Raw genomic sequence first — 72,089 nt, 5'->3', positions numbered from 1 at the left:
GTTCGCTTGAGACCGACGCAAGCGATTCAACTTCCAAATTTCGCCGAGTTCGCTTGAGACCGACGCAAGCGGATTCCCCCCCGATTTCTACCGACGTCCCGCTTGTTTTCAATATCTCTTATTCCCCGCGAAGTTCGATTAAGTCTCAGGTATGGTTTCTTCTTATGGCTGGCGAGCTTCCTTACGTAGTCTAATGGACTTTAAACGACCCTCCCCGATAGTCGACAGACTCTAAAATGTTCCCGACGACAGGTCCTTGGCTCAGACCCCTTGAGCCGCCTCGCGTCGCCATAGTCGCCAGGTTGTAATCTTCGATTGACCTGATGGCTATACTTTGACTTTCGCCTTGTCCAAGCCTCGGTCAAAGTGGGGGCTCAGAGACACCTCGTTTCGCACCCCTCGCAAACCACCCGATGATGATTGGGCCGCATGTTTGATTCGCGGAACGATTAGTGACAGTTCGTAAGATTATCGTCAAGCGATTGCTCAAATATTAAATGTCAACCTCTTAGTTGTCATCTACGTGCCGATACGGTCGTTTTGGCGATAATTAGAGTACATTCGAGTCCGGGTCAAAAACCGTCTCCATTTTCTCGATAGTCATTAAATCCCGAGTCAGAATGTTCTGGAATGTTCCGGATATTTCTATTCCATATTTATCAAATTTTATCTTTTGGCAAACAATATCCCGTAATATTCAAAAGATAATCGAATTAAATCCGTCCTACCATAACTTAAACACGGAAATCTTTCTTAAAAAGGAGGAAACCTCCGGGAACAGACGCAAGTGCTGCGCGCCTCTTCCAAGAGACGCAGTGGCTGCTGCGCGCTCTTCCCAGCCCTTCTTTGCATGATTTACGTATCTTTTTATATCTTTCCGAGATTCACTTCCAAAGAGTCTCCGAAACCCTATTCCTTCACGTGATTAGTATAAATAGGAGCCTTCGTTCCTCATATTTCTCACGCGAGTGTCCGCCCTTCTCTTCTCCCTTTGCATTCTAGACTTCGTTCTTACTAATTGGCGCCTACGTGCTTGGACTTCCGACCACGTAAGCTCGGATCTTTCCGGGTACCAGCCTCTCCGTTGCATGACCGACCAATTTGACCCACTACACTCAATCAATCTAATTAATCAACTTGTTAAATCGTTTTCCTCTCACGAGGGCACTCTTTCCTTGCATTCGCGTCGAGCATCACTAATCGATCTTCTTAGTTCTTCTCGTTCCGTCAACATGTAAGTCTGAGGGTGTATTAATCTTTCTTTTATTTATTGTATTTTAATTATTGTATAACAATTGTAAGGTTTATGTCGAAAGTACCTCATTAAAACCGATTTCAAAACCATCTTTAAAACCTGTTTTTGCGGATTTCCGATGAGATGAGACGTCGAGAAAAGACGCAGAAGAATCGCGCCTCTTCGAAGGAGCGCAGCACTGCTGCGCGCTCTTCGTGAGGCTGCCGCAGCCTCGCTTCTTTTCTTCTTCCTCCGTCCTCTGTAATTCGTGTCAAATTAATTTCTCTTGTTTTGTTCGTCTGTTAATTCGTTCACATGATAGTTTGATAATTCATATGTATATTAACCATCACCATTAACATGTTTAAATCGTCATAAAACCGACTTAAATCCCTTATAATTCATATTTGCGGGTTTTCGTCATTAAATTCAATTCGAGTTTTAGAGGTTCAATTCGTTCATATTGAGTTTCTGGGATTCGTTGTTGATATATTTTCACCTGTTTGTTCACTAATCCGTCGTCATTCATCATGTTTAGTTTAATCAGTTAATCGTTAGTTTAATTAATCATTCATTAACATCGACCCTTCACATAATTAATCCGTCTTATTTCCGTCTTAACCATGTTTTACTGTTTTATGACCTAATTCATATGTAAATAATCCATTAATCACTTTCATCCGAGTCTAAAAACCATAATCCATCCATTAATTTACCAATTAATATTAACGATTTGCAGTTCCGGCTTCACAGCCAGAACTCACCCTTGGAACAGACGCAGCAACTGCTGCGCCTCTTCCAAAGGGCGCAGTGTCTGCTGCGCCTGTTCCAGGGTGAATTCTGTCCCTGAACTCCTTTTCTGCCTTGACCTAGTTTAATTAGCTACGTATTAACTAACTATTATTCGTATTATCACCTTCTGACTTGTTCGTTTATTTCATTAATTTTTATTCTTTTATTCGTTTTCTCAAATTATCCGTTTTAATGGTATTTTCGACATAAATCACCTAAATCCGATGTAATTAATGTAATTTTTATTATTGCATTCATAGTTATTGTATTTCTTTCGTTCTTTGTATGTTCTCACATATAAATCAATATTAACTTCTACTTCGACCCAATTGTATGCTAATTACGTGTCAACCGACTTAGTCTAATCTTCATATGTTAGGATTAATCTATGGATGTTGCATTGCATGCATTATAACCGACGATATATCGAGTACGAATAAACTCCCTAATCATTAGTAGAGGCCGCTATCGAGGCGGGCGGGATTAGGTGTTCGATCAAAAGAGCTTCCTAATACGTACCCTCACCCCTTACTCCAGATCTCCGTGAGCACCCGTGTTCATTGGCATCCACGAGAGTCATTCTAGACATAGAATGCTAAGGGTAACGATTGCTTAGTGTTCATGTCACTACTTTGTGTCTTGACATGACATGAGGTATTCGAACGGTTCCAATTTCCCATAAAAATTGGTGGCGACTCCATACAAAATGCAAACGCTTGTTTTCGAGCCCCTTCACCAAGCGCCCCCGTGGGCGGCCCGCGGTCCACAACTTGGTCAACGCGCCAATAGATACTGACGGGATATCCGTCAGGAAACTTTACTGACGGAATTTCCGTCACACATCCGTCAGTAACCCGTGTTTTCTGACGGCCTCTTTTTTCCGTCGGTAGGGCCGTCAGTAACCCGCGTTTTTCTTGTAGTGTTAAAAGTTCAACCTTTGTGTGAAGAACCCTAATTATTCGATGATAAAGACTTGATTATGACTTGATGCAATTCTGAAAACATCAGGTTACGTTATATAGTAATATCACGTAACACTTATTCCTAAAACCTAATTACAATGGACTTCTAACTTCTCGTCCTTTTAATTTGCGTCAGATTCACGGTTTGATCGATCGACCACTGGGACCGGTCGATCGACTGATACGCGCTGAACAGTAGCTTCTAATCCTATTAAGGAATCGCGCACTGGTCGATCGACCATGTAGGTCAGTCGATCGACTGCTTCAACAGGTACTTGTGATCGGTCCGTTTCGTGTTCACAATTAAAGGTGTGGTCGTTGGGTCACGTCCGAATCAAAACACAATTTATAGCTTCACAAACAACTCTACAATTAGTAAAGAGGCAAGTAAAGGTCGGATCCTAAGAGACGGAAATTGAAATGAGATTTCTATTGAAACTAGTGGTGTCTTGGGGGTGTCACAATTTGGGTTGATGTAGAAGGTCACTAAACTAAAATAGCAATGAAATAAAACAAGCAAGATGAATTAAAAGGGTTGTAAACAATTGATAAAAAGCACTAGGGTGTCATGGGGTCATAGGGGAATCATGGGAATTGATCATACAAACATGTTCTCAAATTATAAGCAAGCAATTATTGTTGTGATGGATTGAGTTGGGTTATATCTTACAATCCTAGGAAAGTTTGGGTCTCGGAGCCGAATCGATTAGATTGTACAACACCTACAAGTCGACTTAATCTTCCCTACTCAACAACATGCATGGTCTAATGAGACTCGAGTTGGTTTATGTCTTACAAGTCTCATTGAAATGATAGGTGATGGGTAAAAAATGCAAGGGTTCATAGGCTCGCATTTCATTAAACATAACATGTGCATGAGTTGAGATCAAAACAAGCAAGCAAATAAAACATGAAAGCATATTAATTTAAGCATGAATCATTCCCCATGTTGGTTTCCCCTAATCACCCATTAACCCTAGCTAGGTCACTACTCACTCATTATCATGTTGATCATGCTAGCAAAGTTGTCAATCATACCAACAAAATGAAACATGATGAATAAATGAAAGTAATTAACAATAATTAAAAAGGGATTAAGAGAATTATACCTACTAATGATTCCAATAATAAAGCAAAGATAAAAGAAGTACTTGATGCTTGATTGAGAGGTTGTCAATCTCTCAATAATAACCCAAATAATCTTCAATTACCCAAAATAAAGGATGAACAAAAGAGAGATTAAGGAAATAAAACTTGTATTAGAACTTGATTAATTGTTGATTACAAAACTAAAGAGAGATTTGATTGATATTAACTACTCTAAGAATTGATAAGAAGAACATGCACTTCTAATTGACTAATGGGGTATTTATAGTGGAAAAGCTTTGTGAATTCGTCTTTCGGGCCTCGATACGCGCACCAAGTTTGCTTCCCGAGTAAATACTTCATGTCAAATGCAATGTTAGGTACTTAGGGACGGATTCAGCTCGATATCTACTCATTTCCGCAATAATCTGCAATATTACATGAAAATACGAAAGTAGACGGAAATAGAGAAAATAGTAGCATAAACTACATATTGAGCTCTGAAATGCGTGTGAAATAGGGTGTAAAACATCATATAAATGACACGCATCAAACTTCCCCAAATCAAACCCTTGCTTGTCCCCAAGCAAGAACTAGACTCGATCCTAAAACCTAATGGAACGAGTTCAATCTCAGAGCGAAATGCAACTATAAAGCCTAAACCAGTTTAATGCAACAACTAACAATCAATTAGCAATATGAATCATGCAAACGAGTTATGTAGTCGTTAAAAACTGCTGAACCGTCAACTATAGAGACTTATCATTATGGACTCTCACGGGTCGCTCATATCACACAATGAATACGGGTGAGTATATGTAAAAGATAGAAAGAAGTAATATTGTAATGACTCTCACCTAACTACGACCTATAAGAACATGCCTCTAATCTAATATGAAAATGATCTCTACAACCGTACATATGCATTCCAACCAAACAATTGACCATGACACATGCCGAGATAAATATGGATATGTGAGGCAATGGGTAAGAAGGGGCTAAAATAAATTTGGATATGAGGAGTATTAGTCAAGCTAGTAACAACTAAACCAAATTATAACAACATCCACTTCCTTACTCAAAATTAAATCGATGAAACGGTGATATAACTAGCACTAAACTCACAACCCAGCAACAAGTAAACTCCCCAACAATTAGAAATAATACATGGGAGTACAAAATCACCAACTCATAACAATTGCAACATGTGATTTTTTCGATTTTTTTCTTTTTCTGCTGCAGTACTCAGTCGATCGACCACTTGGTTCAGTCGATCGACTGACCTCTTTTTTTTCGAATCATTTTTTCCTTTTTTTCTTTTTTTTTTTCTTTCAACTTTTTCAATTCTTTTTCCTTCTTCATTCTTTCATCCAACATCATCTCAATAAGAGCATATGCAACCAAAAATGAAGTAGCAATCCCAAAAACTAAAACTACTAGCTTGACAAGGGCAGGCTAAATATAGGATATAGTTAAAGGGACAAAAGGCTATTTTTGGCTATGTGAAGCTTATGGGCAAAATGAATAAAGGAGACCTCTTCCACATGTGTCAACAAACCACGAACCGAATGCATACATGTATTAAGCAGATTAAGTTCATATTTATGCATATTGATATGACATGTCTTACATGGAGTAACTACTGACATTCCTAGATAAACCGGTCATGAATGTCACCAGTTATAAGCTCTAAACCTCAGAAAATGATGTAGTTTGCCAAAAATCTAAGTCAAGTTTAAAGTTCAGCGAATAAATTAACGAAAACTCGTAGACTATGCATATTTGATTCTACTAATAACATGTCAATTAAGCAAGGCTTAGGCATAAACTGATGCAAATGCAATGTCATCATTGAAATACTATCGTTCCGACTCGACCTACATGCAAAAGTAAACGTGAAACTTTTTTGAATTTTTGGGATTTTTTCAATTTTTTTATGAGTTTTTCTTGTATATATAAGAAATAAACAACAATGCAAGACAAAAGTGTAAACGTGAATGCAAAACAAAATGAATGCGACGCAAAACCCTTCCCCAAACCAAATCATACAATGTCCTCATTGTGCAAAATCATGTAATGAAATAAAAGGGAAATGGGAATTTGCGTTATTAAAACTAAACAAGACATGAAGTTAAACTCGGAAACTCAAAAGACCTTAAGCGCGCAAAAGGAAACCTCCCCAAACCAGCGTGAGCTAGGAGGTTTCAGTAGCCAGCAGTGCTACCATAAATACCTGAAAAGAAACAAAAATACCGCGCGTAATTCCGAAAAAACAATTAACGAAACGCAAAATTATGTGCAAGCTAAGAAAACAGAAGAAAACAGAAATTAATCGGAGAATAAAGTGGAGAAAAGACTCCCTCAACTCCGCAAATCGACCAAACACAGCAGGGGAATGGTCGTGAACAAGTACAGCAGCGAAGGTGGTCGATCAACCATGTCAGCTAGTCGATCGACCAGGGTAACAGGAACAGAAGCTCCTGGAGTCGCGGCTCAGTCGATCGACCATAGCAGGCAGTCGATCGACTGAGATACCTACTGTAGTTTTCTGATTTCTTCGAATTAGCTCAATAAATTGAACTAATTTGGTCTATGAACCTGCAAATACACATAATAATGCGCCCAAAATTGCGCAAAACCCAAGGTAACAGTTCTAAAGTCTAAATAAATCCTAAACAAACTTATTAAAGCGAAGTCTCGCGTACACCAAAGCAATAAAAAGTCTAACAAAAGCAATAAAATGAATGTTTTTGAAAAAGTCTTAATCAACTAATAGTTGATCAAGAATGGCCACGGAATGGCTCACTTGCTCGGCTTCTGGCTACAAGAAGTAGCCTCAACAGTGCTCATCTCCTCAGCTGCAACCCTATCAACTCCAATATCCGCAGAACTCAACGGATCATCTCGGACATCTTCCCAATCAATGACCTCGTCTGGCTCATCAAAATCCAAATCGGACTCCGTCACCTTGACTGGTTCCTCATCAGGCTCCTCATCGGTGCCATAGCTGAGACATCTTAGAACGCCTCTTTGAACGATTGGCTCCTTCACAGCTGGAGCAACATGCGGCTCTTCCTTCCTCAAACCATTTCCTGCAATATCTAAAATAGAAGAATCTTCCTCCAATTTGCTCCCAATCTGGGTTGGAGGTGTCACAACAGGAGTAGGCATAGGTACTAAAGTAGGCATATCAGAAAGCACAAAATAGGATTTCTTTTCAGAAATCACATTACAAGTAACTGGGTACATAGCATCCTTTTTCTTATAGGTCTGGGCAAAAATAATGAACTATTTTCCCACCTTAAAGGTCAATGTCCCTGAGCCAACGTCTTTGACTGCACCAGCAGTGTGCAAAAATGGTCTACCCAAAATGATAGGAATGTGAGCATCCTCGGGCATATCTAGCACAACGAAGTCAACTGGGAAAAAGAACTTTCCTATTTGCACAGGAATGTCCTCTAAGACTCCTATAGGCTGGACCGCAGAACGATCAGCCATCTGTACGGTCATATTAGTGATAGCAAATCTAGTCAAACCCAACTTCTTAGCTAGACTCAAAGGCATAACGCTAATGCTAGCTCCTAGATCATATAATGCCTTCTCAATTGAGAAGGTACCAATATTACAAGGAACGGAAAAGCTACCTGGGTCAGCTAACTTATGTGGAGCAGTGTGAGTCAAATAGGAACATGACTCCTCAGTTAGTGCGACAGATTGCACAGTATCAATTGACTTCTTTTTAGACAAAAGTTGCTTCATAAATTTCGTGTAAGCAGACACTTGATTAACTAATTCTAAGAAAGGAACATTCACATTTAAACTACGAATAACATTTTCAAACTTATTAAATGATACCTGTTCCTTTGTCGGCACCAATCTCTCCGGGTAAGGGGCTGTAAGAAGCAACTTAGCCCTCTCTTCTAGATCTCTCATACCGGCTTCAGTGGACTTAGGCTGAAAATCCACTACTTTGTCCTTGTTGTAGCTCGAACCTTCTTCAGACCATCTCAGGAATGAACCATTAACCGTCATAGGGTCATACTTTGGAACCGGAACTGACCCATCATCATTTGGATCTTGCCCCAATAATTTCGGAGTCGTCGTACCCCGAAATAAGTGGTCTCTCAAGTTATCTGGCATTAGAGGACGAAAAGGTTCACGATCAGCAGCATCTTCAGTCGATCGACCATGTGTGTCAGTCGATCGATTGACTTCCTCAGGAACAGAAGTTGTACTGTTGCGCGGGCTGGTCGATCGACCATGTGTGTCAGTCGATCGACTGACATACCTGTTGATCGTCTTTTTCTTGCTACTGTTCACTCCGGTTTTTTTTCTTGCTTGGTTCCGCCTCATCTTTTTCAGTGACATCTTCGACCATAGCGGGCCCATCAAGTGTAGACCCACTCCTCAAAGTAATTGCATTAAGAGTCTCTTTTTGATCCGGCTGCGACGGTAATTGCCCAGGAGCTCTAGTTGCACTCTTGCTAGCCAGTTGAGCGATCTGAGACTCCAACATTTTCATCCCGGCCTCTCTAGCTTGAGACTTCTTTAGCAACAAATTTTTCAGCTCAGTAAAATCGGAACCTTGGAACTGCTGCTGCTGCTGAGGGACATATGGAGGCTTTTGGTATGACTGCTGCTGCTTATGAGGAGGCACATAATTTTGCTGTTGTGGAGGTGGAGTCGGATTTTGGACATTTTGGCTACTTCACCTCAAGTTTGGATGGACATTCGGCTCAAAATAAGTGTTTGTCTGCCTATAATGTTGAAAAGCAGCACAAACCTCATTGGGACTGCTGCAGAAATCTGCAACATGTCCTTCTGCTCCACATCTCTTGCAGACGAAAGGACCGTCTGACACAACATTCACTTGATAGATCCCTCCTTTTGAAGCTCCTCCCAACTCGTACTTATCAAATCTGGCCGTGAGGGCCTCTAATGCAGCTACGGAAGAAGATTCAGCAGCTCTCCTTTGATTACCCCGGGAATTTCCATGCTCAGCTCTATGGGTGGCCATGTCTTCAATAATCTTCCACCCTTTAGTCTCGTCAACATTCTCCTGGAATCTGCCGTTAGCTGCAGCATCCAGTATAGCCCTCTGATCATCATAAAGCCCATTATAGAATTGATTACATAGGCTCCATTGCTCGAACCCATGGTGCGGAATAGATCGCACCAGTCTCTTGAAACGGACCCATGCCTCATGAAAGTCCTCATCAGGACCATGTTTAAAGCTCGTGATCTGAGCTCTATTCGCATTGGTCTTCGATGCAGAGAAATACTTCTTATAGAATGCTAGGGCCAGAGAATTACAGTCAGTAATCCCATTGGCGGCTCGATCCAGGTCTCGGTACCACTCCCTAGCAGCATCACGAAGTGAGAATATGAACATTGTCTCCTTTATTTGGTCCTGAGTCACACCTGCTGGTGGGGGTATGGAACAACAATAGTCAATGAATATCTCCATATGTTTAGCTACATCTTCATTTGCAGCTCCCCCAAATTGGTTTCTCTCAACCAAGTTAATGTAGGACGGTTTCGCTTCAAATTTTATATCCGTCCCTGGTAATGCGAATCCCTTATAGAGATTCTCAGCTGTTGGCACGGAGTGACTGGCTATACTTGCTTCTTCAGCCATATCTGGAGATGTGACGGTCTCAGCTGAAGAAGTAGAAATAGGAGACGAAGGTGGATCTTCCTCAAATAGCTCGTTCTCGTAGTAACTTGACAGAGTACTCAGCTCTTCCTCTGTCGGCAATACTCTAGATGATCGTCTCAACTCACGCAAAGTCCTTTCGATCTCAGGATCTAACGGTCGTAATTCACCACCCTGTGACCTGCGCATAAGAAGAAACTACAAGTAGAATATGAGAATAGTTTAAGGAACAGATGTCCCTTAAACTAAGAAAAAGACTAAAAATAAAAACAACTAAAAATTAAACAATTGCCTCCCCGGCAACGGCGCCAAAATTTGATACCGTCGTAGAGTACCAAAGATAAATTTATAATCCAAACTACTACTATAGCTAGTGGCAGTCAGGGTCGAACCACAGAGAGGCGATGCAATTAATAGCTGTCTAATTTTAGTCTAAAGTAACCAATGTGTGGGGGTTTGTTTTGAAAAATTCTATGACTAAAGGCAACAAAATTAAAACTAAACTAAAATAAATAAATGAGTGATGAAAGAAACTGGATGAAATCAAATATTAAAAGGATGCTAAGATGGTCGGTTCACTGTAGTTTCGGCGGCAGTAATTAGGTAAGTCTGAGATAATCACGTGAGACGGGAAAATAAGAAGTCCTCTCGGTCCATTCTTAACAGGTAGCATCTTTCGATCTAGCTACGGGTCCCTAATATCACTAGTACTGACTCTCGTCCTGAAAAGTGATATAAAAGTCTAAATTAACTTATCTCTCGATCTTATTAATTTAGTCGTCTTAATTAAGTAGTCTATTTCCCTCCCCTATCTTTCGATTATATCGGGTCGGTCAATTCCTAAGCATTCAACTAGTCGCGTGCACTCGATTCGTCAAATATAGCAATTAAATTAAACAAGACGAAATTGATCTCACGTGAACCGGTCGATCGACCATGGTAGGCGGTCGATCGACCATGGCGCGACTCAGGCCTACAAAATTTACGCCGCCTATACTACAGGTCCCCTACATCTTAGCACGATGGGTTTAGCTACTCATACTGAAAATAACTACAACAATAAAATTAACTAATAAAGCAAACGAATTCATACTTAAATTAACTAAATAAATAACTATCATGAAACGATAGTTCGGCTTTTGGGATATCTAACTAGCAATTCTAAACTATGAACGAATTAAAGCAGCGAAACTGAACAAAAGAACAGAAGAATACCGTAAGAAGAATTGAAGAGGAAAGATCAAAACCAAATGCGGAAAGTAAACTTTATTGACGGAGAATTAAACTAAACTAATTAAAAGTTCAACCTTTGTGTGAAGAACCCTAATTATTCGATGATAAAGACTTGATTATGACTTGATGCTATTCTGAAAACATCAGGTTACGTTATATAGGAATATCACGTAACACTTATTCCTAAAACCTAATTACAATGGGCTTCTAACTTCTCGTCCTTTTAATTTGCGTCAGATTCACGGTTTGGTCGATCGACCACTGGGACCGGTCGATCGACTGATACGCGCTGAACAGTAGCTTCTGATCCTATTAAGGAATCGCGCACTGGTCGATCGACCATGTAGGTCAGTCGATCGACTGCTTCAACAGGTACTTGGCTCCAAAAGCTTTGTGAATTCGTCTTTCGGGCCTCGATACGCGCACCAAGTTTGCTTCCCGAGTAAATACTTCATGTCAAATGCAATGTTAGGTACTTAGGGACGGATTCGGCTCGATATCTACTCATTTCCGCAATAATCTGCAATATTACATGAAAATACGAAAGTAGACGGAAATAGGGAAAATAGTAGCATAAACTACATATTGAGCTCTGAAATGCGTGTGAAATAGGGTGTAAAACATCATATAAATGACACGCATCAAACTTCCCCAAACCAAACCCTTGCTTGTCCCCAAGCAAGAACTAGACTCGATCCTAAAACCTAATGGAACGAGTTCAATCTCAGAGCGAAATGCAACTATAAAGCCTAAACCAGTTTAATGCAACAACTAACAATCAATTAGCAATATGAATCATGCAAACGAGTTATGTAGTCGTTAAAAACTGCTGAACCGTCAACTATAGAGACTTATCATTATGGACTCTCACGGGTCGCTCATATCACACAATGAATACGGGTGAGTATATGTAAAAGATAGAAAGAAGTAATATTGTAATGACTCTCACCTAACTACGACCTATAAGAACATGCCTCTAATCTAATATGAAAATGATCTCTACAACCGTACATATGCATTCCAACCAAACAATTGACCATGACACATGCCGAGGTAAATATGGATATGTGAGGCAATGGGTAAGAAGGGGCTAAAATAAATTTGATATGAGGAGTATTAGTCAAGCTAGTAACAACTAAACCAAATTATAACAACATCCACTTCCTTACTCAAAATTAAATCGATGAAACGGTGCTATAACTAGCACTAAACTCACAACCCAGCAACAAGTAAACTCCCCAACAATTAGAAATAATACATGGGAGTACAAAATCACCAACTCATAACAATTGCAACATGTGATTTTTTCGATTTTTTTCTTTTTCTGCTGCAGTACTCAGTCGATCGACCACTTGGTTCAGTCGATTAACTGACCTCTTTTTTTTCGAATCATTTTTTCCTTTTTCTCTTTTTTTTTTTTTATTTCAACTTTTTCAATTCTTTTTCCTCCTTCATTCTTTCATCCAACATCATCTCAATAAGAGCATATGCAACCAAAAATGAAGTAGCAATCCCAAAAACTAAAACTACTAGCTTGACAAGGGCAGGCTAAATATAGGATATAGTTAAAGGGACAAAAGGCTATTTTTGGCTATGTGAAGCTTATGGGCAAAATGAATAAAGGAGACCTCTTCCACATGTGTCAACAAACCACGAACCGAATGCATACAGGTATTAAGCAGATTAAGTTCATATTTATGCATATTGATATGACATGTCTTACAAGGAGTAACTACTCACATTCCTAGATAAACCGGTCATGAATGTCACCAGTTATAAGCTCTAAACCTCAGAAAATGATGTAGTTTGCCAAAAATCTAAGTCAAGTTTAAAGTTCAGCGAATAAATTAACGAAAACTCGTAGACTATGCATATTTGATTCTACTAATAACATGTCAATTAAGCAAGGCTTAGGCATAAACAGATGCAAATGCAATGTCATCATTGAAATATATCGTTCCGACTCGACCTACATGCAAAAGTAAACGTGAAACTTTTTTGAATTTTTGGGATTTTTTCAATTTTTTTATGAGTTTTTCTTGTATATATAAGAAATAAACAACAATGTAAGACAAAAGTGTAAACGTGAATGCAAAACAGAATGAATGCGACGCAAAACCCTTCCCTAAACCAAATCACACAATGTGCTCATTGTGCAAAATCATGTAATGAAATAAAAGGGAAATGGGAATTTGCGTTATTAAAACTAAACAAGACAAGACATAAATTAATGTCTTTTAAAAGATAACGGTTATATATGTCCGAGTTCAAAGAATTCTTCAAAGATTGATATTGATATTAGGAATCATATCATGATTTCTAATACGAAAATCATCATGATAAACGAGTGTTTTGTTAGACGTCATAACAAAAAGATGAATTGACATTTATATGCAAAAGGTTATTAAAGATTATTTTTTTTAAAAAAAAAAAATAAGAAAAATCTTAATTCCATAATTTTGTAAGTGAATAAACATTTTCAATGCTTATTGACAAAAACCATGATGAACGATCATTTTTAAGCATATGAAATAATAATTAAAAATAAAATAAAAGAAATCGGTTAATCCAAATGAACTTATATTCCAAGTCCTAATAATTTTGCAATCACCAAATTTTATTAGAAATTGACATTGAAAATAAAGAAGCAAAGAAAAAGAAATGAAGGAAGAGTGAAAAATGGTTTACCTCATCTAAAGGTAAACGATGGAAAATGCGATGGAGAAGTCTTTGATCGCAATTATCATCACTTAACGTCATTCTATCTTCAACATTCTCACATTCCACTTCGATCAATCCTCGACCATCAACATTCACCCTGTTCTCATTTCCTGGGCACATGGCCACTGTTATCAGACCTTCCTCAATTGTCGTCGTCGTCTTCGTTGTTGTTGCTTTATCGTCGTCTTGGATAATAACCAAGTAGTGTCCCAGGAATTTGGTAATATTTTTAACCAACCAAAAGAAAAAAATCAAAGAAAGGGAAATTATGTTTTTGTTTCTTTAAAATAGAATTCAAGAACAAGGAAATAGAATTATGGTGGAATTAAGCAAGATTGTTAGAAGAGTTACTATATTTCTGTAATAATACAGTCAAAGTTTCAAACTTGTAACATAATAAGAGTGATTTTATTAAGGGTTTTTCTATCATGTGCCCAATAAGGAGCCAATTAAGGAAAGTATTACACTAATATATCATGAGATATTGAATTATGAACTCATAATTACCACACTTAAAGGATTATTGGTGTAATACTTATTATGCATGATTTTAATAAGACTAAAACAGTTATACATGATTTTAATAAGATAAAAAAACTTTGATTAATCCTGCCTCCTAAGTAGCAGTCAAATATTAATGTTGACGGGAGAAGAGGTGGTAATGGTATAACAGAATAATAAATGTTTATTCTCTACCTTTTTAAAGATTTATTACAAGTAATTTTTGGATTGAAGGATAGGAGGGGTTATTCTCACTTTTCGAGACACTCTCTTCTCTTTTCGATATCACTTAAAATATAAAGAAAAATATTGTGAATGCATACTCATATAAAAACTCTTTTAATTTCATAAGTAATTTTTATTAGGTCCTGATTTTCGCAGTACAAATTTTACTTATCGTAGTACACTGTTGACAATTATACCCCTTTCATTTCTCCTCTATTTTCACTCTCTAACTTCTCTCTAATGTATCTTATTTTTATAAATACAGAAACATTTAAAACATCTATATTCACCCACGTCATCAAATGCAGTTGGTTTTTTTTTTTGTAACAGAAAATGCGGGACCCGCAGCAAAGAATCTGGAATTACTTTCTCGAAAACCACCATGTTTAGTAGTAAATATAAATTATTACGGAGTAATAAATAATGCTTAATCTCCTAATTTATAGGAATTATACAAAACTATAGATAATACAATCACATATAAACTATGTAAAATCATAGCTAATACAATTACATTTCCTAAAATATTACCAATATAATCTGAACAAAGTAAAAACAAAAAAAAAATTATTATCGAAAATCATTTTATTTTTTGGTTGATAAAATCGGTAGAAAACATAAAAATAAAATAAAATAGCATTCCTTGCCAAAAAATTCGTAAAAAAAAAATATTTAAGACCACGAATTTAAAAATTGTAGAAAAAAAAAATAAGACCATAAAATTTATCCCGTCCTTAACCTGAATGGTAGATTTGGAAACAATAAATTAAATGGTAGATCCTGCAGAAAAAAACAATTATAATGATCTTAAAATATTAATAATAGAAATATATGCAAAAAAAACATTAAATAAAAAGTGAAAAATTATTAAAATCGAAAAAGGTCAAAAAAGACTCATGTCTTGGGAAAAAAAAAGTCTCAGAAAATACATTTCAAGACGCAAAAATAAGTGAAAAAGTACTTCAAAAACAACAATTACTAAATGTAAAAGTAAAATTTTTAATAAGACTGAAAGACATCATAATTATTGGAGATTAGTGTAAAAATAACTAAAAAACTATATAAAAAAACCAAAATATCATATAAAATACTACATGAAAAAAAATAAGGATTAAAAAATCAATACTCGGAAATACTAAAGCTCGGTCTTTGTTCAGATAATATACAATACTAAAATCTCGATCACAATTTCATATTGTTCTTCAATATTTATTTATCATGTAATTGCACGGCCATCTAAAACTGGTGATAAGATTAAAATTTGTGATTAAAATTTGATAAAATTAATTTTATGAAAAATTTATCAAAACATTGAGAGGGAGTATAGTTATAGCTATTAAATTGAATGATAAGATTAGAACTTTGTAGGTTTCTAAATAAAACGGGTGATGGTAATCAACGAGATGAGGGAGGAGTAGAAGTGATGAGGGAGCAAGTAAATGAAAATATGAGATGAAATTGATTATTGAGAGGGGGGAGCGGCGGAAAGACTAAGAGAGTGAAAGTGTTAAATTTAGGGCAATTAGGTAATGAGGAAGTGTGTATATATATGTGCAAAAAGTTAGGGTTTATAATATGGACCTATATGAGATGAATGAGTCGAGTTAAATATTATCGTGTAATATATGGACTGTAAATGTATGAGTTGATCCAAATATATGTGGGCTCTTTTAGTGAGTGAAAGAATTACACAAATTTCTCAATTAAAATGGTTCATATCCATTTTAATCTTAAGACGAGTTAAGTATTGTTAGAATAAAACAAAAGTAGAGTGCATAGGGAATAACATTAGATTTTTCTTATATACACAAGTGAGATGGTATTTTCCCCGTTTTAATAATTAAAAAGATGTATCCATTGTAAGCGAGACTTACTCAAAGAATTATGTCTTTTTATTTGGTTCGGATAAATTTTATACTCATTAACTCGATTTGTGATGATTTTGTTTTATTTGATTGGTATTTAGCGGATACGGTACTTGCATTTGGGCTGATTTAGTTACGAGGCTAGACTATTAACTCGGTTTACAAATTGAGACGTCAGTTTCGTTAATTTAATCTTTTATAAAAATAATTATAAAAAATTTAATCATACAACAATGACGTGATATACTCCATCCGTTTTCAGATTTTGCATTTGCTTAAAATACCCCTTACAAAGAATAAAAGAGACAAACAAACGATTAGGACAAATGGAGTAATATACTACGCATATTATATTTCGAATTTATTATCGAAATAAGCAACAAGGAAATCTTATTTACAAATAAATATTTGAGTATGTAATATATTTAAACGGCTGATATTCACTATAACAAAACTTTGAATACCTATTTATTTAGTTGAACAGTTGAACAATTAATCATGTGCACTTATATTTGCACAACTTTGAAACTTTAACACGATATATCGTTTTTATTCAGTGTCATTCAAATTTTAATTAAAAAAATTACGGCTAACTATAAAAGGATCGACTACCATATATTCAATAACATATTCAAAAAGGCAACCCGTGCATTTCGTGAACGGGATTAAAACTAGTTCTCATTATAGACGGGAGATATCCGTCTATAATTATAGACGGGCAAAATATTCATCTACTTTAAGCATAAGACAAGTAGCAAGTTACATGTTAAGGCCCAAAAATGTCAACTTTAAGCATATTTAACATGTCTTTCATTTTTTTACGGATATATCCGTCTATAGTGAGACTAATTAATTATCTATAAGTAACTTAATGATATTTGACTTGCAAAGAAGCACGGTGACTTTTCTTGTGTACGTGATGTATACAATGTCCAAGGAAAAAAGGTTCGCAACTTCGCATGTGTAGGTCAGGGTGTGTGACCGACTATTTTTTGTATTCGATCCTTTCTCTAGCTATAAATAATAAGACCAGCTACCTAATTAAACATTAATTCCATCAACATTTCTCCTTCCAAAAAACATCTATTCCCTTGTGTCTAGCAGCTCCAAAATGCAGCCTACTACTAGTAGTAGTAGTAACTTCAACATGTTTATCGGAACCAATTATATCTCACAATCACAACAATTACCTAATCTTAATCATGATCATAAGTATCATACTATCTTCACCTTCATGACCACAATTATGATTAATTTGCTTCAACTTAAGTATCAAGGTGATCAATTAAGCTCCCCTTTCGAGACTAACCCAACCACACTTTCTATCGCTCTCTTCTGCTTCTTCCTCTATTGCTTCTTCTACCATAATTCATCCAGAATTCACGTTTATCGTCTCTGTCTGAATCAAGAGATTACGATGATATGTGGTTCCTTTGCTTTAGCGTGCCTTGGTTCACTGCTCTTTCCTGGCTCCATGCAAAACGCTGTTCTTAGTGCATTGTGTGCTAGTATAGGAGTGGTGATGGTGTCACGTTGCGCAAGGGATTATTGGAGAAGATCGCTTAGGAGGAACTTACTTCCTGTACACTTGAGGGAAAGGCAGTTCCATCCAAGTTACCAAGTGCAAGGAACATCTGTCCTCTATGCTGTATTAGTATACTCTGAGCCATAGAGGCCAAATTCAAACAGAAGTCAAGATTTTCGCCGGAAAATGCTCAATCCATAAACTATTTCACGATTACACAGGTAGACTTGTCAAACAAGTTAATTCAGGCCAAAATGTCAAAATACAGGTTGGATACTACAGTTTTGGGTCGGTTTTTGGTTAGAATACGAGTAAGAATGTCTACAGCTTTGCTTCATCAGGATATTCAGCTTAGGGAAAGAATACGATTATGCATCCATCTGATATCAAATCCCGGGAATTCTAGCACAATAGCACATGAGTTCTCACAGACAAGGATGAGATATGATGTTCAGAAATCAGAATACAACCAATCAACAGTGAATCTCTGTGTATCATCTTTCTGTAATGTGCTACTTCATCTACTTAAAGATCAAGTACAAGAGGAACGCAACATTTCCCAGAAAATAGCAGAATTGCAACATAAATATACACATTAAAAATTACTGTTTAACTTACTGAAACTCGGGTTAACAACTGTATTCAATACACACAATTTTAGACCACAGTAAAGAATCGACTTTTGAGAGAATAACAAACTACCTAAAATTGATCCCAAGGAAGAAACCATTTGAAAAAAAAAAAAAAAGACGGCTCAGAAACCAAACTGCACAGATATATCATTCATATTAACAGTACAACTGTGAAGCTCAAGAGCTCTGAGCCAAACCTAACACTAACTTGCACGTTCACACTCACACAGCATGGATTGGACTTCCACCAGGGTTCATACCTGAACTGCTAGGGGCGGGATTAGCCTGAAAGGCAGATTGCCTAGAGGAACCTTCTAGTAATTTCTTCGATAAACTTGACTGCTCTCCGCTCCCAATTGTTTCACCCAAGCTCAATTTTGACATGCCAACCAGCTCATCAACATTGATTGGATTCTTCGAGTGTACTGCCGTAGGCTTAACCACCTCATGCATCTCCTTAGCTGGCTCAGGATTATAGCCTGTCCAGAGTGGGATTGGATAGGGGTAAAATGGAGAAACATAAGTTGGATAAACAAGAGGGTAATAGTTTTGGGGGGTGTCACTTGGGTAGGAGCTTTGTGAGGTTTCCGGCTTAGCAGGAGCCGGTTCTGGGTCCATGGAGTTGGAGTTGGTAGACGCCATTGATTCACATTCTTCATCAAGGGATGGAGCAGGATGAAATGAGTCGGGATTTTCAGTTTCAGTATCTAGAGGTAGTGTTGGGAGAAAGTCATGTGATACCATTTCTGTATCACCGCCTCCCTGTAAAAGCAATAATAAAAACCAAGTGTAAGACAGGGCAAAAGACTCCATATTCATTGACACTAAAATATGATGGAATAAAGCAAAATGATTCACTACACACTAAAATAGTAAAGTCGCAGAGTGTGGATGGGAATTCTACAACCCTAATTTCATTATGAGTTGTCATAAAGCAGCCTCTATATGTTAAAACACAGAGGTAACTGGTAAGGCTGTGTAAGTGTGTAGTGTGTATATTCAACCCCCTTTCTCGAGTCGCCACCATAGGCAATTGCCTCTCAATATTGATCTATTGTAGCAGTTATAAGAAGCGGGTTGGTTAATCTGAATCGTCTAACATGCACTTTCCAGAACAAAATCGCCTATATTAATTTTTTGAATGAGAGGAAAAGGTTGTCACCTCATCATCAGCCACAATATCAAACAAGCTAGACCGCCTTTTCCTTCTGGACACGTTGCTTTGCCTGATGAAATATTTCTGAGCATGACTGGCAACTTGAGTGGGTGTCCTTGACATCACATAATTACGAGATATTCCCCGCCAATCACCCTTCCCGAGTTTTTGTAGCCCGAGAAGAAACATCCTGTGTTCCTCTTCAGTCCATGCAATACCTACAGTAAGAAAAATACTGTCATTTCACATATATTTATCATTTGTCTCATCATTAGCAAATGTTGGTGGCGCCAATAGAGGACAAGATGATGGAAAACCGACTAAGATGGTTTGGCCATGTGAGAAGAAGGCCTATGGACGCACCAGTTAGGAGGCTGGAGACTTGGAGAACAGAAAAGGTCCCTAGAGGCAGAGGAAGACCGAGACAGACATGGCTGAGAGTGATAGAGCACGATATGAGAGTTCTGGGGCTTGAGGAGAGTACGGTGACGGAGAGGGCACAATGGAGGGAAAGGATACATGTGGATTTTTAGTATTTGATGTTTTTTGACAGATTTAGTGTTTTTTTATTTATTTAATTTCAAGAAATTAATTTATTTATTTTTCTCTCCTTTATTACACACTTTTTCAACAACCACTTTCTTATAGATTTTACCTGGTTCATTCCGGATCCTTAACTCTATTTCGGTTTTTAAAAATCGTTTTAATCTTTTCTCTCGATTTAAATTTTAAGTTTTTATAAAAGAAAGACGGAATTCGTTTTTAAAACCCCTAAGTTCAGCTTGACTTTCCATTACATTTTCGTTCTCCCTTTTTGTGTTTCATCTTCCCTTTTTTTATTCGCTTTTTGAGGCGTGCGTCCACCCATGGACGGTTCGAAAGGATGATTCATGTCAGCCGACCCCAAATCATTTTGGGATTAAGGCTCTGATGTTGTTGTTGTTGTTGTTGTATTAGCAAATGTCAACTAGCTTAGCTGGTAACATCTTGACTCATGAGGTGTGTTACTCACACTCTCTGACAGTGTCGAGTTAAGCGTCAGGCACGGCTATTTAATGCGAAGTTTTCAATTTTTTGATCTAAGGTGAAGTGTCGAAGTGTCGGATCGTGTCTGACACACGACACGACATCTAAGTGAAGTGTCGGAGTAACATAGGCTACATAGCTCATGAGAGTTGGTACTCATGACCTCGAGACTTGCTACAAATAAAAGAGACCTTATACCCAACTATAGCTCGAAAAAGCTGACCCGATCAAACCGCCAAAAACCTGACCTCACATAACCTGAAAATTCAGTGAATCGAAACCGACTAAACTCGACCCAACCCAAGGTTAAACCGACAACAGCCTTATTTATCTGAACTCGAATCCGGCCCATACTGATAGGAGATGTCTCTTGACCCGAAATTGACTCAAACTGATTGATGACGGATGACAGCCTTAATTGTTACTGATTGACGACGGATGACCAGATAACAAATTAGCATAGGATAGTCCAAATAAGACCGAATTGACAATCAGCTTAATAGTTTTAACTTCAAAATAAAACGGACTAAACTCAACCTAACCCAGGTTAAACCGATAACAGCCTTATTTGTCTGAAGTCTGAACTCGAATCCGGCCCATACTAATCGGAGATGACTCGTGAAACGAAATTGACTCAAACTGATTGATGACCGGATAGGATCGTCTAAATAAGATCGAATTGACCATCACCTTAATTGTTTTAACTTAAAACTAATTTACATGCACCAAAAAGTTGTTTTACCAGTCCAAACACGAATACATAAGATAAAATATAGGTTGATAACCAAACGCAGTAAATCCGATTCAACCTGTCAACCAATGATGACCGGGCATGAACCCGAACCCGATATTGACCCAAAAAAACCTGAACCTGATACAACACAACCTATTTTAACCCGACGCATAACATACCAAGTAACCAGATTGTTACATCTACTGACCCAACCCAAATCCTTCAAAAAAGTGTGAGAGGAAAGGGCCAAAAATTTTCTAATCCAAACAAGAATGCCGCCACTAAACAAGAGCATCTCAACTTGAACAGTCTCAACTTATCACAACTAATAGAATAGCCCTCTGCTTGACCAATTCCACATATTTATGCACAGTTCAAGGTAACGCCAACTAAAAACTAGCTTTAACGATTTCCATCCACACATTAGCCACCCACCATAATCCCATATGTTGATGCAAATACCACTTATGAAGTAACTTACTCCCTCTGTCCCGGTCATTTGTTGTCTTTTTCCATTTTGGGGTGTCTCGGTCAATTGTTGTCCTTTCTATTTTAAAAATGAACTTGATGAGTAATTTGATCATTCACACCCAATTTGTTCCACTTGTCATTTAGAATTGGCCCCCTCCACTTTCCTTGGTCTTTGTGCCAAAACCAAAGGACAACAATTGACCGGGACGGAAGGAGTAAAAGACAATCAAACAATAGACCAAATCAACCAATTTGAATCATCCAACATTCCGATCACCCTAATTGCACATGTCCTGCCTAATAAAAGTTCCTAGAGCCTACCATACAAATGCTTCTTTTAAAAGAAAATACCTATCATCTATCAGTCTAAACCTTCATCAGACTTTCCCTTTTTACCTTGTTTATCGAATAAATAACCAATTAACTAAAATGAATAGTGGAAAAGGTCAGTGGACCATACTCCCACCAAATTGAAGTTCCTTCTAACACCTCTTCGAAGTTAAACTCAGAACCCCATGAGTCGATATTTGGGCTTAAAACACTCCAGTAACCTGTAAACAGGAGGCCTAACTGCCTAATCCTCAAGGATGTATTAATACGTCTAAGAAATTATTCCACCTAACTTACTTTCCCCTGGTTCTCAAATAGCGACATAAACTACTCTAAAACTCAAGTCCACGCGACCACGCCAACAAACATACTTCGAACAGTCCAAATAAGCAATAACTGAGCCACGATTCGACAACTTCCAAACCATGACACCCTCGGTTACCATAAATTTTCCTTCTTAAGATCTCCATAGTACACAAACCAACTATTCCTCCATAATCAGGTACTACTAATTTAATACTCCTTACAGCTTACGTCTGAGTCATTTGTTTACTTTTTTTTTTCCCTCCCTGGGAGGAAATCTTAATCAAAGGTAAACAAATGATCGGGACGAAAACGTATATTCCTAAATTATCCATATACATAAAACAAAATACCCCAAAAACAGCAAAACAATAAATCATTAATCAAATACCAAATCAAAAAATAAAACAAACCCAACAAAATTAAACATAATCCAAACAATTAAAACCACTCAAAATCCCCCCAAATAAAACAATGAAAATTACAATGAACCTTTTTTACGGTCGCGAGAAGAAGAACTGCCAGGGACGAAATCCTCGGAACCATAACCAGCCTCAACGGCGGCAGCAGCAGCGGAAGCGCGGAGGTGATCAGGGGTATGATCGCCGGCGGCAGGGGAACCAGGGGTAGTGTTACCAACGACACCGTTTTGATGAAGAGAAGATGAACCGAAATGAGAAAGGTTACCCATACTAGCACTCTTACGGATAGATCCATCAGTTAATCGGACTCCGAATAGTTTGACCCCTCGGTTCGGGCAGGTACGGGAGTTGTGCCCGTTGTGGCTGCAGTGAGAGCAGCGGCGGGTCATCGGGTCGGGTTGATGGAGTTCGGGCAGGGTTTGGAATTTGGATGTGTGTGTGATCAATGAGGGATGATGAAGATATATAATCCAAGAGAAGATATAGAAAGAGTGATTTTGACTGAATAATGTTTTTTGGTAATTATATTATTTTATTATTTAATTTTATTATATTTGCCTATTTGGGTGCGTTTTGGATAATTTGGGTCCACGTGGCTATGCTTCTTTTCTTTTCTTACCCTTTGATTCATGGCAAATTACGGAGTACGTATTCTGCTGGGCTCTTTCAATTTTGGATGTGTTTTTTTAGGGTTTCTACGATTTTTTTTTTTTTTTTTTTTTTTTGACAATAATAAACTGATATATATTAAAGAAAACACAGCTAGGATACAGTGTTAGCCTGTTGCCAGGCGTACAGACCAGTAAGGATAAATGACAAACAAAGCACGGATTTCTCGAAAGGAATGTCGTGCACTAATTGGGACTGGCAAAGAGGTTGCCAAAACTGCAGATAGTTTACAACAAGTGACTAAGAAACAAACAGAACTCAGGCTCAGAGAGTGGGCGTAGCGCATAGCACATAGAACTATAGAAGGGCCCTGGTAGAAGCGTCAAAAGACGAGCTTGCGCGTACAACACTTGACTTGGAGTAATCCAACTCAGTACTGATGATGCAGCAACTAAAACAGCTCGTTTTTGGGACATATCGTGTGGAGACAGAAAAGGAAACCGCACTCCGTTGATGTGAAGATGGATCTGTGATAACACATGGTGTAACAAGGTCATTAGAGGGGTACAACAGTGTAGGACGTACCTTGGGTAACTGAACATGCGAGTGCAGTAAATCCTCAATAAGTCTACAGGTAACTGCTGGGTCACCATTGTGATTTCGAAAAATCACTGCACTACGATTTTTGGGTGTTTTCTGATGACAGTTTTGATCTTATTGGATTTTTTAACGTGTGATAAGAAAATTAAAGAAAGATTTCTAAAAATATCAGATATTGACGTATAATGTTAGTCATAATTAATATAATAATTTTTTAAATCTTTCTCTAATTACCTTTTTAATGTGTACCTTTAAAATACACATTAAAGAAAAATTCGATCTTATTTTAGGGTAAACCTTTGTAACTTGAACTACTACATCTCGTCGAACTAGGATATTATCGGATAGGGTCATTTTTGTGTTCAGATTAATTTCGGGCGGGTTTGGTCAGTTTTTCGAGTCGTGTAATCTTTTGACATATCTATTTAGGGGGTAATGGGTTAATTTTACTCCCTTAATGGAGCGAGTATTACGCTATCTTTCTCATTTGTATCTTCAACTACCATCATTTTCATCCATTGTTCATTTAGGCTCTATTATCCATTTATCCGATAATAATTACCTTTATCCCAAAAATAGAAAAAATCTCAATGGATCTAGATAAATGTTCAATAGGTCTTAGTATAGACGGGTGGGGCGAACAGACGGGTAAAGACCTCTAATAAAATGGATATGGGGGACAAGGTGGGGCACCCCATGTGCTTCCCACTTTATTACAAATGGGTATTTTGTGAGGGAAAATGGTATCCGTCTATACGTATAGACGGATAGTGCCCGTCTATAATGAGAATTTGTGATAAATGTTATAAGTTTATAACCTAATGTTAATGTGTAATGATTTTATCAGTAATATATTATTTAAAAAAAACTATTTTTGCTATAGCATAGATATAACCATAGCTCCGCTCTTAGGCGTGACTTTGATTTTGACATGGCCCGTATGAATCGAACCTGATGGACAAATCCCACTTACATGACTTACTTAACGTGTCTAGACATGAGAACTCGAGAAGTTAATATTAGCGGATGAGGCAAGGCATGTGACCTAGCTAGAGCCTATAATGGAAGGCATATTCTTGCGTATAATCTCACATTTACTTCTTGAGAAGTTTTAGTTTGTTTATTGAGCAAATTCATAGGTGACCACGCCGACTAGACACAAAGTACACAATGTATTAAAAAACCTTATCTATCTTATCCACTATACCTTTTCTTTTTTGTTATTATAAGAATTATATTGCATGATTAATCACAATTACAAGCATCCTATTTATATAAAGACTATGCCCCAGTTAGCTAGGATATTTACTAATTATATAAGATGTCAATCACTAGAAATTAGGAACTAAACTAACTAAAAAGATATACTTACTAAAATATAGCTAACTAATATACAACATAATAGGGAAAGAATATTGACATATTCTAATACTCTCCCGTAGTCGAAGCGGGAGGAGGACGGATGCTGAGAGCCTGAGGCTAGATCGAAAGTCGTCAAATAGGAATTTGGGTAGGCCTTTTGTAAATATATCCGCATACTGCTAGCTTTACAGAACATGAAGAACTTTAACCTGACCAAGAGCAACTTTTTTCCGGACAAAATGAATATCAATTTCGATGTGTTTCGTTCGTTGATGATTAACCGGGTTACCAGATAAGTAAATGGTCGAGACATTGTCACAATACACGATGGTGGACTTACGAATTGGACATTGAAGTTCGAGTAGGAGGTTGCGGATCCAACAAGACTCCGCGACCACATTAGCTACACCACGGTATTCGGCTTCAGCGCGAGACGGTTGCTTGTCTTTTGGAGGACCATGAAACTAAATTATCACCCAAATAAACACAATACCCGGATGTGGACCGACGCGAATCCGGACATCCATTCCAGTCAGCGTCACTATAAGCAATTAGGGACGATGTGGATGACACGGACAGATGCAAACCATAGTGAGACGTACCTCGGAGGTAGTGGATAATCCGTTTAAGTGAACCAAAGTGAGCTTCCCGAGGGTCGTGCATATATAAGCAAATTTGTTGCACCGCGTATGAGATGTCGGGTCAGGTGAAGGTTAAGTATTGGAGGGCACCGGCCAGACTACGGAAAAGTGCGGGGTCCCTGACTGGCAGGCCAGCATCAGCGCTCAATTTAGACTTGGTATCCACAGGAGTTTGGGCGGGTTTGCATGTTGTCATATGGGCCCGAGTAAGAATATGTTCCACATACTTTTTTCTGATGGAGGAAGTGTTAAGTAAATAGAAACATAAGTCGTATCCCTCTTCTTTAACAATACGATGTATTTATATTACATACTACGCTAGGGTTGGAATTACTCCAAAGCCCAATACGACAATAGACGGGCCTAAGGCCTATAATACGGATTAACTCTATTACCTACCCCCCCCCCCCTCCCCTCTCTCAAGTTGGAGCATACAGATTCAGAATACCCAACTTGCTGACCAAAGAAACAAATTGGGTAACACCGAGAGCCTTAGTAGGACATCAGCCAACTGCACTTTAGTGGGAACATGAGACGGAGTGACAATACCCTTCTGAATGGCATCACGAACAAAGTGGCAGTCCATCTCAATATGTTTGGTACGCTCATGGAAGACCGGGTTCTGAGCAATATGTATGGCAGATTTACTATCGTAAGAAATAGGCACGGCGGAAGACTGAGGTACACCCAAACACTCCATAAGACCGCGGATCCACTTAATCTCACATGTGATGGCTGCAAGCGAACGGTACTCGGCTTCGGCTGACGAGTGAGAGAGACACTAGGTTGTTTCTTCGTTTTCCACGAGATAGGAGACGGGCCAAGGAAGACAAGCCAGCCGGTAAGGGAGCGACGAGTGAGGGGACACCCACCCCAGTCAGAATCGCACCAACCAGACAATGTCAAGGGAGCACGAGAACTTAATTAGAAGAATCCCTTGACCAGGAGTACCTTTCAAATAACGAACAGTGCGCAAGGCAGTATTCCAATAATCCTGTCGAGGAGCACTCATAAAGCGAGATAGTATATGGACCGCGTAGGATAGGTCTAGTCTCGTGACAGCGAGATAGACTAAGCGACCAACAAGACGTCGATACGGGGCTGCATCAGGAAGTAACTTACTCATCGAGGAACCAAGCTGGTGATGTTGCTCAAGTGGAGTGGGAGCCGGTTTGCACCCGAGGAGACCCACTTCCTCAAGCACATCGAGGACATATTTACGTTGGCATAGAAACAGACCGTAATAATTGCGAGCCACTTCAATACCCAAGAAGTATTTCAAGTCACCCAGATCTTTCATATGAAAACACGAATGCAAATACTCTTTAAAAGTTGTAAGTGCTTGGACATCGTTACCGGAAATAATCAAGTCATCAACATACACCAAAATATGCAAACGGGTTTCACCTCTAACATATGTAAACAAAGAGTAGTCATAATAGCTTTGTAAGAAACCATACCGCTTCAAGGCCTAAGCAAGCTTAGAAAACCAACAACGTGGTGCTTGCTTAAGTCCATACAAAGACTTTCGTAGCCGACAAACAAGACTAGCTGTCTTTGACTCAAACCCCGGTGGCAACCGTATATATACTTCCTTATCTAAATATCCGTGAAGAAAAGCATTGTGAACATCCATCTGATAAATATGTCAATTCTTTGCCGCAGCCACAGCTAGAAAAGCTCGCACCGTGGTCATTTTAGCTACTGGCGCAAACGTCTCATCATAGTCCACACCCTCTGTTTGATGATTACCAAACACTACCAAAAGAGCTTTTAACCGTTAAATAGTAGAATCCGATTTGTATCTAATTTTGTAAAGCCATTTACTTCCGAGACCCTTCTTACCGGGTGGAAGTGGTTCTATGGACCACGTACCATTGTCAATAAGAGCCTGCATTTCAGCTTCCATGGCCTTCCGCCACCCTTCATCTTTCACGGCCTCGTTAAAATTACGAGGTTCGGTGTGTGATGTTAAAGCTGCAAGGTAAGTACGATAATGGGGCAAAAATTTGTGAGAAGAAAAATAATTAGTAAGGGGATACGGCGTACTTGAGAGTGACTTTGACACGGTGAGACTGGATGCACTAGATGAACTACTACCTTTACCAGTAATATCAACCACATAATCCCGCAAATTCGAGGAGGGAAATTTTACCAGATGCCCGCGACCCAATTCCGCTGGTACAACCACGTCATCAACTGTGGCGATCTCCGGAGCCGTAGCAGAGGGATCAGACGGAGTGTCAGAAGGCATGACCGTGGCTACAAAGGATGACCCAGCCTCAGTCGACACCTTGGTGGGATATTCCCAATCTATTACCAAATCATCAATAGCCTGTGCGTCCAAAATGCTAGGACTAATCGTACTTAGTGCATCCAAAAATGGAAATTTATCTTCATAAAAATGTACATCCCGCGACACAAAAAATTCCTGACGCTCCAGGTCATATAAATACCAACCTTTCTTTCTAGAAGGATATCCTATAAAAGCACATTTACGACTTCTACTTGCAAACTTGTCACCTTTGGCCCGTTGATTATGGGCAAAACAAAGACACCCAAATACTCGAAGACTGTCAAAATTAGGGGACTTATGAATATGGTTTCATAAGGCGTGACCCCGTCTAGAAGGCGAGACAGGGTACGATTAATTAAATATGTAGCAGCCAAAGCACATTCACCACAAAATTGAATAGGGAGGCCTGCTTGAAACCGTAATGCGCGTGCAACGTTAAGAATATGCTGATGTTTACGCTCAACCGTCTCATTTTGTTGAGGCGACCCAACACACGACGATTGGAAAATAATGTCATGATTATCAAAATAAGGTTTTAATGAATTGAATTAGGTCCCATTGTCACTCCGAACAATTTTTAATGTAGCGGAGAATTGGCGTTCAATCAAGGCCACAAATAGCATAAATTTATCATATACTTCAGTTTTTGAATTCAAAAGATAAATCCACACTCATCGGGAAAAATCATCAACTAACGTTAAAAAATAACGTGCACCAGACGACGATGGAGTATCAAACGGTCCCCATAAATCACAGTGAATTAACTCAAATGCACACAAGCTGTTATTACTACTGAGAGGAAAGCTACTACGAATGTGTTTAGCGCGGTGACAAACCTCACACGGCTTTGACAAAGAATATTTATTATTGCGAAAGAAAGGAAGCAATTTAACTACTTGCTCAGACGGATGTCCCAAGCGATGATGCCATAAACTGAAAGAAGTTGATACTGCAACGGTACTCGTACTAGCTTGCGGTTCTTTACGTAGGTAGTATAGTCTATCTAGGCGATCACCCATGCCAATCGCCACTCTCGTATCCCGGTCCTGAATAATACAGACAGAAGAATTCGTCACAAACTCGCAATTCAAGGCATCACTCAATTGAAAAGTTGAAATTAAATTACAATGCCATTGAGGAACATAAAGAACGGTGTCAAGGGATATTTTCAAAGTGAGGTCCACACGACCCACTGTCGAAGCATAAATCTTTGAGCCATCAGGCAGCCTGATAACACGGTTCGGTATAGTTCTTGTTAGAAATCAATATCTCATTACTTAACATATTCATATATGTGATGATTTAATTTAGTCATAAAATTAAACATTGATCTTATGCATGTAAACAATAATAAAATAAGGAAGAAATCATCAACCCTTACATTGATATTTCGTATTTTTGGGCACAAGTGAGTTCTCCTACTCACTTGTTCTTGAGCTCTCCAAATATTGGATGAACAAGGATTCAAGTGTAGAATCTCTCCCAAGGATTAATACCCAAAGTAATCTCTTAATAAAATTAATATTATTATTACTAGAACAATATTAATTTTGAATAAAATTGACCAAAATATAATTTTATTCTCTTAATAATTCGGCTAAGAGAAGGGAGAAAGAGGAAGATTTTATCTCACTAAAACTCTTATTTTTTAGATGTGTGTAAGAATGAATGAATACACTAAATATTTTGGTAGTGTATAAGGTAAAAATTAAAGAGAAAAACCTATAGTTTTCTCTTCATAAAACCGGGTAGGAGGGGGAGTTCTTAGGGCCAATGCATGAGCAAGGTGCTCTTCACAAGAGGCACTAGGTTTGCATGGCTAGGTTTAGGCAAATATGATTATGTTTACCACTTAGTTAATAACATAATAATTTCCTAAAACACCCCACTAATTCGGTCCATTTAGAGATAAAATGGATTCCATTTTATCTTTGTCAATTTGTCAATTTGTCACATGTCACATGTCACATGTCATGTAAAATTGTTATGTATTTTTAACATATTAAAAATCAACGCATTAATAAAAATACGTCATATACAAAATTGACTTAGTAATTCATAATTACTTGTACCAAAATATTTTACCAATTATAAACCACAACATCTTGTATTTATAATAAATTATTCATTCTAATGCAATTGTTTTCTTAAACAATAATTTCATCTAAGTAATAAAACAATTCGATCACTTAGACCGTATCTTATTTAATCAAATTATAATGAGATATGTAAATATTACTTCCAAAATCGTCCGTCAATTTTAAGTAATTTAATCAACCCGTATCGTCATACGATCAATTAAATAATCAATTAAGAGTGTTACCCTTTAGGTATGACCTAAGGGGATCAACTGATCACCACCGTCCGCATGACAAGAATGTCAAACTCTAGTCAACCAATCATTACCGATATGTGTGGACCAGTTGACAATAAAATATTACTTCCCAATTGTATTCTTTAGAATGAGACTTAAACATGTGATCATCATGATCAACAGCCAGATCGCATTATTGTCGGAGGACACATATTCCAACAATCTCCCACTTGTCCTCGACAAGTGTGCGTCACCAATTCTCTTGTCCTATTACTATCTCCCACTCAATGCAAGGTGTCTTTTAGGTCGTACTTGCAAGCGATCATATCGAGAGTGGTTTCCTCGATCTGGAGAATAACTGATTGACCGGATTTATCTACCATAGATATCTTCCGAGCGTGGCCACGCATTTCCAGTTCATTACTCCTCGAGTGGCCCTGAGATATTGTTATAACCCTGACTAGGGGTGGACAATTCCTATCGCACTCATTCCCTTCGACTAGCCACAGCCATCATAACCCAAAATATGCCCATTTGACTCCATTTACGAAGGTCGTAGTAACACAAATCAAAGTTAATCTGAAACTGTGCCATCTTAGGCGAATAGTCTTTAGTCAAAAGAATCGACTCATTAGAATACTATAGTAGCTCTCGCCACGACCAGGCTATATAAATTTGCCAGAACTCTATAAGCGGTCATAAGGCCCGACAAAGTGTTCCTAAAAGTCTTCCTATGTGATCGACTAGTCATTCTCATATGACTCCATGGCACTTGAACTTGCCATCAATCGCATCACATTCTAGTCACTTCGAGACGTCACCTCATGTAAGTAACTATGGGCGAATACAATGCCAATCCGTGTTCACTTTAACGGGGTTCAATTGTCTCTACAACCCGTTTGGATGTAACAAAGTATAAGGTGAGTTAATAATAACTCAAACGACAAATGTTGACATCACATTCGGGTAGTCAATACCGTATTACAACCTTGTGATGCATATCGTAAGTGTGTAAACACCAGACGATTGCAATGGAAGTTTAACATATCATGTGTCCATGTGTTCAAACTTCTTTAATCGCATTTTTCTTTACATTCATGTTATCTCTCATAGCATGAACCTTACCAAGTACACATATAGGTTCCCAACCTCGGTTTGGATTCTTTATCTTGAAAGAACTTTCTGGTTGTTTATCACACAACCAACGAATTTGTGGTGGATGATATAACTTGCACTGATCAAGTACTCCACCCACTCACAATGCACTAGGTATATGTTTTGTAGAGTCTTGCAACAATTGTCAAGATGATTAGCCTAGCACTTCTCACAAGTCCTAGCATATTAGAAGATATTAGTTTGAGTAACTTCTTACTTTAACTAAGTATCTTTCCAAACTTCTTATTTCTCTTTTAGCTTGAAAAGCTTAGGATTTTCATAAATCCTTACGCGTGTTCGAACTTTAATATGTGCAACCTCTTGACACATAACAGAGTGTTCTGTCCAACACTGAAATCGCTCTTCGGATTCTCCTCGAGAATTCATGACGATTATTTTATGGCTTGCCAATGATTCATCATGCTCTTATGCATATGATTTATTATTGGACATGTGCATGATTATTCTAATGGCGGAAACATTAGTAACTAATAATCATGTGATCAATCATTCTTAGGTTCAATGAACGGCCATGACTGCTAATGGCAATTCCATTTTCATTGACATGAATAACCTACGTTTCTCGTTGATTCGATGTTTATATCTCAATACCTATCCAACATCTCATGATGTGATTGGATTCATCATTGTCCATCTTCATCCAGAATTGAAAACTCAAATACTTCTTTGTGAAAGAAAGTATTAGCTCGTCATTCTCAATGAGTAATGAGTTATAAACTTTTACAAGATGATTGCTCCCACTAAATTCCATGTCTTCACATGATAATTTCCAACTCCCACTTAATTCCACATGTTTCGCAATTGACTACTCAATCGAAACATTTCAAGAATTGAAATATATTTTGCTTTGCCAAGTTATTAAGATAAAACCATATATATTCCCATCATATCCTTTCAAAATACCTATTTTGAAAAGGTTTCAATCTTAACCTTATGGAAAGAGATTTTAATCTCCAACTCATTCATTTTATAATGATGCGCGGCAATGTCATTAGATTAAATGTGAATTATATCTAATACACGTCCTTCTCAAAATACCCTTCTCGGAAGGAGGTTTAACCATTTCATTTTCATAATGAGGTTAAGTAATGACATTTGCGTGGTTACTTAACTTAGCTCTTGAGGATATCGGCATATCATTCTTTGCAACTTTTAGTCATAAATCTCATTTATTTTCGAGGATGCAACTTTGATTCATTTAGACTCTTAAGTAAACATCAATATTTAAACTATTGGTCAAATGTTGTTCATAAACTAGTCAAAACTCTTGTTAAGACTTTACATTAGTCATTCTTATTCCAAAACTTTCTTTTGGTCTCCTCGTGTAGTTATCTTGAGAACATATTCTTTTGATTACTTCACTTGGTCTCTTTTGTCATGTAGATTTCATCTATTCGAGACCATAGATCTCATCTATTCGAGTACACTATATAAATAGGTATACCTTTATTCAAATCATTCTCCCTTGCGTAGATCTCATTTACACAAGTACACAAATTTTTCTTGGTGTTCTTTGTGTCTTCATTTTTCTCCCACTCTATCTTTAGAATAAATACACTAGAGATTCAAAGATAGTTTATGAAACACAAATAATGATTCTGAAGTATAAGGAGGACTATCTCATAGGTTGACTAATTGTTTTAAATTTGATAAGTGTACTTGGTGATTGACATTCCTTTAGGAGAGTTCATCAACTCAATATCACTTTATAATTGATCATACACAAGCCTTAAGCTTGTGGACATATAATGAATCCCATCATTATAGTTGTTTATTAGATCACTTTAAGTGAATGATCATATGTTTCTATGAGCAAGCGGATAAAGACGAATTTTAGAACAAGGATAAAATACGATAAAACGGGTGACTTGGGTTGCAAACCAAGCCACCATTATCCAAAATACAACCATTATCCAAAATACATTTCCATGTCGAACACGGAAATCAAAAGGTTCTAAAATCCGAAACATAAATTAAAATAAGACAATAAAAAGTCAAGCTTCATGGAAGCTACTCCTAGCTTCTTGATGGTTTCTTAAGCTTGCTTTTCTTTTCCCTTGTCCTTGCTTGGTGGAGGCCCTATTTACAATAAAAGGGGATACATTATCACAACTTTGTATCACAATACCATAGTTGAATTAGAAACATAAAAGAAGGGATAGTCATTTACCTACTGGAGTGATCTTTCCAGCTTTAATGTCACCAAGATATTTGGAACAATTTCTTTTCCAATGTCCAACACCATTACAATAATGGCATTTATCAAGAGGACCCTTCTTGATTTTGGAAGTGCTAGCTTCATAAGTCTTAGCTTTGGTGAAAGTGGGAGCTTGCTTCTTACCCTTCTTCCCATTCTTCTTGAACTTCCCCTTGCTTTTGGTGCTTATGTTAAGCACATCCTTAGGTGGGTTAACATTTAACCCCATGTCTCTTTCGGCTTGCACAAGTAACTTGTGCAACTCTTCAAGAGACACGTCCTTGTCTTGCATGTTAAAATTCACCCGGAATTGAACATACGCTTTGACTTTGGATAAGGAGTGTAGAATCCTATCTACAATGAGCTCTTTGGGGATTTCAACCTTTTGAATCTTCAAGGTCTCGACTAGCTCCATTAATTTGAGCACGTGAGGGCTAACCTTTTGGCCCTCTTTGAAGTCGAGATCAAAGAATGCCGCGGCCGCCTCATATTGGACGATCCGTGGAGTTTGTGAAAACATTGTCACAAGCTTGGAATAGATTTCATTAGCGGTGCCCATCTTAAAGGCTCTCCTTTGGAGATCCGCCTCCATCGCAAAGATCAACACATTTTTCATTGCGGCGGACTCCTTGTGGTAAGCCTCATATGCTTCCCTAGTAGCGGCACTCGACCTAGCATTAGGTTCGGGTGGAGAGGCCTCGGTGAGGTAACGAAGCTTGTCGTCACCTTGGGCGGCTAATTTGAGTTGGGCATCCCAATCGGAGAAATTTGACCCATTCTTTTCAAGTTTACAACGATCCATGAAGGATCGGAGCCATGAAGTATTAGTGAGAGGCGTGGCGTTGGTGTTTGGAGTGGCCATTTGTTATGAGAAATAAAAGTGGTCTACAAAACAAAATAGAAGGAATAAAACATATGTCGTTTTCATAATAATAATACTCGTAAAAATTTAATTTAAACAAGTTTTATTGCATTTATCTAGTGACCTCTACCCAACTTGATAAATGATTCCAAGACCCAAATTCATATTAATTTAGGCATCGGTAAAGCCGAAAAACAACCCTTATTAATATAACTCGGTGGATTAACCTTTTAATCGATTCTACTTTTAGAACTCTTGGTCGATAAATTTACATTAAAATTTATCTTTAGCCCGAAACACATCCGGCAACCGTCGAGAATACTTTCGTTGAGTTCAACCCAAATTTCGAATAAATGTGTCAATGATCCAAATTTACATCAACTTGGGATCGGTAAAGCCGAAAACAACCCTCATATTTATAAACTCGGTGGGTAGACATTTATCACCCACTTCCCCTACGTAACAAGGTTTGTACCCCGGTAAAGCCGAGTGCACTCCCTCACGAAATAGGTTTTCATGGTTTCTACTTTTTGGTAAGGCTATGTCTCAATTGATTATTTTAGCGAGAGGTCATGTAAATTTATTATCTATCACGTTTTAAGTGAACTAAAGCGGTGAACTACGATAATTATAATTGACACGGTCGATAAACTCGATTAAAATGACTATGCATGTTTTAGTTATGGCGATTTAGCGATGCATGCAACATATAAATAAAATGCAAAGCATAAATTAAATCCTAGTATGGCCTTCCTAAAATAGAAAATCTAATTAACTTTTACATATTCGGAAACCAACTCCATTGGTCCCTTGAACTTCGGTTTTAGCACGCATCTTGAGGTAACACCGTCTTTATGTATCGCCTTCTAGAGTGACACCGTCTTCAGGGAACTCCGAAATAAATAAATTACATAATAAATTACATAATTTCCTATTATACATTTGTAATTAAAATAAAATAGATCTATTAAATTACAAAACGGTGATACGAGATCACAATAAATTACAACCGAATCGATATTCCCATACATTTCGGGTAATACCAATTAAAACTAAGGCCATACTAAGTAAAAATACATAATTCAAAAATTACATAAAATAAAATTATGACAATCATAAATAAAATGCAGCATTATAATATGTATGAACATGCCCAATTTTATGCTAAATCGCCTTTAAGGAGCCAATATCGTATATTAAACGATTTTTACGGATTTGCGTGATTCAACCTTTTAAAATCACAATAAATTACATAAAATCATATTTATGCACAAGTTAATTATCCTAACCAACTTAGGACTCAAAATTAGTCTCCACTAACTCTTTGACTATAATTAACTTATATTTCTTAAAATTGTTCATTAGTGGACTCAAAATTACAATAAAATGCTATAAACTTCAAATAAATCATAAAAATTTCAAATAAATTTGAAATTTGAAATTTAAACTCATGAACATTTTGGAAAAATACCATGACACTCATAATATTCAAAAACTTAGGTTAAAATTTCGAAAAAATTATCGGAAAAACTATGTTGCGGTTTATCGGATTTATCAATTATAATCATAAAAACATGAGAAAAATTATATTCATCAACTTTTCAATTTTAAATCTGAAAAAGATAATAAAATGCAACATGTGACATTTTTCCTTAGTCATGAAGTATGTTTTAGCAATTATTCACTAATTAAGTCACTATTTATGTTATTTTTCATCAAAAAATCATAAATCATGCATAAAGACTTCATTATAGCCTATTATTTTACACACATCTTGTAAAATTGCATGTGACAACATACTAAATTTCTATGACCAGATTCGAAATATTTCTCATATTAACCTATTTTTCATTTAAATTCGATTTTTATCATGAAAAATCCATATTTCGAGCATAAGAACTTCAAAAATTATGAAAATCTACAGGTCATCTAAAACTAATACATGTGATAACATATCCAAAAACCACTGTAAAATTCGAAGTTTAGCTAATTTTAGTCCGAAAATGACATTTTAATCATAAAATCACATTTTTAATGCCATTATTGTATAAGATGAACAATAAAAATCCATAAATTAACCAAAATATCCTAAATACATTTTAGGATCAGAAACTGTAACATGCATAATTCATTTCGTGATATATCATAATAACACAAATTTACAAGTTTTATATGTTAATCGTATAACTCGAAAAAACTATAACCGATTTGCATGCAAACAACCAAAGGCTCTGATACCGCTTGTTAGAAATCAATATCTCATTACTTAACATATTCATATATGTGATGATTTAATTTAGTCATAAAATTAAACATTGATCTTATGCATGCAAACAATAATAAAATAAGGAAGAAATCATCAACCCTTACATTGATATTTCGGATTTTTGGGCACAAGTGAGTTCTCCTACTCACTTGTTCTTGAGCTCTCCAAATATTGGATGAACAAGGATTCAAGTGTAGAATCCCTCCCAAGGATTAATACCCAAAGTAATCTCTTAATAAAATTAATATTATTATTACTAGAACAATATTAGTTTTGAATAAAATTGACCAAAATATAATTTTATTCTCTTAATAATTCGGCTAAGAGAAGGGAGAAAGAGGAAGATTTTATCTCACTAAAACTCTTATTTTTTAGATGTGTGTAAGAATGAATGAATACACTAAATATTTTGGTAGTGTATAAGGTAAAAATTAAAGAGAAAAACCTATAGTTTTCTCTTCATAAAACCGGGTAGGAGGGGGAGTTCTTAGGGCCAATGCATGAGCAAGGTGCTCTTCACAAGAGGCACTAGGTTTGCATGGCTAGGTTTAGGCAAATATGATTATGTTTACCACTTAGTTAATAACATAATAATTTCCTAAAACACCCCATTAATTCAGTCCATTTAGAGATAAAATGGATTCCATTTTATCTTTGTCAATTTGTCAATTTGTCACATGTCACATGTCATGTAAAATTGTTATGTATTTTTAACATATTAAAAATCAACGCATTAATAAAAATACGTCATATACAAAATTGACTTAGTAATTCATAATTACTTGTACCAAAATATTTTACCAATTATAAATCACATCTTGTATTTATAATAAATTATTCATTCTAATGCAATTGTTTCCTTAAACAATAATTTCATCTAAGTAATAAAACAATTCGATCACTTAGACCGTATCTTATTTAATCAAATTATAATGAGATACGTAAATATTACTTCCAAAATCGTCCGTCAATTTTAAGTAATTTAATCAACCCGTATCGTCATACGATCAATTAAATAATCAATTAAGAGTGTTACCCTTTAGGTATGACCTAAGGGGATCAACTGATCACCACCGTCGCACGACAGTAATGTCAAACTCTAGTCATCCAATCATTACCAATATGTGTGGACCAGTTGACAGTAAAATATTACTTCCCAATTGTATTCTTTAGAATGAGACTTAAACATGTGATCATCATGATCAACAGTTGTGATCGCATTATTGTCCGAGGACACATATTCCAACAGTCCTTACATCACATAAGACATCGTAATCACCAGTCACGTGGTGTGAAGACCCCGTGTCGATCAACCACTTACCAGAATGTGTATGGGAAGGTGTCCCATAAACTGTTACCAGGGAGGCAGTTGAGGGAGGCTCGGCAAAATCAGATGAGGGGTTGGTACGAATAGCGTTTCTACTCTCGGGTTTCTGGGCATCTCCACGGTTGCTACCTTCTTCTCTGCTATGCGAAACAGACCCCCCACGCCCCCTCCTCGACCAAACCTACGGCCTCGAACAGACCCACCACCACGGCCTGGCGGTTTAATGCCCTTCAATTCATACCACCACTCAGGTAATTCATCCATAAGGTCGAAACACATGCTCCGATCATGGCCATACCGGTTTCATTGATTGTAATGAAGCTTCTGGCGTTCGGTACGAGGCAATAAAGGAGAGGGTTTGTGAGGGTTCTTATTCTTAATGTGAACATTAAAGGTCGCGATTTCAGTAGTATATTCATTACGACGATCAATACCACGCACTCTTTCTTCCTGACTAACCATATGAAAAGCTCTAGCAATAGTGGACAGAGTAGATTGCGCCAAAATAAGGGGCCGTAGGGAGGCATACGGACCCGGGAGCAGACCAAGTAGGAATTGATGGAGACGATCCAACTCACGACGCGTGGCATATTGTTTGCCACTGGTGCACCTGGTACAATATTTGCAATCAATTATGGGCTCGTGTTTATCGAGATCGTCCCATAATTGACTTAAGTAAATAGAAACATAAGTGGTATCCCTCTTCATTAACAATACGATGTATTTATATTACATACTACGCTAGGGTTGGAATTACTCCAAAGCCCAATACGACAATAGACGGACCTAAGGCCTATAATACGGATTAACTCTATTAGGAAGAGACCCTGACTATGGCGAATGGCTGCTATGCCGAGAAATAAATTGAGCGGGCCAAGATCCGTCATTGCAAACTTGGCGCGAAAAAGAGCCATAATTTCATCTCGAAGAGCAGTAGTGGACGTGGTCAAGATAATATCGTCAACAATAGAAGTATGTAGGCCACATTAGTACCATTGTGATAAATAAATAGAGAATTATAGGTTTTACTATGATAGAAACCAATGGAGGAGGCATATGTAGCAAACCGTTGGTACCATGCTCTAGGTGCTTGTTTGAGGCCGTAAAGGGACTTCTTGAGAAGGCATACGTGGTCGGGTTTATTCCGATCCCTAAACCCGGGTGGCTGATGCATAAAGACCGTCTCGGCAAGGTGTCCATGTAAGAATGCATTTTTGACATCAAGTTGATGAATAGGCCACTTTTTGGACACGGCAAGACTGAGAACGGTGCGTATAGTTGCTGGCTTGACCACGGGACTAAAAGTCTCATCACAATCGACTCCCACCTACTGAGACCTGCCATTGACAACAAACTGAGCTTTGTATCGCTCCAAATCGCCGTTAGCTTTAAATTTATGTTTAAACAACCAAAGACATCGTGTTATATTGACATTAGGAGGTCGAGGCACAAGAACCCAAGTCTTATTCTTAATGAGAGCGTCAAATTCGTCTTTCATAGCATGATTCCAATTTGGGTCATTAAGTGCATTTATAGGATTCTTGGGGATGGGTGATAAGGTGGTTGTCGAACACAAATCAAATAGGGGTTTGGGCTTGAAAATGTCGTGCTGAGCTCGGGTGGTCATTTGAGGTGAGGGAGGAGGGGGAGTAGAGTTTGGTGTAGGGATAGTCGACGAGGCCAAAGGGGGAGCAGCCGAGGCTTGGTTTGGGTCTGTCGAAGGGGAGGCAGTAGGTGTGGCGTGTGGACTGCGGTGCGTGGGCGTGTTGGGTGGGCTATCACGGTCAAGAGTGCCGTGTGGTATGGAGGACGGAGAACTGGCAAGGTGGTGATGCACATAAGGGGATGGGTCATTATCAAGAAAGTGATAAGAGGAGATGGGTAATTTGTCAGGTTTGGCAAATGGAAATACCGACTCATCAAATGTCACATGTCGAGCTATAATGACCTTATTAGTAGCCAAATCTAAGCACTTTTAACCACGGTGACTAGACGAATAGCCGAGAAATACGCACGGGGTGGCACGAGGGTCCATTTTATGGATAGATGTGGGTGGTTTGTGAGGGAAACAAAGGCAGCCAAAGGTCCGTAAGTGAGAGTAGCTAGGGACACGATGGTAAAGACTCGAAGTGGGGGAGGTGTTATGATTGGCCTTGCTAGGTAGAATATTGTGTATATATGTGGCCATGGCGAGGGCATGATGCCACATAGATGGAGGCATATGATCGTGAATAAGAAGAGTCTGCATGGTGTTGTTGATGGTACGGATTTTGCGTTCTACTTTACCATTTTGAGGTGAGGTGTGAGGGCACGAAAAACGAAACAACATTCCTTTGGAAGCAAAAAATTTATGGAGGGGGGAATTATCATATTCACGACCATTCACTACTACAGATACAGGCTATAACAACGGTCAAAAACCGTTGTTATATAAAAAAGAGGACGTTGTTAAAGCGGACGTTGTTAAAGGTTTTAACAACGGTTGGTTTTTCTAAGAAACCCGTTGTGAAAACTATTAACAACGGTTAAAAATCGTTGTCGTTACGAGATATTCGTTGTGGAAAGTGTGACTAATTTTTGGTGGGAAAATTATAACAACGGTTACAATAGAAAAACCGTTGTTATAACTAAAGACAAGCATTATTACTGCCCCTTATGCTTCCGATGCATGCATTGTTACTGCCAAATCCTTGCATATGAAAGGACAATATATGGAATGAGAAGGGTTATAAGATTTGAAGCAGGATATGGCACAACTTCCTAAACATATTAATTAAAAAACAACTCAAACGACACATTACTAAGTATAAATTCATGCATTATCTCAATAACCATTCCATTATATCACTATCTCCACCCTAAACTCCAAACCCTAAATCTTTAAAACCTAATAAACTCTAAACTTCCTTCAATAATGAATGATACCATTCGTTTTACATGCATTATGACCGAGTACAACAAGAGTTTCATACGCCGGTTGCTGGAAATCGAGAGGAGGTACAAGAGCTACCTTGAGGAAGCTCGGATCGCACTCAAGAACGCCAAAAAAAATGGCTTGTTAGAGCCGCAGATAATGCAGCTATATGACGATATAGCATCTGCGGAACGAATCCTCCAAATAGCAAAGGAGGAGAGGATGAATATCATAGAAGAGAATGCATCCCTATATGAACATCTAAGAATTGTATTTTTAGAAATGAAATAAGTTTATGTGTATATATATATATATATATATATATATATATATATATATCAATTAATTAAATTTATGCATTCCTCTCCATCATCTTCTTCTTTGTTTTATTTTATTTAATTTGTTTTACTAATAAACGCAGAAAAACTAATTAAGCGGATAATAATTAGAGAAAGAACAATAATGATCGAGAAAAACACATGCAAATAAAATAATTAGAGAAAGAACAATAATGACAGAGATGACAAAAACTAAAACCATAAAGCGATAGATATTTACCTGATAATTAGAGAAAGAAAGAGACGATGACAACAACAGTGACGGAGATGATAAAGCGACGATGAGAAAGAGACGATAAGAAAGAGTATGGTTGTGTGTTTGTGTTTGTGTTTGTGGCTGTAGCTGATCTATGTTTGTGTAGTATATATTGTGGAAAGAATTGACAACGGTTTTTACACATAAACCCGTTGTCATAGAGAATATATTAACAACGGGTCCTTAGAAAACCGTTATTAAAAAGTATTAACAACGGGTTTTAATATAACCGTTGTAATTACTTTTCACTAATTTTGCGCCAAATTATTAACAACGGTTATAATGTATTATAGAGTAAATTGTTGTTATTAGTTTTTATATTAACAACGGTTGTGCAAGTTTGACCCGTTGTTAAAACCAATAACAACGGTTAACAACACATAACCGTTGTAATTAAGTTTAGTAAAATTCGCGCCATCCATTTTACAACGTCTTATGGTGATTTTCGTGAATAAGCGTTGTTAAAGGGCCGTTGTGGTTGCCTGGATTTGTAGTAGTGATTATCGCATTGTAAAGTTTTAATAGGGGTGGAAAATTGAGTTTTAGCCATGTTATAAAATGTAGTAAAAATCTGACACACATGAGATTTATTTGTGATAGGGAAAGTCCACAAAAAATTAGTGTAGTCGTCAAGGAACAAGATATAATAACGATGGTTTAGGGTACTTAAAACAGGCGAGGTCCAAAGGTCCGTATGCACAATATCAAAAGGAGCAACAGTTTTAGATAAAGGATTATAGAAGGGCAATTTAATATGTTTTCCTAATTGACAAGAACGGCAAACAGACAAATTTTTCATGGGATGTCATGGTAATGTTTTATTAGTACAAAGAGAATTAAAAATGACGGGGCCTGGATGACCAAGGCGGCCGTGCCAAGTAGTAGCTGGAACCGCAGTGAAGGCATGTGGGTAGGAGACGGAGGTGGGCTGGTTCGTGGCATGTAAAGGGTAGAGGTCCCCCGTGCTATTGCTTCTCATAATCGGCATCCCCGTCTTGAGATCCTTCACAGTAAAACCAAAAGGGTCAAACTCGACAGAGACATGATTATCGATAGTGAATTTTCGAACCGAGACCAAGTTTTTAATTAGGTTGGGCACATGTAAAATATTTTTTAACAGGAGAGGCGGGTGAGGGGAAGCAAGAGTCATAGCACCACAACCAATAATTGGAATCATTTCACCATTTCCGACTACTATATGAAGAGAATTACTCAAAGAAGAATAAGAAGAGAGTTTACCATTATTGGAGGTCATGTGCGACGACGCACCTGTGTCCATATAATATTTGTCATCCGGTTGTTCAGGGAGAGCGATTGCATCATAGCCACGATATCTGTCGGAACGAATTCTCCTGGGGACGAACTAGTGCCTGTTTGAGCAATGAAAGCTTGCCCATTCTGACCGGGGTGAGGCCCGATGATTCCCTACTGGGACCGGGTATTGGCTCCAGTCCACCCAGCCGTTGGGTAGGGACACGGCGGCATAGTCCAACCCTACCGCGGTGAGGACGGCCACGAATTGAAAGGCACCCAAGTCCAAGTTCCTGGCTGCGGCTACTGACCATTAGGAGCATTATTGTTGGTGCGACCGCAGTTGTTTGAATTTCCACCATTGTTATTCTTCCCACGAGTCTGGCCGCGATTATTACGTCCTCCTTTGCCTTTATAATTGTTTGAGTTCGAATTACCGCCACCCTTGGAGTTGTTCGAATTGGATTGAGATTTAGAATCCGACTCTTTGAATGAGTGAGACGCAAGGAGGGCAGTGTCTGCGGTGGCAGAAGCAGGTTAGATGCGCTGGTTGCTTTCTTCGAGGGCTAGCATAGACCTAGCCTTGTAAAAGGGAGGCAAGGGATCGGCCTGTTGAATGATGGTGGCGATTCCCTTGTACCCTTCAGTCACATGTGTGACCAATTGAAGAACAAGACGGGTTTCAGAAACCAGAGAACCAACGTTAGCGAGTTGGTCCGCAATCATTTTTAGGGCTTGACAATACGATGACACGTTCGGGTAGTTATCCATGTGAGTATTAGTGAATTGTTGCTCTAACATGACTGCCCGAGAGTGTTTGTTATCGTTGAAGATGTCCATGAGACGATCCCACGCGGCTTGAGCAGTACGTAGAGCCGGGTTCGAGGATCGTGTGAAGGAAATGGTGCTATAGATCCATTGCTTGACAATGGCGTCGAGACGGGTCCATGTCATATCCTTGTTGATCACCGTGCCCTTAGGAGGGACAAGATGATCGAGCACATCAAAAGCACTAGCCGTGTTCAAGAATAACTCGGCCCATGACACGTAATGGACGTTCTCAGTTTCAAGAGTGATTTGAACGTAATTTTTGATGTTGGAGACTGAATATGCACGATGAAAAAAAGATTTTGAGGAGTTGGGAATGTCGTTTGTCATGATTTCAAGGTGAGGCAGAGAAAGGAAGGAAGGAGACGATTCAGAGAGCGGAAGAGAAAGAATCGAGATTAGGGCTGATACCATATAAGAATTATATTGCCTGATTAATCACAATTACAAGCATCCTATTTAAACAAAGACTATCCCTAAGTTAGCTAGGATATTTACCAATTACATAAGATGTCAATCACTAGAAATTAAGAACTAAAGACTAACTAAAAAGATATCCTTACTAAAATATAGATAACTAATATACAACATAATAGGGAAAAAATATTGACATATTCTAATAGTTATCCTTATGTACAATTTAGTTTGGATCTAAAGGTGACAATGTTCTCCTCTAGAATAAAACAGTAGACAGAGATTATGTATTCCTTAATTTCCATCATTTATTTTACTTATATTTTAACACAAAGATCAAAGATAGAAGATGGGACTATTTATTGTAAATTTGTACTATCATTGAGTGACGGGTGGAAAATATGTTATGTGAGTGAATAGTGATCAATTATCTTTTAAAAATATTACCAACTAGGTAATATCCCGCGCGAACTGTTTTAAAATTTTATTATTATAATTGAAGAAAAATAATATAATTCATATATATACTTTAATATTTTACCTATATAAGTAAAAATAAATTATTATTTTTTCTCAAATTGTATTTTTTTAGGTTTGAGTTCAGTGTTTTAAAATAAAATACATATAATTTTAATTAAATTTAATAAGTTATAGTTAATTACGCATGATCAACGTTTTACAAAAAAAAAATGTAACTGATCAAATATCATATTAATTAAAATAAACTTTATTCGAGTTATGCAACAATCAACATTAAGTTATCAAATTATATCATTTCACGATACATTATGTTCCAAATCAGTTAAAATATTTGTTCAAAATGATGTGAATATAACTTTATGCCATTTTTAATTTTGAATGTATAACGTTTGATATTTATGTATCAAACATATAGAATCCAAACTAAACTTATTCAAATATTTTGGTTGTTTCTCACGTGTGCTATGTGTCAAACATATCTATAAGAAATTTGCACCTTTTGTTTTTTTTTAAAAAAACTATATCTAATGATGTTAAGAGTTTACCCGTAAATAAATTAGGCTGAACTTTCTCAATTATCATTTTTATAAGATAACATATAAAATATTTAACTAAAATTAATATCTAGTTAGTCATAATCAATGTTTTATTCTTGACGTATACATATTTAATTGAAGATATTAAAGAAAAGTGTAATGTGTTTCCTACTTTTTCATGTTGTTTATATAATAGGTTTTTCTACATGACACCCTTGTATTTATTTGAATTCTACGTGATACTCCTCGCTTTTCAAAAATACCAGTGGTACCCCTAAACATAATGAAAACATTTTAAGATACCTAAAATGCTCCAATCCGCCTCTTTAAAATGTTTAATTTATACATTTTTTATTATTTTTTTTTGCAATAATTTGTCATGTCATTAACATAAACATTGTCTACTCAATTGTAAACATATTTTCTTTACAAAATTTAACATATTAAAAACGTGATTCTTAGTAATTTGGGTATTTTTAGAACATTTTACTAAATTTTGGGATACCACTTATATTTTCAAAAATATACGGGTACCACGTAGAATGCAAAAAAACATGGGGTACCACGTAGAAAAACCATATATAATATTATATTAATTAATAATAATTACTTTTATTTTAATTATTCAAACTCACTTGTGATCACTGTGTACATACATACTCGTTATCACAGTATTTAAACCCCTCAAAATCTCATATGTATTTAATTTAAAGCAATATAATTTTTCCGTTCCCACACTATAAAAACTTATATCTTAGTAGTTTTTTTAAAGTTTTATTTTTAATAAATATAATGACTCTTCCAAATATATTTTCTTAATAAATTTAATGGTCTAAGTTTTAAAGCTTTCTCAAATATTTTTTTACATAAATGTAAAACATTTTGAGATACTCACTTTAATCATCTCTACATATCAAAATATGTTAATAAATATAATGAAAATTATACTCGATTGAAAGCATTTTTCCGCAATAAACGTTATTATTTACAATTTAGAAGTTTTATCAAAATATTTTTTTAATAAATTTAGAATCAAATCAATGTAATTATTTAATATTTTATAATAAAATTTATTAAATCATAATTAATATTTACTGAGATTTATGCTGCATTTATTATATTCATATTAAATGATTAGCTGTAATTAATGCATATCATTAAGGCTATATGAGACACGTGGCGGATCCACAATATTTCAACCCAGTTACACACACACACACACACACACACACACACACACACACACACACACACACACACACACACACACACACACACACACACACACACACACACACACACACACACACACACACACACACACATATATATATAATCATGTAAGGCACCCTTCTTAGGGTGAGGCAGTTGTACCCATTTTAAACCATCGGATCTAATAACTATAGACTCACCAGATGATGCCATGTGCCCCCCTCTATTATCCACCACTGCACAGCTAACATCTCATTCAATCGACTTATTTTACTTGTTTCCTTCTCTCTCTTCAACTCAGTTCCACCTTCTTTGTACCAAAAAAAAAAAAACTCAGCTCCACCTTCTCTCTCTTCAACTCAGCTCCAGTAATTCGAACTTTGAAGAAAAGGAGAAATCAGGAGTCATTGCCGTTCAGGTTTTGACGCGCAGCATCGCCATGGACGACTCAAGCTCAATTCTTATTCAAATTTCGACTCTGAAGGATATGCTTGACAAGGTTTACTCTAATTTTCATCTCATTCGATTCCTATGTTGTTGAATGTTGTATATTATTTTAAATAATCGAAGATTTAATTCGATTTAGGTTAACGATGAAATCGAAGTTTCTATTTCATTATTGCTAGATGATGAAATCGAAGCAATTATTCGAAATTTTAACCTTATTTGATTGCTACGGACCTACGGTGTTAATGTCGAAGTTAATCATTTCGAAAACATGATCGAAATTCCTCTTTTTTTAGGTTAATGATGAAATTGAAGCAAATATTCAGATCACAAGGCAAATTGAGTCCGAAATTGTTAGGTGTGAAGAAATTGAGGTCGCGCTTGCTGCTCAAGAGTCGGAGGTAATGAAGCTGGTGAATTTCTCAAAGTTTGAACTGCGCGGTTTGATCGCCGTCACTGGTTTCTTTTAAATTTATGATATTTGATTTTATTTGTTTTTTCGTTCTATGATTATATGATACGAGTTGATTATTTGATCTCTGACTGTTTGCATTCTTGTGCAATTATGTTGTTTATTACACACTTTCACTTCTGTCTAGCCTTAGTAAATGATGTCAATTTATGAAGTAAACGATTATCATAATTTCGAGGATAGAAAGGTCTAAATTGGCGTCTATTTGCTCTGTTTAAGCAATATTACATCTGCTCAAGCCAATTTCATATGTTTGTTCTATGTGACTGTGGAATGTGTATTTTATCAAACGTATCAAATTCGGTTGAACTGAGAAAGTACTATATTCTCTTGGCTATTTGCTCGTAATATAGCCTACTCTCTTTGTCTGAACAAGTCATCTCAGTTTGCTTTCATAAGAGTAACTCTTTTACTCCCTCCGTCCCGATGATAGTGCATATTTGTTCAACTTCTTTTGATGAAAAATTAGATATTCTGACAGGATTACTAATAAGACTTAGCTAAGCAATGCCAGAGTGATAGTGCATATGTGGTTAAAATGCTGAAACACTGTGGTCTGTGACTTAAATTTTCAGTGTAATTCATTGCATTGAAAGATGTTGTTTCTGATTTGTGAAAGGTGTTTCGTGCACAGATTCAGTGACTTTGGTGTTGATGGTGGTCCAGCAGCTAGGGCTCTGCGTCCAAAGTTTAGTGTCCTCTCAAAGCCGAGGGAACCAAACTACGTTCTAATATTCATTATACATCTATCTTCTCCGTGTTTATACCGTTTTGTTGAACTTTGGAGCAATTTGGGTAGTAGGTCTGTTGGGAGAATGAGCAGTGGTCCGTAAAGATGTGTTAGGGGCGTTAGGAGTAAGGTTGAGTACATTATGGAGCCTTATTGACTTGCTTAATGAGTGCTCATACCGTTTTGATCCGTTTACTTTAGAGTAGTTTGAGTGCAACTGTGAGGAGAAGGAGCAATTAGGTGTTATATGTCGTAGGATTGTATATGATTGGGTCATATCAGGGCAGGTCGAGTCATTACGGGATTGTATATGATTCGCGCGTGTTACCATCAAAGTTCTTGTCAAATTAGTCAATTGGGTTTAGGCATTTAGAGCCAAATTCAGATTTACCTGTTTGAGTCTGGATACGTTTGGTCATTCGAGTTGGGTCGGTTTTGCTAGGTCTTGTGTCCTTTTATCAGTTGAGCTTAGCATAGTTGATTGTTTCTCCCATAGTACTTAACTTGATTGTTATTCTCTATGAGTCTATGCAATTCCCTTAACCTAGTATTTTTCTTTGTGTTGGGACTTTTTTTTGTCTAGCCCGGGGGTTACTTCGAGACTCTGAAACCTGAAGATGTCAATCCTCATGTCACTTTTCATCATGGAATTCTATCTGCTGCTACTACGTTAGCTTATGATCCCGTTCAGAAGATACTTGCTCTGTCAACCAGGTTAGTTCCTGACTCCAGTGCATGTTTACTTTATCAAAAATATTCATATTAGTATTGCTTAATTCAACTGAATGAGCATATTGCTTTCTAATCTACTTCTGCTGAAGTTATAATTATAAGCAATTTATTTGTCATTGCTTTTCAATGTGATGCTTGAAGACCATTGTCTATGGATCTTATTTTGCTGTCATCTGAGGACTGTTCAAGCCCAATCAAATGAGTTGTTTAGTGGATGGTAATTTGCATGCTTTACCACATCATTCTTATAAGTACTAAGTTGTAGTAGATTTGTTAATTTCACAGACATGGGCAACTCAAGCTGCTCGGTAAAGATAACACGCAAGCGTTATTGGAGTCTGATGATGAGCAACCTAGCAAGTTCTTACATGTTGCTTTTTTGGCCTTCTTTGTTATCTAGTACTCTTGAAATTTTATATGCTCAGTTATGTCACTTCGTGTATTGCCTTTCTTTGTTCACCAGTTTCTTATAATAGTGACTAATTCATGGCTTTGTGTAGTTCGTTCCCAACTCCGGCGTACTTTTCAATGTCACGTTCGAAGATAGAATTGAGGTAGCTAAAACCCAACGGTTAATGTGTTCTCTTTTTTTTTCCTTGTTTTTTTACACTCATGTATTCTCACCTGTCTGTTTCACAAATAGGTTTGGAACATCGAAAGAAAGATCTTGTGTCACGTTCATAAATCCAATGAAGAGATCACATCTTTTGCTGTACTGCAACAGTTCATGTAAGCATTTTGAATCCATATTTTACTTTCTTGACAGATTTGTTGGAGAATCTACTAGTACTGTAACTATATGGAAGATTAATCAAGAATCATTTCACATCGAAAAGATTAAGTACTGCATCCCCTACTCAGCTTCACATGGTGAGTTCCCTGACTTACGTGATTTTTATCTATTTAAATTTAAAGCCTCTCATTTTTACCATATTTTAAGGAATATTCAGTGCTTCAGAAGGCTAAAACTGATGATGGATACTGATTTCCAAATGTGTACCGTTTTTCGCTTGTTACTGAATAAGAAAATTACTAGCATCACCAAGTAATTATACTCCATAAACATTAAAACTAGTAGTTTGCAACTGGTTACCCCTTATCTTTTGGTGTACACCATAGTACCATACGACGTGGTTTTGAAGAGAGAGATAAAATGTTTGTGATGTGGTACTTGCTTTTTTCAGGAATGATAAATAAATATGTAGTTGCATCTCCTGCAAGGTTTATATTGCCCCAACCCACCGCAGAAAGCACAAGAGGTAGTTTATCCAGCTAATGTCCTATTATTTTTATTTCCTTGGCATATCGATGGAATATCAGCAATAGTTAAAATGACAAGTACTGAAGTACCTTTGTGTTCCAAATTTGCTGACATTTTCATGAAAGGCTCTCGTTTGATATGTCACAGGTCGCTTACATACTTGCCTTCATTAAAATTGTAATGACTAAAGGGACTTTTTTTGAATGACCCATTTATACAGAGATTATGATGGCTTTGACTAAATATTTTGATGTTTTGAGCTGCTCTCCTTATTTGTTGATATAGTGTGCTAAAAATAGGATCTAAAATTATGTCTTGAAAAGTCTCTTCAAGGGCAAAACTTACACAGCTTGTGTAACATTTATGACGTGGTGCTACTGGTGCTACATTTCACCATTAACCATCAACGTTTTTACCAATTATTGCTAAATTTTACTTATCTCATTGGAAAATAATTAAAAAGCCATAGTTTGAGTACTTTATAAGCTTATGAGAGGATAACATCACTCTCTCAGAGAACAAAAAATAGGGTAACATCCATGACATGTTGTGGTACACGCTGGAATCTCCCAATCCTCGGTTAAGACTACATAGTTTTGATGCAGCATCATAGTGTGGAGATTAACCTTTTGTGAGAGCTACATTAGGCTGAGCAAACAAACAAAGCCAGATCTTTACTTTTGTGGTTTTTTGTACTAAGCTTGTAGAAGAATAAAAGTTTTTGCTTTTGGTTGCTGGTTTCTAGTTAAACCTAAGTACAACACTTGCATCTCTTGTTTGTTCGCGTTTATTTCAAATAAATATTACATTTCATCCATCTTCATTGTTCATGAGCATAATTTTTCTGATATTTGCGGATGGGTTGATGGTATTATGGTCAATACAAGAAAGCAAAGCTATGTGTATAACAAGTGGGTCTGCAACACAACTACTTTCCCATGAAACAAAAATTGTTACTTCTGCTTACTGGGTGTGCCCATTTGGAAGTAAAGTTGCTGTTGGTTACAACACTGGGGATATTTTACTATACAACATCTTTCCTAATTCAAACACTGGAAGTGGTTCTGCAAAATCTGGGGAGCTTTGCAATGCCCAAATTGTTCCCGCTTCAAAGCTCAATTTAGGTTATAAATTAGAAAAGATTCCAATTGCATCATTCAAGTGAGTATACTCAGATGGGAAAGTTAACCGGCTATATGTTATCGGTGCCTCTGATTCCACTCATATGGACTTGGTTCAGGTACGTAGATTCAGTTTTGAGTTTTTCAACATCTCTTAAGCTATTTTGGGGTATTTTGTTGTTCCCTGCATCAACTGACCAACTTCCAAAGATCGGGTCATTAACAATTCTTCAGTCCAGCCTGCATTTTAGTGTTGACGGGCTCTTTGATCCACTAATATGTCATTCTTTTTGGTCCACTCCCCTCTTTTTTCTTTATAAATTGTTTGGAAAACCGACTACTCCGTATCATTTATGGAGCGTTCAATGCAGGTGATCTTGTTGAGCGAAGATTCTGAAAATCAGACGATTAAACTTCGGCTTCAACTGGTTGAGCCATGTGTTAATATGGAGATCATTTCGTGCCCAAATGAGTTATCCAAAAATAAACAAGGATTTTTAGTTTTGCTTGGAAAATATGGTCGTATGTATGCCGATCATTCCATTCAGAAGTATTTATTGCTCTCCCAAAAAAAAATCTTCACTATCGGCACCAAGTGAAATGAAAATAAAGCTTCCCTATTATACTTCAATTGTCGCCTTGGTAACTTTTAAATTACAATGTTGTGAACAACGGACATAAAAAGTCAGAGTACCGCCTGCTAATAATGTTGTGTTCAACAGTATTCGGAGGTGGATCTTTATAAGCAGCTAACTTACTTTTGCCATATATTGGATACTGTTCGTTGCATTGAGAAGGTATGTCATGTGCTTCTTTACATTTCCTCCAAACACCTGAAAAAATAAGCTTATCTGGTTTCCTAACTGGGAATACGTAGGTCGACATTAATGACTCGTCCACAGTTTCTCTACTCAAACCTCGACTATGTTAGTGTATGTCAATAGTTTTTTTCACAGTTTCTGTCATTCTAAAGTTTGATTACGTGATACCTGAACTTTATTTTTTGAAGTTTGGACAAGATTATGTGAACCCTAGACCTGATTTTTGTGAACCCTGATTTTGTCACACTTTATGAAACCTGATTTTGTGAATGTTGGAGCTAATATTGTGAACCTTAGAGCTAGTTTTGTGAATTTGAACCTGATTATATGAAACATGGACTTTATTTTGTGAAGCTTCGACCTAATTATGTGAAATCTAGACATGACTTTGTGATACTTGATTTTGTCAAACAAAGACCTGATTGTGTGAAACCTGGACTTGATTTTGTGAAGCTTGGACTAAATTATGTGAACCCTAGCCCTGACTTTTTTGAAATCTGATTTTGTCACACACTTTTTGAAACCTAATTTTGTGAATGTTGGAGCTAATATTGTGAACCTTAGAGCTAGTTTTGTGAACTTAGTACCTGATTATGTAAAACCTGGACTTTATTTTGTGAAACTTCGACCTAATTATGTGAAATCTAGACATGACTTTGTGATACATGATTTTGTCAAACAAAGACCGGATTTTCTTAAACCTGGACTTGATTTTGTGAAGCTTGGACTAGATTATGTGAACCCTAGACCTGACTTTTGTGAAATCTGATTTGTCACACACTTTTTGAAATCTAATTTTGTGAATGTTAGAGCTAATATTTTGAACCTTAGAGCTAGTTTTGTGAACTTTGTACCTGATTTTGTAAAATCTGGACTTTATTTTGTGAAACTTCGACCTAATTATGTGAAATTTAGACCTGACTTTGTGATACCTGACTTTATCAAATAAAGACCTGATTTTGTGAAACCTAGACTCGATTTTGTGAAGCTTGGACTAGATTATGTGAACCCTAGACCTGAACCTGATTTTATCACACTTTTTGAAACCTGATTTTGTCACTCACTTTTGAAATCTGATTTTGTGAATGTTGGAGCTAATATTGTGAACCTTAGAGCTGGTTTTGTGAACTTTGTACCTGATTATGTGAAACCTGGACTTTATTTTGTGAAACTTCGACCTAATTATGTGAAATCTAGACTTGGCTTTGTGATTCCTGATTTTGTCAAACAAAGACCTGATTTTGTGAAACCTAGACTCGATTTTGTGAAGCTTGGACTAGATTATGTGAACCCTAGACCTGACTTTGTGAAACCAAATTTTGTCAATCCTAGACTTGATTTTGTGAAAGTTGTACTTGATTTTGAGAAGCTTGGATGTGATTATGTGAAATTAGGACTTAAATTGGTTAATTAGTAAGAAATAATTATATGAAGTTGTATCATGTTTCATGTGTTTGTTATTTGTTGATGCATAATTTACTGTTTGTCCTATATCATCTATTAGCTCAAAAGGTAGAGCATTGTGCTATTGCGCAAGGTGTGGGTTCAACTCCCACATAGATGAACAAATATAAATATACGATCATTATATAACTTATCAATGTCACCCGTTCATGTGTTAGATTCACAAAATCGGGGCTAAGGTTCACAAAATTAGGTCCAGGGTTCACAAAACCACATGTGAGTGGAATTCACAAAACCTTGTCAAACTTGAATTTGGGCTTATGTTTGTTTTAGTTTAAAGCGAGTAAGTATTTGAGCTAAATGAAAAGATTAAGCATAACCCAAATTTCCAGCCCAATGAACAATTAAAAATCAATCCAATATAGGAATTTGGTGAGGTCGGGATCTCGTGAGTTTGGTTCTTACGGTGAGTTGTGAGTTTGGAAAATCTAAACCATTGAATAATAAGATCTTACGGCTCAGATTATCCAAGCAGATAAATCAATGACGCGCGACTTTTATATTACCTCACACTTTACTTTTTCTTTCTCTCTCTTCTATTATATTCCTTGAAAATCTGAAATCTCCATCCTAAATCCACATATCTCCATCCTAAATCCACATATCTCCATCTTCAAGGAAATTGAAGACAACACACATGACACGATTACCGTACTATTCAGGGCAAGGAAGCTGAATATTCGAACCCGGCTATCGACGACACAATAATTCAATTACCGCAACTCCCTGGCACTTGGTTCGAACCCGGCTTCGAGCTTCAAATCAAAGGAGGCCTGGCCTCCTTCTTCTCCACCGACATTGCATCTGCAGCCGTGGCCGCAGCGCCGTCGCCCATTCCTTGGAGATTGAAGCTCATCCCATGCATCATGACTTCCAAATTCGTCCCCAATAAAGCCGTCAAATCCGCCACCTCCATTAAGGTTAGGTTAGAGATTTCATCGCGCGATTGTTGTGACTTTGTCGGAGAGTGGTGGTGATTGATAAGTTGCTGAAGTGTTGTAGCTTCGATTGGGATTTGATTCGTGGAAAAACCCTAGAAATTGGGGGTTATGGTTATGGTGAGTGATGTTTAGATTTAGGCCAGGGATTGTTAAAAGTAATTGGGAAATTTAGGCCAGGGATGACCGGAAGAAAGCAGTTCAATCTTGTCATTCCTATGGATTCAAGTATTCAACTGTTCAGCAGCGAAGAGAGACGGATTGTCAAACAAGTATCCCTGCTGTTACTCCTCTGGTTATTTTTTTTTGACAGGAAAACAATGGGGATTTGCAATGGCATAATCTATAATCTTGTCTTTTTAGCTAATCAATATGTGCGTCTATATAGAGTTACTTTGAACTCTAACTTGGTGGTTACCCTGAAATCTGTGGGCCAACTCAGATGGACAGACTTGAGTAGACGCTACCTGTGGACATGGCCCACCTGCGAGCCCACTTCGATCTGTGAACGTGCAGCGGTCTTTTTGAAAGCCACGCTCGGCGGCGTAAAAATGCTTTCGACCGGATCGTTTTAGATCGGTCGGTTTCGTCTCGGTAAGGGTCTCGAAACGATTAGAGATGTTCGGAGTCGCCACCAAGCATTTGTGGGATGCGTGGAACCCATTCGAAATCCACTTTATACCTAGGTCAAATCGAAGCACAAAGCAGCGCTTGACATAGGTACTAAAGATAAGGAAATCGTCCCTCTTTAGCATCATATCTCTATAATGACTCTCGTACGCCCTGGATAAGGTCGTCCACTATCCAAAGTTTCTAAGTAAGAGGTGAAGGTACGTATTAGGAAGCCCTTTAATCAGACACCCAATCCCTTGCAGAGCGCCTCTTCTGATCGATCTTGGTTGGTTGAATGCAAAAGTTGTTAAAACGGTTTAAATGCATGAATGCGCATCCAATAATTTAAACCTAACATGTTAGAGCTTTCTAAATTGGTTGATTTAATCCAAATATCAAGTATAAGATGTCGAGTTGGATTTATGGTTGATTTGCATGCAAGACGGAAATTAAACATCCATTTACCAAATTAGGTTTATGGTGCATAACGTGATCCATTTGTCTTGGTAAAGCATTTTGCAAGTATGATTTTGAATAAGCAAATAGTCATCTGATCTGTCCTATATCCGGGCTAACCGGAGTCGGGATCGTCCTAGACGAGTCTTTGAAAGGAGCGCAGCCCCGTACTGCACGGGCTACAGGCGAGCGCGAGCCGCCGGACAAGGTGTTTCCCCTGGTTTTGATAATGAGAATGGAAAGGCCTGTTTTAGGCGTGGGTCAACCTACGGTTATATGCCGTATTCTGGCCATTTAGAAAACGTTATAAAACGTGTTGAAAAATGGGTATTTGAACCCGATTTGATTTGAAAGGGTCGTTTAGACCGCGTTTGTTGATTTGAAGAACTAGACCTGAATAATCATCATTATTTTGACGATATTCGGTGTCGGGTTCGACTTGACATGGATAGTTTTAAGGATAATTATGAACTAATTGTTTTAAGTTCATTTGAATGTAATTAGTCGATACTCATCATCGTACCCGGGTTGAAATCCGGCATGGTATGTAGAACCAACGATGACTTTGTGTTGGTGACTAATATGTTTATTTTGAAAATGTAAAGAAATGGTGAAAGGCTTCAAAATACCTCCCAAAATGTAAAGAAATGAAATAAAAGGGTTTAAATACCTTTTAAATGTTATTAACCAAATATTATCACCGAAACACGGATTTAACCGTTATGGTATGAGGAACCAAGGGTGAAAAATGTTTTATGGTTAAAACAAATAAAATAAAAGGGGTTTGAAAATATTTGAAGCGGTAAAAACCAATTACAAATATGAAAATGAATTAAACGGGAAAGACGAGAACAAACACGGTTGAGTTCTGACCTGGACACCCCATTTAGGCGCGGGCAAGCCGGCGAACCAAGGGGCTTCTGTCTCAAGCCAAAAATCAGTTTTGGCTCGTTTATCCCATGTTTTGGATCGTATTATGCATGTTTTATCATGTTATAGTCATGAAACAAATAAAAACGTGATAAAAGAAGGATTTTTACACCCTCACACTTACATGTTTGGTTATGGAGAGTGACCGACGTAAGTGTAACAACTCGTTTGGTCGGAAAAAACTCGGTTTAAAACCGTTTTGGTAAGTAAAAAAAAGTGTTTTAAGATTAGTGACGACGTAGTGGTCGAAGTGGTCGGTCAAGTGATGTAATGCACGATGACGGTACCAAACAATGTGTAAGGCTTGTATTTACGATCGGTAGGTCGTAAATACGCGTCGGATTGTGACTTAAGAAGTCGAGTCGAGAATTTTAAGGGAGAAAAGAGGGGGCGGACACTCGCGTGAGTTCTCAAATGGGGGAATTTGAGGGGTATTTATAGGAAAATGAGTGGTTGTGTGAGTTTTGAGCGACGTGGCCACCTGGGCTGCTCAAAGAGGCGCGAGCCACGTAGCGGGTCTTCGAGTTGTCTTGTCGCTTTCACACAAGAGCAATCATGATTTGTTCTATCCTTGGATTTGTAGTCATATGTTTGGTACTTGACCATACATAAATCCGGGAAATCTTAGCATAGAAGGTTTTAAATGTTTGTTTTTTGTGGTTGACTCGGTTTGACTCGTTGTTGGAGTCGGGATTTGAATTTTTGAGTCGATTTTTGGTCCGATGTCGGTTTTGACTCTAGTTAGTGTCATTGCGACCTCGTCGTCGTGCATTAAACACTCCAGGTATTTTTGAAATGTTTTATTTTTGAAATCGTTTTAAGTTTTCCGACGTAAAGTTGTACACAAACTGTCGATCAAACGCCGCGATTCCAAAGCATGTTATAGTCCGATAATCTTTGGGTGTTTGTTGGAGTCTCAACAGATACTGGGTATCTACACTACCAATCAGTTTATTCAGTGCCTTATCTTGTCGAATTGTGTGGGGAACTCTACTGTTTGAGCTTATTCTACGGACATGGTACTTACATGAACGACATACAAGACGTACGCATTTTCAAGTTTGTTGAAAAGGATAATTCTGAAACTTTGTATGTTGTTCAATTTGAAACCATGGAGAATCAAGCCCTTTTTATAAACGTTAGTAATAGTCCCGGCTTCGGTTGCCACCTTCCTTATCCTACTACTACTTCTGGCCTTCTCCAAGGAAACTATGTATACATACTTGCATCTTTTTATAACTTTGTTGGATTTGTGTATGAAGTTGAATGAGGGTAAGTATGTGCTTGTTAAGGACCCGCCTGGCTTTTGAGAATGATTATGTTGAGGAGCCGTTGCCTGAGGAAGAACAGGCTCAGCCTCCTTCTGAAGATGCTGACTTGGTGTCTTTTGTCATTTATTGGGCAGCAATAACAATACAATAACAATAGAATAACAACACAATAACATGCGGTTAAAAAAAGAGTAAAAAAATCAAAATGACACCGGAGTAACATCACAATAACAGTAGAATAACAGTACAATAACACGTGGTAAAAAAAAGAAAAAAAATCAAAGTCGTAAAAAAATTCAAAGTAACAGCAGAATAACATCACAATCACAGCGGAATAACAATAACAACACAATAACATGTGGTAAAAAAAAAGAAAAAAAAAATCAAAGTAAAAAATAAGCACAATAACAGCATAATAACACGAGGTAAAAAAAATAAGAGCAAAAAAAATTTCAAGGAAAAAAAATCTGGTACAAAAAGAAAAAGAAAAAACGGTAACATAATAAGAAAATTAGAGAAAAACATAAGAGAAAAAAAATTCAAAGTTGTAAAAAAAACATAATAACACGAGTTAAAAAAAAAGGAGATAAAAAAAATTAAAGTAAAAAAAAAGAGTAGCACTAGAAAAAAGAGAAAATAAGTAAATGACAATGATTTTATATGATAGGTAAGATTAGATCTTGGTCATTCATCTCTAATATAATCTAGTGGCTGAGATTTCCAAGCACAATATCACAACTCACCATAAGAAACAAAACTCACAAGAACCTAACTATATATATATATATATATATATATATATATATATATATATATATATATATATATATATATATATATATATATATATATATATATACACACATCGCCCCCACACCTTCTCCAAATTGAGTGAATATGGATAGAGCTAAAAAGATTCCACCCTCCACGCGATAGTGGGTCGGGGTGGATTTTACGTCATACCCAGCTCTTACTTGCTTATCCACCCAATTCTTTTATTAAGTTTTGTTTTTCAACTATTTGTTAGAAATTTTAAGTTATAATGGTGAAATGAAAATTTGTCGAAGTATTGTGGTTATTTATAAAGTTTTTTTTTCCACAATGTTATATGATTATAATATTTAAAACAGAATATCAATACAAATTTTGCACGAGTTGTGTACTCCAAAACTAAAATCTGGAAAAGAAAGGAAACAAAAAGAAAAAAACTAACGTGAAACTTAATTATAATATCTACGGAGTAAATTTTTTGATGATAATAACGTATAAAATAGCATATCCGTGCAATTTGCACGAGTTTAAAACAAGTAAATAAGAAAAAGAAACTATAATACCCGTCCTTTTAGGGACCCGTTGACTGACGCTGACCGACCTTAGACGCATGTCTTGACCTTCGAAAACCTTACGAGCAATGTCTGGTGACGGTGTGAGCTTTGGTTATTGTGTCACTCGATCTAGCGGAGGTTACTCGATCGAGTAGCTTTGGGGCTCGATCGAGTAGCGGTCACTCGATCGAGTAAGTCGGTAACTCGATCGAGTAGCGTGTTTACAGCGAGGATTTATAAATCGTGTTTTGTGAAACCGCAAATCATTTCCACCTCTCTTCCCTAAACCTAGATGTCGTCTCTTCTCCTTCCCTTCACCATAGTTCCTTCCACTAGAGTTCTTGAGGATGCTTGTGCCATGGGGATGGGTTGCTTGAGTCGGGTTGTGGTCTTGACGCCGGATTGCTATGCGTAGGTATGTCATCGTCATCATCATTGTCGTTGTGTTCTCAGTTAGGGTTATAGTGGTAGTGATAGATGGTTGTACTGTTTGTATAGGTGTATTGCTTGGTTGATTGGTATCATGTTGTAGACACCTCATTTCTGCACTTCCCGCCAAACACCCAGTGATGATTGGGCCGCATGTCTAGCATATATCGCGATGTTATGACGTTTCATAAATTGGTTAATAAAAGGTAACTCAAACACTTGTGTCTACCTCATGGTCGTCATCTAGGTGTCATTACGGTCGTTTTGGCAGTAATTAGAGTTCATTTGGAGTCCGGGTCAAAAACCGTCTTCATTTCCTAAAACCGTCAAATCCCGAGTCAAAGCAATGTGCTTGTCTACCTAAGGTTATGATGTCATAAAATGTCATGGTTATATCTCATTTTGAGTCACATGTCACTTCATTAGGCTAAACTTAAAGTTTACATTACAAAATGTGCATTTCATTTAGCTAAAATGATAACCCGACCTTTAGGCCCGTTTTACGTGGTGATAACGACTTTGTGGGTCAGGCCTATTTCACAGAAAGTTCTAGATCTCTTTTTTAGCTTTCCAACGCCACCGAAATCACCTTATTTCGAGTCTTGTAGAGAAAGTTATGACTAAAATACGACAGGCTGTCAAACGCGCTTTTTTGCGCAGGAGGAACCTGCTGAGGAAAGGACGCAGCAAGTGCTGCGCCTCTTCCAAGGGATGCAGCACCTGCTGCGCCTTTTCCTCAAGGTTTTCTTTTTGTCCAAGTTTCCGTGTTTAACCTAAGTTGGTTGTTTTCGGATCTTTCTCTCCTTTCCTAAACCCTAATTCCGTGATTAGTATAAATAGAGACCTTCAGTCTCACATATTTCTCACGCGAGTGTCCGCCCTTCTCTTCTCCCTTTGCATTCTAGACCACGTTCTTACTTTTTGGCGTCTACGTGCTTGAACTTTCGACCACGTAAGCTCAGATCGTTCCGAGTACCGGCCTCGTTTTGCATGACCGACCAATTTGACCAACTCCACTACACCATAATCAATTAATCAATTCAATTTGCTTTTAAATCCTTTTTCAAGGGCACTTTCATATTTGCATTATAGATCGAGTCGAGTTACCACTAAAAACCGATTTAGTTAAATCTCGCGATGCTAACATGTAAGTCTGAGGGTGTAAATCCCTATTTTATTATTGTTCTTTATTTTTGTATCATATTGTAAGATTATGTCGAAAGTATTCTTAAAACCGATTTCTAAAACCTTGTTTAAAACTCCTTTTTACGGATTATCAGAAGACAACCGTCAAGAAAGGATGTAGCAACTGCTGCGCCTCTTCGAAGGGACGCGGTACCTGCTGCGCCTCTTCGTGAGGCTGCCGCAGTTCCTGCTTCCTTTCTTCTTCCTTCGTCTTTTGATAATCCGTTTGTTTTGCTTCTGTTTCCAATTGTTCATCGTTCTTTTAACATGATAATTTGAGTATGATAATTTTAACATGTAATTCATTATTAGTTTATCATCTTTTAAACCCCGACTTAAATCCCTTATAATTCATATTTGCGGGTTTTCGTCATTAAAATCAAATTCGGTTTTTAGAGATTCGATTTACACATATTGAGTCTCTGGAATTCATCTTTAATATATTCCCATCTGTTATTTATCATATCCATCATTAATTCATCATTAATAGCTTGTTTAACCTAATTAGTTTGTATTTGTAAATAATCTTATAAATCTTGTATTAATTAGTCCTAATTAGTTTTGTTTTATGTTTATCGCTTTTATGACCTTAATCACATGTAAATAATCTGATAATCACTTTCATCCGAGTCAATGGTTCATGCTCAAGCTTTAAATTTACCAACGAATATTAACGACTTGCAATTCCGGCTTCACAGCCAGAACTGAGCCAAGGAACGGACGCAGCAACTGCTGCGCCTCTTCCAAGGGACGCAGCTCTGCTGCGCCTGTTCCTGGTTGATTTCTGTCTCTGAACTCCCGTTTTGCCTTGACCTAGTTTATTAGTTTACATATTTAATTAACTATTATTCGTATTATCACCCTAATTCCTGTTTGTTAATTTATTTATTTATTCTTTCTCAAATTATCCGTTTTAAATGTATTTTCGACATAAATCAATTAATCCACTGTAATTATTGTAATTTTCTTTATTTTCTTTATTATTGTATTTCTTTTATTGCTTGTATGTCTACTCATGTAGTCAACTTAAATCCCTACATTGACCCAATTGTATGCTAAATTAATTGTTAACCGACTTGGTCTAATTGTCACATGTTAAGATAAAACGTTGGATGTTGCATTGCATGCATATAAATCGACGATATATCGAGTATAAACAATTTCCCTAATCATTAGTAGAGGCCACTATCGAGGCGGGCGGAATTAGGTGTTCGATCAAAAGAGCTTCCTAATACGTACCCTCACCCCTTACTCCAGATCTCTGTGAACATCCGTGTTCATTGGCATCCACGAGAGTCATTCTAGACATAGAATGCTAAGGGTAACGAGTTCTTAGTGTTCATGTCACTACTTTGTGTCTTGACATGGCACGGGGTATTCGAACGGTTTCCAATTTTCCACAATAAATTGGTGGCGACTCCACAAATGCAAACGCTTGTTCCCAAGCGCGCCCGTGGCCCATGTCCACAGTTTGGCGACTCCGCTGGGGATAATACACTTACGTGTAGCCAAAAGGGTGAAACTTGAACAAGGTTAGGGAATAGTTTGTACAAGACAATTGTCGATTTTCATAACTCGGTCTTCCTAGATCGTTTCATTCGGCCTTCCTAGGCCCAACCCAACCCATTCGACCAATCGTCCCGTCTAAACGGCCCTAATTCTTATTTGGGCCTAAGGATGGATATCGATTGACGTCATCCATACCATGGTACTTACTCTTGTTTGTATCAAAGGCTTTCAATACTTGAGGAAATGGACTAGGAACCGACCTTACTCTTGTTTGGTACGAGCCTCTCCACAGACCCCGGGTTTGATTGTTCGGTATGGCAACCTACCCTTTAAACCAAAACCCTTTTAAATGCACTCAGCATCCCGTTATAATGCTTGTATATATGTTTGTATCATATGTGATCACCATTTTGTAAACAAAACCATTTTGTAAAATAAAATCCTTTTCAAAATATAAATATTTTCAAAATAGCGCAAAATAAGCCTAAAATCTGTCCATATGTCGAGTCAAACTTCGGGCTTAAAACCCATTTCAAAACCAAATACAAAACAACAACAAAAAAACGAAAAAAAAAAACAAAAAAAAGGTCTGAAAAAAAAAGGAAATAGAAAAAGAAAAAAAAGAAAAAACAAAATATTTTCCAACATGTAAATGTAAATGTGTAAATTTAATTGGGCTAAGTTAGAGTCAAAGTTCAAACCGACTATGTCCCAGTCGGAACTCTGTCGAGTCATGAACCCGTCTTCATTTACATTTTGGGTCTTTTAAAAAATTCAAGTCAAGTCCTAAGGCGTCACGCCGTCATTTTGGACCCCATACCCCAATTCAATTAGGAGCTAAAAATTTTCGACACCTCGAGTCACACGTTCTGAGGCTTAACACACGAGTCTCAATGGGTCTCATATTTGAGTCTAAACTACACCAGTCTTCTTAACACCTATAAGCAAACCTCGAGTCTAGAATCAACACGTGTCATCAATCCCGTCAATAAGGTCAATCATATGAGGCTCACTCCGTCAAAGTTAACACTCGAGTCTAAAAATTAAGGTCAAACACCGTAAGTCCAAACACGAGAAGTCACTCACGACATTTCCTGGATTCACAAGTCAAGAGTCTAGTCATCTCGCCTCGTCATGTATCATTTGTTTGTTGCCTTAGTATGCGTGATCCCATGTCAAATCAAGTTGTAATGCGCATCATTTTCTTCTCGATAGGAATTCTGCAATTTCCAATGAAAGTGTTCAAGAACGTTTATCTGTCGAAGTCAAGGGACTAAGTGCTGCAGTCATTAAGCTTCAGGCCACCGTCGAAGACTTGATAACTCGTGTCACCAATATGGAAGACAAGATAGACATGATGAAACCTTTACCATATTCTCATACCCCAAGGCTAGGGCATAGCTTCAACACAACTCACCCATCTAAGAAGGCCAATGAAGACAAGGGAGTTAACCTCTTGCAAACTCCACCCAAAAGGCCGGGACGAGCTCATAGGGAATTCCTTGACCTCGGAACCACATATGAAGTAGCTCTACAAAGTCTGGTTTCCCAGGGAAAACTTCACCCAATTGGTCCAACCCCGGATCCTGAAAAGATACTCCCTAGATGGAAGGGCAATTCATATTGTCAGTACCATCGAGGTAGGGGACACGATACGGAGGAATGCTTTTGTCTAAAGCATATTATTCTGGATATGATCGAGGATGGCAAGCTTCCAATGCCACAATTTGTGGAGCAATTCGATGGGACCGACCCTCTTGGGTCTAACAGCACTAAACACGATGAAGAATCATTCCTAGACTTTTCTCATCTCCTTGATCCTCGTGATGACAAAGAAATCAAAGCGCCAAAGAAGGACGATGTCCAAAGTGGAATGCTCATGCTTTCCAAGATAGAAGGAGCCATTGATACTCTAAACTCTCGGCTTTCCCACATGGGGAATCAATTTGCTGAAATGGATAAGAAGCTTGAGACCCAATCTTTCAAGATGAAGAATGTCCAGACAAACCCTCAACCTCATGGTCTCGAGGAGAAAGCAAAAAGTGAGCGATCTATTCCTAGTTCTTCTCATCCAGGAGTCAAAATCAAAGGCAACCTCATGGAGCCTTCGTCAAATAAATTAAACAATTCTCCCAGGTCATTCACAAATCTAGGAATACCTTATGCCCTAGCCTTGAACAAATTATCCTCTTTAGGTCTTCTTCAACCAATAGGACCTACACCAGATCCAGAAAAGAAATCTAAATTGTGGCATGGCAATTCATATTGTCAATACCATAGGGGTAGGGGGCATGGTACCGAAGATTGTTATAAGCTCAAGCATGTCATACAAGATAGGATTGAGGATGGTAGGATTTCTGTCTCACTCCTAAAATGTTTGGGTACAGAAGTTAAGCGATCTTATAGGGAGTTCAATATCACAGATGATAAAAAAGATGAACGATCCACCAATCATTTGGTGAAAAGAAGAAAAATAGATTCACAAATACCCGACCAGTCGAAGGAGGCGGCATTGGTTGAGGGCGTTATTGACTGTCTACACCCAGTTTACACCTCTCATTTGAAATGTGGCATCAAAACCGTCGAAAACTTATCGGTAGAGATTGTTCGTATCAATGAAGTCATTTAAAAAGGTTCACCATCCACATCTGCACCCAACAATCAAACAATCTACATTACCGACGTAAAGGTTATAGAACCTTCACCAGAAAGAGGAACTCGACATTCAAGGTCATACTCCAATTTAGGCATGTCTTATACGGTAGCCTTTAAAAGACTCTTTGCCAAAGGACTGATCCAACCAATCGGTCTAACCCCAGACCCTAAGTACGAGAGGAGAGGTCGCTTTTGGGACGGTTCTCAATATTGCTTATTCCATAGGGGTAATGGACACGACACTGAAGAATGCTCTAAACTCAAATATACCATCCACTATATGCTCGATCATGGCAAGATATCTTTATCGACCCTCGATCTGTTAAGAGAACAGAATGACCCTCATGGGTGTCTTACTCTTCAAAGACAGGAAGGTCTCTTGGGCCTTTACCCTTCTAGTATTCCCAATGATGAGGATGAGGTGTTCAAATGGATGAATGCTCAAAGCCGGATGTCGAAGCCAGTTGCTGGAAGAGAAAATGTTCAAGCATGGGTCGATGATTACGAGTCTAGATCTAAGATCGAGTCAAAGTCCGGGTTCGAGTCCGAGTCTTAGGCTTTCTATCCTATAATTTTTCTAGTGTCTTTCTTCGTGTCCATTTTCATTCCTAGTGACAACCTCGGGGCTGTCCCACGAGTCACATGTCTTCTCGAGTGTATGTTAGATACATTTATCATTCATTTCAATAAAAGTACAATTCTCAATCCACATATTTCTTCATATCTTTTACCATTTTCCTGTGACAACGAAAATTGATTTGAGACATTTTAAAACAAACAGCACATGGCAGGTCAATGTGAGTGCGCTTAGATGATGTTCCATTCCAAGTTGTAGAGGACTCGAAACTCCGTGTTCTTTCTTTACCTATTCCATGTCTGGCAATAGAAACCTCACTATAACCCCAATTTAGGACGAGCCTATCTCAAGAGATTCTAGGACGAATCCAAACCATTTCCCTTATTAATGATCCATGACGGAAGGCAAGCCCATTCCCCACAATAAACAACCTGTGTTGCTAAAGACCAACCCGTTTCATACCAAAGGTGCTAGTCTGACCCAAATCCATAGTAACAAGCAAATCCAAGACGATACGAGCCATGATCAAAGACAAAGGCTCAATCAAGAGAAACTGAGGTCAATATCCAAGGCTACAATTATGCCCGTAATCCAAGACAAAAGAGTCAAAAGAAGAGGCTCAATCAATCAAGTAAGCCAAGTCAATATCGAAAGTTAATATTATCCTCAAAAAACCGAATCAAGAATCTGAGCAAAAGCCGAGATATATTCTAGACTAAGAATCTGAATCTGAATCAAGAACAAGTTTGAAATCAAATACTAAACGGACTACTCCTGAAGTCTATATAGAATCAAGTTGCAGTATAGAATCAAGACATCAATTAAGATGGTCATCTAGTACCCCCACTTAGCCTTTCACACATCACACCCTAAGTCCTTCTCGAGACTGTTACAGGGAGATAGTTAGGAATTTTGAGAATCTTCTCAAGCTTGTCAAATATACCCATCCTTTAGGGCCAAGACATGGAAACTTGATCCCACATCAATTAACCTACCTTTATGTGCTCAGGCTAGATCAAGCCAAGAGACTCCATTTCCAAGCCATATTACAAGCCATAACCCCATCAAGCCTTAACATCACAAGAAAAAAGCTCCAGAGATTTTTTCATCAAAGCCTCTTATTACCGAGCCCCACATTCCAAATATCCAATCTAGTTTCACCTTAACCCAAACACGGCGTCTTAAATACTTTGCTACCCAGAACGGGACATACCCATATTCATCCTTAGGGTCCACTTTAGGTGTGCTCACATGACAAGGAATTTTTTACAAACTTAATTATACCCCTTTGGTCTATGATCAGAGGGAGTTATCTCAAATCGATTCTTCGAGTCACCAAAGGAATATTACCCTTGTGACCCCTGCACTTTAAGGTCCTGACAACATAAGCTTAGGCACACACTTAAACTACGAGCATGGTTTGATTTCACCTTTTCAGGTGGATACGTAGGCAGTCCTTTCTTACACAAGAAGGATACAACCTCAACACCCAAACAAAATTAACCAAACCTCAGAACTACGATCTGGTTTGATTTCACTTCACGTGAATACGTAGGCAGTCCTCAAGGACACAACCATCCCCACTTCCAACTTTCAACCTCTATTTCAACCTTCCAACCTCAATTAACATCCCTTCCACAAACAACACCTCTATACTGGGGGCTCCTTATTGTCGCCCAGCCTCTTTTTTACCAAAGTCCAGAGTCATCTTCTCGTCCTGGGGGCTTTTCTTCCAAGATGCCACCCTTCCTTTATTCCTCTAAGTCTAGCTAGTACTCGGTCCAGACAATGACAAAGATCTTAGATCAATTCTCCAAGTCATCGTGCCTCAAGAGGGGTCTCTTTTACAGCAAACGGTGGTGAAAGAAGTCCTAGTAGACAGATAATCCATGGCTCATGCCTTGCCTTTATATGCCTTTATCATTCTTGCAATTCTTATACCTTTGGAACTGATACGCATTGTCACCCACACTTGGCTAGGGGTTGCGCATACTTAAACAAAGTCTGTCAAAGTCATCCCTGTGTCGCGTCAAATCTAAGTTAGTGTCGCGTCAGTCAAACCCAAGTCTATATTTCACGTCCATATAAGGTCTGTGTCATGACAAGCCCTATGTCTAAAGCCCATTGAATATGCATAATGCATTACAAACGACAAATTTCTTTGAACAAGTTTTAAACGACTTTTAAAAAGAAATAACTTTTGCAAAACCTATGTGTTTCCTCATCCGAGGTCCATGTGATAATCACTTACGTGCATATACTAGATTGCATTCTTGTGTGGCTACTAACCATGCAGGTAAGTATCAGAAGCAGTACTTTATCAAGACCTCGCTTGCCACAACGAGCGAATATTCTTTGACAGGTGTTTCGACACACCTCTATTCTGTTCTGTAACACCCCCATATCCAGAGGAGCCTTAACTAGGCCTTCCTTCCCATATAAGGGCGTTACCATCTCGGTTGCCCGAGGACAGCAATAATCAAATGTCGATAAAAGAACTATTACGTTATATTACAAGTGATTCAAAACAAACAGACGATATAAAAGATACAACTCAATGGCTACTCGCTATTACTATCAAATCTCGTGAAGACTCATCCCTGCCCGGACTCCAGCTATCAACGATATCAACACCCTAAGGCAATTTGCTCACCATAAGGGATCACGCGGACACATAAAACCACAAGACAACCACACAAGGTCGATGCTTGGGATAAGACATGACAATACCAACAACATCTATCGATCTGACACAACACAATCGATCACACACACAAGCACACCCACTCCGATCAATCTCGCATCAGTCGACGTCATCCCTTTGGACCGATCTGCCCGATGGGGACCGCGGCCGTTCCCACCTAAGCCCCGCTCATCATGCCGAGCGATAACCACCTCCCATTAATGTGCATCCCCTCCGTGGTGGGTTACGGGAGGCGAAACTAGGGCGTGAAGCCACTCCCGCAAGTGACTCCACTCAGCCGAGAACGCATCTCGAGAACCAGAGACAAGCAATCACAACCATCACATAGCAATCAACAACCGTATATACGGTGCCACATAAACACAACCACAATACAACAACAACGACACAACAATCGACACACTAGACTATCCTCAGAAACTGAGTAGGCGAACCTACCTTTAAGCAACTGCAACCAATCCATGCCAACATACGACATATCCAGCCATCAAGCAACACCTATAACTACAACACAATCATCTATCACTACCAAGCAAACCCTAACTGCAAAGACAAGGATACGGACGATGATGACGACATACCTATAAGGAGAAACCCGGCAAAAGACCGCTACCCGACTCAAGTTACGCTCTCCTAAGGCACAAGGACCTTCAAAGGCTTCCATGGAGGTTTTATGGTAAAGGGAAGGGAAAGAGGCGACTAAAGGATTGAAGAAATGAGGCGGAAATGATTTGCGGATTTAACAAAACGCGATTAAAAACCCTCGCTGAAAACCCGTTTGTAATACCCGCCCTTTTAGAGACCCTTTGACCAGCGTTGACTGACCTTGGGAGCGGTATAGTCCTTAGAAGTGCGTGCTAGTTTACCTTGGGCTGTGAGTTAAGCGAGGTACTCGATAGAGTAGAGGCTACTCGATCGAGTAGCTTGGGTACTCGATCGAGTAGGGTGGCACTCGATCGAGTATGTGTGGCACTCAATCGAGTATCGGGTTTTCAGCGAGGGTTTTTAATCGCGTTTTGTTAAATCCGCAAATCATTTTCGCCTCATTCCTTCAATCCTTTAGTCGCCTCTTTCCCTTCCCTTCACCATAAAACCTCCATGGAAGCCTTTGAAGGTCCTTGTGCCTTAGGAGAGCATAGCTCGAGTCGGGTAGCGGTCTTTTGCCGGGTTTCTCCTTGTAGGTATGTCGTCATCATCGTCTGTGTCCTTGTCTTTGCAGTTAGGGTTTGCTTGGTAGTGATAGATGATTGTGTTGTGATTATAGGTGTTGCTTGGTTGCTGGATATGTCGTATGTTGGCATGGATTGGTTGCAGTTGCTTAAAGGTAGGTTCGCCTACTCAGTTTCTGTGGATAGTCTAGTGTGTCGTTTGTGGTGTCCTTGTTGCTGTATTGTGGTTGTGTGTCTGTGGCAGTGTGTATACGGCTGTTGGTTGTTGTTGTATTGCAATGAGTTGTGATTTCTTGTCTCTGGTTCTCGAGATGCGTGCTCGGCTGAGTGGGGTCACTTGCGGGAGTGGCTTCACGCCCTAGTTTCGCCCTCCCTGGAACCCGCCATGGGAGGGGATGTGCACATTAATGGGACAGGGTTATCACTCGGTATGATGAGTGGGGCTTAGGTGGGAACGGCTGTGGTCCCCCACTGGCAGGGCTGGTCCAGTGGACAGTCGGTGACGGAGATTGATTGGAGTGGGTGTGATTGTGTGTGTAACTGATTGTGTTGTATTGTATTGTTAGATGTTGTTGGCTTTGTTGTGTCTTATCTCAGTACTGACCTTGTGTGGTTGTCTTGTTGTTTTATGTGTCTGCCGTGATCCCTTATGGTGAGCAGTCTGTCTTAGCAGGTGTTGATATCGTTGATAGCTGGAGTCCGGGCAGGGATGAGTCTTCACGAGATTTGATAGTTATAGCGAGTAGCCTTTGAGTTGTAACTTTTATAATGTTTGTTGGTTTTAAATCACTTGGAATATAATATAATAGTTCTTTTATCGTCAATTGATTATTACTATCCTCGGGTAACCGAGTTGGTAATGCCCTTATATGCTAAGGAAGGCCTAGTTAAGGCTCCTCTGGATATGGGGGTGTTACAAAGTGGTATCAGAGCGACGATTTTGGAACCTGTAACCAATGAAAATAATGAACTTAGTGAGTCTAATAAAATGAAGCTGGTGTATGTGTGATGGGAGCCCCAGCTGATGCTAGATTTTGGGTGAGTAGGCGCCCTCATTTCAAAATCTTGGCCCCATGATACTTAAGCCAGTCACAGGATGTGGGAATGTGGAGTCCGTGTGTATATATATATGTGATTTGTATGTTAATTGTGTCGGAGTTATTTGTGGTCGAGTCTTTGTTAACGTAGTGATGGGTATAGTAGTTGCGTTTGGATGGTGCATAGTGAAGTTTTGGCGTGAATAGTAAGCTTGTACGATGGTTAGGAGAACCGTGATAAGAGTTTATTTCATAGAAATGCGTGAAAATGTGAGAGCGTATGCCGTAATATGAAGGTGATGATGTTAGTGTTTGCTTCAGGTTGTTAATAACGGTAATCATATACGAGTTTATAAGCCCTACCGTAGTTACAATGAGGATGGTTAAAGAAATGTTGAGTTATAATATGTGAAATAGCATATAGTAATGCGTATATGCCTTGTTTATTAGTTGAAACTTTCCACTGCGTGACGATCGATTTGTGTAGCAAAATTTTGTTTATATTGAAATTTGAACATAATAAGCTTTAAATTGCTATGTAGAGTATACATTATATTTTTATGACATATGAAAGAATGAATTAACGTTAATTAGATGTTTCATGTTGATGTGAACACGAGTTTGGTAGTAATGTGGTAGGATAAGTTTAAGTATGGTATGATGACGTGATTATGCTTACGAATGACTCGGTAGCAGGTAAACCGAGTTATGTAAATTTGTCGTAGCGTAACATGACATAAAACTTATTTGTTGAGACGATATGGTGTGCTTGAGTAATAATAGTAATACGTGAACGAGTATGATAACTAGTGGCGAATTCCGAACTTAGTTTGGAATCGACACGCGATATTGTTTTTGCAGGAACCATCTATTTACTTCGTATTTCTGACCGAGTACTTAACTATACTTGACTGAGTGCGAGTGCTTACAAGACCGAGTAGACCTCACTCGATCTAGTTGGGAAGCTATGACGTCGGGATGTGGAAATTTTCTGCAGATACTCGACGAAATAGCGCCTACTCGATCGAGTAGAGGGCACTCAATCGAGTACCCTAGACACTCGATCGAGTAGGTTACTGTACAGTGATTCTGCGGGTTTCTTAAAAACCCTTATTTCCTCTTTCTTTCCTCATTCTTCTTCTTTATTTCGACCCATAGGCTCTTATAATCCTCAAAAAGCTTTCATAATCTTGTAGTGTGGTGATTAATTTGGGTTGTTTCTTCTTATTTGTTTACATTCTTCTACTTTCCTATTTAATCAAGGTATGTTTTCTTCCCTATTTACATGGTTTATTACTTTGGATTTGTTAGGATGATAGCATAATCTAAAATTTTCGATCTATAGGGGCAAATTATTGCTTTTAATTGTTGAAATATGATTCACATGCTTCCCTTTTCATGAATGTTGGTGATTAATTGCTGTAAAATAGACTAGAAATCGCAATTTGGGGGCCGAAATTTCTAGGGTTACAAAAATCAAAAATTTATTTGG

General features: G+C 37.8%; 3 protein-coding genes and 1 long non-coding RNA gene across 4 annotated transcripts; 1 reads left to right on the top strand and 3 right to left on the bottom strand.

Annotated features, from left to right (window-relative positions):
- Positions 1-18,389: 18,389 nt before the first annotated feature.
- On the bottom strand, positions 18,390-23,390 carry LOC141587215 (transcription factor MYBS3-like). Its single transcript, XM_074408668.1, has 3 exons — positions 22,944-23,390; positions 19,595-19,806; positions 18,390-19,194 (listed from the first exon to the last, which is right to left on the bottom strand). The coding sequence occupies exons 1-3, from the start codon at positions 23,260-23,262 to the stop codon at positions 18,655-18,657; spliced, it is 1,071 nt and encodes a 356-aa protein (XP_074264769.1). The 5' UTR covers positions 23,263-23,390; the 3' UTR covers positions 18,390-18,654.
- Positions 23,391-23,769: 379 nt separating this feature from the next.
- LOC141588612 (uncharacterized) lies at positions 23,770-43,644 on the bottom strand. Its single transcript, XM_074410043.1, has 6 exons — positions 43,594-43,644; positions 29,078-29,427; positions 27,961-28,658; positions 27,053-27,378; positions 26,534-26,707; positions 23,770-24,009 (listed from the first exon to the last, which is right to left on the bottom strand). The coding sequence occupies exons 1-6, from the start codon at positions 43,642-43,644 to the stop codon at positions 23,770-23,772; spliced, it is 1,839 nt and encodes a 612-aa protein (XP_074266144.1).
- A 175-nt stretch (positions 43,645-43,819) lies between these two features.
- On the bottom strand, positions 43,820-44,524 carry LOC141588611 (uncharacterized). The gene has a single exon (XM_074410042.1). It carries the CDS (start codon positions 44,522-44,524, stop codon positions 43,820-43,822), a length of 705 nt encoding a protein of 234 aa, XP_074266143.1.
- A 4,214-nt stretch (positions 44,525-48,738) lies between these two features.
- Positions 48,739-49,994, top strand: LOC141658958 (uncharacterized). Its single transcript, XR_012549543.1, has 4 exons — positions 48,739-49,115; positions 49,419-49,503; positions 49,634-49,687; positions 49,777-49,994. It is a non-coding gene; the product is annotated as an uncharacterized LOC141658958 (long non-coding RNA).
- The last annotated feature ends 22,095 nt before the right edge of the window (positions 49,995-72,089 follow it).

This window comes from Silene latifolia, chromosome 6 (assembly GCF_048544455.1).
Source record: "Silene latifolia isolate original U9 population chromosome 6, ASM4854445v1, whole genome shotgun sequence".
In the NCBI taxonomy this organism is placed as follows: Eukaryota; Viridiplantae; Streptophyta; class Magnoliopsida; order Caryophyllales; family Caryophyllaceae; genus Silene; species Silene latifolia.
This window is presented reverse-complemented; position numbering and strand designations above follow the sequence as displayed.

Excerpts from the sequence above, each read along its gene's own strand:
- LOC141587215 (XM_074408668.1), bottom strand. The coding sequence starts at position 23,262 with ATGACCCGCCGCTGCTCTCACTGCAGCCACAACGGGCACAACTCCCGT. Across the intron at positions 19,807-22,943 it reads TTCTCGCGACCGTAAAAAAG|GTATTGCATGGACTGAAGAG; the intron begins GTTCATTGTAAT and ends TTCTTACTGTAG. Across the intron at positions 19,195-19,594 it reads ATATTGTGGCTGATGATGAG|GGAGGCGGTGATACAGAAAT; the intron begins GTGACAACCTTT and ends TTGCTTTTACAG.
- LOC141588612 (XM_074410043.1), bottom strand. The coding sequence starts at position 43,644 with ATGGTGGAAATTCAAACAACTGCGGTCGCACCAACAATAATGCTCCTA. Across the intron at positions 28,659-29,077 it reads GGTGCACGTTATTTTTTAAC|TCTTCGAGTATTTGGGTGTC; the intron begins GTTAGTTGATGA and ends TAATTTTGACAG. Across the intron at positions 27,379-27,960 it reads GCAGGCTCTTATTGACAATG|ATCTGGGTGACTTGAAATAC; the intron begins GTACGTGGTCCA and ends TTCATATGAAAG.
- LOC141588611 (XM_074410042.1), bottom strand. The coding sequence starts at position 44,524 with ATGGTATCAGCCCTAATCTCGATTCTTTCTCTTCCGCTCTCTGAATCG.